The 72,089-nt window shown below is 34.5% G+C and overlaps 2 protein-coding genes across 4 annotated transcripts; one reads left to right on the forward strand and one right to left on the reverse strand.

The window, feature by feature from the left end:
- Positions 1-390: 390 nt before the first annotated feature.
- LOC128557680 (putative zinc finger protein 840) lies at positions 391-15,690 on the forward strand. Of its 3 annotated transcripts, none has more exons than XM_053545604.1 (5): positions 391-543; positions 8,667-10,233; positions 11,783-11,990; positions 13,940-14,331; positions 14,551-15,690. In XM_053545604.1, exons 2-5 carry the CDS (start codon positions 8,710-8,712, stop codon positions 14,782-14,784), a joined length of 2,358 nt encoding a protein of 785 aa, XP_053401579.1. In that variant the 5' UTR covers positions 391-543; positions 8,667-8,709; the 3' UTR covers positions 14,785-15,690. The 3 variants fall into 3 exon arrangements, with proteins under 3 accessions (XP_053401579.1, XP_053401580.1, XP_053401581.1); XM_053545605.1 differs by lacking the exon at positions 391-543 and adding an exon at positions 8,325-8,417; XM_053545606.1 differs by lacking the exon at positions 391-543 and adding an exon at positions 8,347-8,398.
- A 7,820-nt stretch (positions 15,691-23,510) lies between these two features.
- LOC123550191 (uncharacterized) lies at positions 23,511-30,854 on the reverse strand. Its single transcript, XM_045338624.2, has 5 exons — positions 30,686-30,854; positions 27,590-28,443; positions 27,213-27,420; positions 26,390-26,784; positions 23,511-24,998 (listed from the first exon to the last, which is right to left on the reverse strand). The coding sequence occupies exons 2-5, from the start codon at positions 28,394-28,396 to the stop codon at positions 24,765-24,767; spliced, it is 1,644 nt and encodes a 547-aa protein (XP_045194559.2). The 5' UTR covers positions 28,397-28,443; positions 30,686-30,854; the 3' UTR covers positions 23,511-24,764.
- Between the last annotated feature and the right edge of the window lie 41,235 nt (positions 30,855-72,089).

The following is a 72,089-nucleotide window of genomic DNA, read 5'->3' on the forward strand; positions in this document are numbered from 1 at the left end:
TTGTTCTTGAAATATCTACCACATAAAAGACTCTCAGGTTTTGTGAACGCCAATAAAGGGAAACAGCTTATTCCATTCTGTTTGCCAAAATGCCTTTTGCATTTTAAATTACCATGTAATCATACACCTTTTTTCTTTTAGAAATATATCGCGCATAATTTCAAATATTATACCGGGAAAAATATTGAAAAATAAAATAATAGCAAGAATAAAGACCGAAAACTGAAGTGTTATGATATAATACAAATAGAATACTGGCACTGAAAAACATTTCCTTGCTTTAGAATAATTTACCAGCACACCCAGCGCTTCTTCCGGAAAACGACACAACAGGTTGATCACAGTGGATATCGACGCACGTCACATGCCAATACTGGGAAAACCCCAAATGACACATGATATACATATATATACTAATACTAATTACTTTACTTCATATTTCAGGTGGTAAGATTTTAAACTTTCGTTGGGTTACTTAAAATAGTTATAAACGGAAGCAGACGAAATACATCAGCCAGCCACGTATAAGAAAAAGAGACAAAGGTAAACTTTTCAATTTTAGATTGTTTTTTTTTTTTTACTCTACTTTTGTTGTGACAATCTGCCATTCAACTCATGTATTTATTACTATATTTTTATCGTTTTTCAACTGGGGTATGTTTTTGATTTAGCTGGTATCTGAGTAACCGTTTGTCGGTAGTGATTGAATTTAACACACTGTCTTGTTCATTGCACAGGTCTATAAATGACGAAGATAAACGTTTTTTTAGTTTTTTACTATTATCTGTTATCTCCTTTAGCATCTTAAGACGTGAAACTTCTTCAACTTACAATTGATACCCCTTTGCACTTGTTAGTCGCCTAACGGTATGACTTATAGTTTGACCCCGTCCGTCAGTCTGCAGGATAACTGACAGTGGCGGATACAGGATTTGGTGTGTGGGGGTCGGGGGCGGGGGCGGGGAAGCGCAAAATGTTTGTAGTCGAGCATGTAGCGGGGTCCGGGGGCATGCTCCACCTGAAAATTTTTAAAACAATGGATCCATCTGGTGCATTCTGGGCGTTCTTAGATACTTTATTTGGTACTGAAAAAGGACAGGTTTTGTATCAAAATCAACCCAAATAACATGCAAATAACCGTGAATTTGTAAATTTTTATAATGCCGATTTGTTATTAAAGCAAAGTATACACACCCTGACTTCTATTGTTTGTCTTCTTAAAAAATGCTACTATTGCGAATGACTCCGATGGCTAGCATATACATCGGCCTTGCTAAAGATGATAATCAACTAGTGCAAGATGATAACGAACAAGTGCATGTAGGTCACATGTTGATAGATATTAACAATATTACGACAGTAACAAATTACTGATAAAAGATTTTTAAAAAATGGACTGATCTTCATTAACATATAATATAACATATAATAAAAAAAGTATTCCTTAAAGCTAAGTAGCTTTACAAGAAGTTCAGGTGTTTTGATATATACTGAACAGCAAAATAAACTATCCAGTTTTATAACCGGGTTATTTTTTATTAAAAAACTTTAATTCATAAATTACTTGTGTTTTTCGTATCACATTACACTTGAAGAACTTCACGTGTAAAATAAAAAAAATCAATTAACCGTGAAGTCAGTAGTCCCACAATAGCTTTTTTTGCATGAAACTCACGTGCGCCTGTACTTAACAATTTCCTTTGTGAAATTTTATTGTCATTGGAAATATTGATAATTGACCAACGGGAAAAACAGCAAAAAGTTTGACTTCACTGTTGATTGATTTTTAAAATTTATCACGTGAAGATCTTCAAGTGTAATTTTGGTATGAAGAAACAATTCAAATTTGAAAAATCAATTTTTTTATTTCAAAATATACCAGTTATACATCTGGATAGTTTCTTTTGCTGTTCAGTATATCAGTAGGCCAAAATTGTCACTATTTCTTTCACTGACCATATTTCTTATAGTCACTTTATAATTTCTAATCGCAGTTGTCTTTAAAGACTGCTTCAATATTTCATTTTAAGACAAATATCAAATCTGTCTAAATGTTTGTTTAAATGTGTTGTAATTGCATATTGTACAACTGAGAAGTGAAAAGTGTATTTATAAGAAATGTAAATAATTATACTTTCGACGATTAATATCCGATGGTGAATCGAAACCCAGTTTACGTTTTTGGATTCCGTTTTTTGTTGTTTTTTTTGCAGATATACTCAGAAATTTAAAATTATTCCCATATTAAGATTGACGTTTTAAACATTCTGTCTTTATAGTTTTTGGAAGACTGTTACTCTACTAACAGACACCAGTCAAGTGTTTAATCGGGTATCCAGTCCGACTTTTAAAACAGTAAATGCAAAAGTTCCCCGAGAAGCTCTTAATGATTTCCTCTAATTCTTTGCGTTTGTCAGTGGCATCCCTGTTCTTGGGATAGCACGTACATATATATACATACTGTTTTCGCTGACGATACCAGTTTTCATATAATTGTTGATCATCCTATTTCTGCAGCAGTAATGCTCCAGTCTGTCAGGATATCAAACTAGATTGATACATAATTTGGTGCCTTTATTCCTTCAAAATTAGAAACTGTTGCATCCCTCTCTTGTTATACATAATCAGTCCATTTTCTCAGTGACTGGCCATGGACTCGTGATGTCAACTTTCCTAATGATGGTTCTTGGCATTTCCATCAATGAGCTAGTATGCCAATAAAGCCTTATGACACACCAGCCCTGTTTTATAACATTTTTATTGCACGTTAAAGTAAAAACGAGAGTTAAATAGTTTAATGTTTCACAGCGACATTAAATGTTCATGTAATACAAGGAAACGTAAACGTTGCCTGATGACGCTGACATTAATTATCTCGGTAAAAAGCTGTCAAATAATTAGAGGTTATTATACAGGGCTGGTGTGCCTTAAGGTGAAATTGGCATATTAGGAGAGGTATTGGCCCGAGGGCTAATACCGCTCTAGTATGCCCATATCGCCTTAAAGGGAAAGGCAATGTTGTTTTGATGTTAATTCCATCTGCTGGGATTTCTGTAATCATTAAAAAAATGTTAAAGAATTTTCAAAATAGACTTAAAAATGAGGAAGCTATGACCATTTAAATCATTTGATGAAAACAATGGTGACACCTATTTTGTATTTCCATGGCAAATAAATAAGACAAAAAGTGCGTGGATGTATAATAACATTTCATAGGAAACACAATATTTGAATTGTATTTACTTATTTCTGTAAAATAATATCTCTACCTTTTCCAGCTATAATGAAATACATTACATTTTTTTATATCTTACACTAATGAAACATATAAAATTAATATATTTAAAGGGTTATTTGCTAAATAAAGAATTCAGCAGTGTGTAAATGACGTCATAAACACACAAAATGGCTGCCGCCATGATCAGTATACATAAATTTTCTTAAATTTCAAACTGCCATAATTTTTACAGTACTGGTCCAGTACCTAAATCCGGACACTTTTGGTGGTTTTATGACCATAACTTTGCATTCCGAAACCGCACGTGCATCACATTTCAAATGTATAATTTTAGGTTCTTTATAAATCTCTATGCAAAACAACAAAATCGTATATTGCTGATTTCATCATAAAAAAGTCATCCGAAGTGGGCCAGTAAAAGCTGTCAAAATCGACCTTCAGAGTGCTTAAATATTCGGACACTATTTCGGTATGAAATGCAACGAATCAATACTCCAAAAAATAAGAATGGACACGACTTTGTTTGCAACAAAGCAGTCAGATTCAGTCCTGTAAATTTTGTATACAGACACCTCCGTTCGATTGAAGTTTTATTACCTGTTAATCACGTGACCATGTGGACAAGTTTCTAATTTAATATATAACTGCCAAATATAACAATACTGTAATATAATACGCAATAAAATCTATCTTAGCGAAAATTAATGTTTACACACATGCAGATTCTGTTGATGTTGTTATACTCTTTGACGCAACTATGCACTATAATGACGCCGCGCCGATTTTATCTTATGAATTGCTTCCCTTGTCTGCAAAATGCTGGCATTTTCTTCTCTATTGAATTCATTATTATATAACAGAAATCGGTTAAATTTCTTATATAAATACTGAGGGTAGTACAGAAATGTAAAACATGTTTTTCTTCAGTTTTGATCAACTAAGAAAAAGAGTCGTCTGCAACAGGAATAATTGTTTTCTCATTAAATTAGTACCTCGTCGCACCTCAAATAACTGGCGTGCGCTGTATGACGTCATCCCCCGCAACACACAATGTTTACTTTTAGCGGTGCGGATATTTGAAGGTAATTTTCTCGGGAAATACTTACATTCACACACTGTTATTGACAACTGGTCATCAAAGCGTTCGTCTGCGTCGATCATGTTCATTCCAGTAAAAATAACGACCGTAAAGCGTTTTTTAATGGTGTCCGAATTATTAAGCACTGTCCGGATTTAGGCACTGGACCAGTAGTGGTCCAATTTTAAAAACGCTACTTATTGTCCGGTTTACCATGTCCTTTAAGGCACACCAGTCCTGTTTTGTAACCTTTTTATTGCATATATTTCACTCTTCTGTTGAAATGAAAACGAGATCAAAATAATTTGATGTTGAACAGCATGGAACGTCAACGTTGTCTGATGACGCAGACGTTTTCCTCACAAACATTTGTTTTAAATTCATGCATTCCAGGGCCGTAGTTTCTTGTGTCAACCTTATTCAACAACGCTAACATGAAGCTAACGAAATCATGTAAATGTACCATCCATTCTTTTGTTAAATAAATGTTAGTTTGTAAAAAATTGTCATTTTGTCAGTGGAAGTATAAAATTTGGATGTTTTGAGCAGCCGGAAGTGTGCCTGATATGGCCGGATGTGTGCCTGATATCGATATCAGGCATACCAGCTCACACGAAAACTAATATCTGTCTCACGTTGCTCATATATGTTTAAATTCAGTGCAAATTTGTTACTATCTTTAGCATGATTCAAAAAGCAGTTAAAAGATAGCCTCCCGAAATATCCCATATAATTTCTAAGTAGGCGAAATGAAAGTGTCAAGTCCGTTAGGTTCAGCTCCATACCGAATATAGCTCTTTGAACAGCATTTGTTTAAAAAAAAGTATTTCTCTATCACCTCTTTGTCAGTGTGGTCTTCCAGAGTTTAATCAGTAATTCTTCTTTAAATATCATCACTACGGTGATGTCAGAGTCGGTCTTCTTGAATCTGCTTCCAATTTTTTTACCACCACTAAATGAGTCAAATATTTCAAACAGTTCAAAAGTACACGTGTCAAATTAAACTTTCATGAACATCTGATCATTGAAAATACGTAATTTGCTGCCACCTTTGTACTATCGAAATAAATATGTCTAAAGTTTCCTTTTATTCCTAATGCTAATCCATTTTCAATTTACCCACCTATTTACCTTATGTTTGATTGTTTCACTTTAGCATCTGTTTTTATTTTCAGTACCTGCAGCAGTATTTTATTATAGCCAAAAAAAGCTGTTGCTCTCAGTTCTGTTGTAAAATTGACATTGTTGAAGTTTAAAATAGACTATTTTTAAGTTTGTTGTTGGATATATATATGTTGTAAGCATTGTTGAAGTTTAAATGAACTATGTGTAAACTAAAATAAAAGAAACTAGGATCATAACGCAGCTTATAAACGGGTCAAAGCGTTCAGCTATAGGTATATAACATTATTGCAAACATTGCCCGATCGGAGGTTTGTGCGAACGCCACAGATGGTAATATCAATGTCGCTATATCAAGTAACCAATATCTGATGAGTAAATAACAACAGCTGCATAAAGAATCAAGAATCTACCAATAAACGTGTTTTATGTTTCGTTTTCTTTAGTCATTTCTATGGTGGCAGATTTTTGCCATTTCATGTTGTCGTGTCTTTGCTCCGTATCCTTCAGTCTTTGCGATTCGGGGCGCACAGAAAATGTTATGAAAAAAAAGTCAAAATAACGAAACGTTACTTCGTGATTTTGCTTCATCACTAATGTGCTATCGTACGATTATCATCTTCCGTAGAGTCGTGCCATCTCCATCGTATCATTGCCGCCGTAGCATCGCCTTCCTGTTTGACATGCAAAACAAAGTATTAGTTAAGCTTTAAAGACTTTTGATTTTCATTTAAGAAATAATTAAGCGAGGGCGCAGCCCGAGTGAAATTATTTGTACAACATATTACCGCTCGAATGTATAAATAGTGTTAAAACACGGTTTTGCTATAAATTATTTCGATTCAAATATGCCCTTGACAATAATAATAAAAAAACAGTAGAAAACGTGGTAGCGCTTTTTCTTGGTCGCAACAAAAACATTAACGTCACGGCACATTTACGTGACGTCATTCTAGCACAAGCGTGTTTTAACAGAAACAAGCATATTAGAAAAAATAAAAATGTAAAAAGCAAATGATATCTCATTTAATTAAATGTTCTCAAGTTATCATCTGGAAACCATTTAACTGTTCAGGGTCACTGTGACCTTGAACTTTGACCTACTGACCTCAAAGTCGAACTTGTCCTGTATTTTCTGATGTTACATCTGTGTACTAAACATTCTGTCAAACCTTTCATGAGTTATTGCCCGGAAACCATGAAAACCAAAAAGAAAAAAAAAAAAAAAAAACAACGGACGGACCGACCGCCAAGCTCGATCCTATATACCCCCACCCCCAAACTTCGTTTTGTGGGTGTATAATTATTATTGTCCGCCGAAGATGTAATAATACAGATTTGGTGTTGTCCGCCTGGCTGTTCGTCCGTCCGTATATGCTTGTTTCCGTGCGTCCGAAATTAAATTGCTTATACTTCAAGTATGTATCTTAAATCACCAAACCCCATGTAATAATCAATAAGCACTTGCCCTTGGCTCACATGTAATATTATTCCCAGTGACCAAGTAAAAGCAGATTTTCCCTTTGATTTAGTTGAAAAATAAAGATCTTTACTGTATCTATGTAACCTATATTGATGGATCTTAATGAAACTTAATACAAATAGAGAGCTCTATAGTTCGGTGGTGTACATATAACTTTCTTCAGTATATCTTCACTAACTGCAGAGTTATTGCCTTTTAATCATTTTAGAATTCATAAACACCAACAAAACAAATAACCCGTCGATTGATCTTCATCAAATTTAATACTATAAGTGAAGATGTCTGTAGGGCATTGGTGCATGCAAGTCTTTCATCTAGATCTCTTCATTAACTGCAGAGTTACGGACCTTGAATTGTCTTTAAAATTAATAGATATGTCTGGAAATTAGATATCTTTTGAAGTACAGCACTCTCATTTACAAAACAACCTATTGACAGGGGATATACATTCACTGAATTTGCTTGTTTTCATATAGTTGAACTACACGTTAAAAGATATTTTACCTTGATATCTTATTCGTAAAGTTTTCTAAAATTAGTTTAAATGAAAGACTTCAGTTTAGAATTTTCCATTTTCGAAATTACATTTACCGTTAAATGATCCCAGTAGCAAGTTTAGATGTCGTGCGGGCGGACAAGCAATTTATAAATTGGAAGATTCACAAAGATAATACTTATTGCGTAATAGTTAAACTTTCAATTTCTTGAATGCGTAAGAGTAATTTTAGTGAAATATTTGCTGCCTGATATTGAACTTATTTTGAGCCCGGACAACACCCAGGTCTGGCGAGCTATCTATTTCATGATACTATCAATAAATAATTCTACCAGAATATGTAATTTTAAGTCAGAACTATTTTCTGTTGTAGCCGTATTTTTTTTTTCTTTGAAAATGAATATTTTAAAGATAAATGTCTCTCTTATAATTCATTCTGAGTTGCCCATGTCAGCTACGATACCACGATGGTTTTTGCTCCGTCATACTATCGTGCTATCGTATTATCGTGTCATCGTAATTGTGTCCTCGTGCTGTCATGAATTGCATGTATCCAGTGCGACAGCGATAGTACGGTGGCCCAAACGCAACACCGTAATTTCACTGGTTGGGCAACTTGGGTTTTCACCTCTGGCGTTGCCATATGACTTTAAGGGTACTTCACGTAATATAATCATGTTGACAAAACTCTCTATCTTAATTTTCAATAAAGAATTAAAAATCAAAATTTATCAAATTAAGTTGAAAATATATTGGCATAAATTTCGTTATGGCGTAGTGACGCGCGACAGTTAGGAAAAAAAAAACAAAAACAAAAAAAAAACAAAAAACAATGTGCTACATAAACCGCGCATACGCCACCGCAACATAACAAGCCACACCTCTGCAAAGGTTGTTTTGCGCCACTTATATTTTAGCACGGTGACGTTACGTCATATCCGTTTGCAAGATAAACAATCATGAAAATTTAAAATTGAATAGGTCTGTTTTCTTTTTAGTGGTATGTTACATTTATGCACATTTATATCTTATTTTGAATGTGAATATGGGGACACTTACAGTTTAGCAGTCCCCGGTCGGAAATACGTCGTGACGTCACGATACCTTTTTTTTTTTTACATTTATGCACATTTATATGCACATTTACATTTTATTCTGGATGTGAATATGTTACATTTATGCACATTTATATTTTATTCTGGATGTGAATATGTTTTACTAAATACACATAATTTCTCTTCTATTTTAGATACAAAGTGTACCGACTTTGCTAAAGGTATTTTTGACAAATAATGGCAAGTCGAAATACAAAAATACACCAAACAAAACAGTCCTCAAGTAGAAATGCCGTATCTGCATCTACGAAAAAGGCACATGACCAAAAGGATACCCGTCACATTCCGAGCAAAGCTGCAACATTACAGACAGCAATTCCAAGAAAATATCCTTGCAATTCCTGTGCTAAAAGTTTTTCAACGCCAGCGGAACTTTCACAGCACAAAAACGATAAACACGGAATAAAACCGCTTAAGAGCATGAAATGCACGGCTTTGCCACCCGGGGCCAACAAGTTATGCTCTGGAAAATTCAGCTGTACTTCATGTGCAAGAACATTTTCTGCAAATAATGAACTAGTTCAACACCAAAGAGACAAACACCAAATAATACGACCTAGTAGCAGCCATTCAAATTTAGTGCCAGCAACGGTGAATAAATCTGGCGCGGTGAAAGTCAGTTGTTCTTTTTGTGATAGAAAGTTTTCGACAAATCCTGAGCTATCACAGCACCAAAGAGACAAGCACAAAATTGACCAAACTAGAGTAAGTCACTCTGCAATTTCATTTCCTGGAGCCAGCAATGCCAGAAATGGTGTCAACTGTCGTTTTTGCTCAAGAAGTTTTGTCACAGATAATGAATTGCACCAACACCAAAGAGACAAACATCAGATAGATGAATTTAAAGTGAGACCCGCGACAGTGGTACCTTGTCATGAAAACAAACCACACATTGGAACACTTCGGTGTTCCCTCTGTGACAAACATTTTCTCAAACAAAATGAGTTATTTCAACACCAAAAAGACAAACATAGCACATCCAACCATTCTGCCACACTACTAGTCACGGCAAACAACTCTGGAAAAGGTGGAAGTGCAAACTTTCCAGCAAGGCCATCCAAACCAGTTGCCGAACATGATAATACTTGTTCTATATGCTCAAGCCATTTCTCGAGCGCCAGTGCGTTATTGCAACACAGGAAAGACAGGCACCAAGCAAGGCAAGACGGAAGTCTTTCGCATTCCATATCTGAGAAAAAGAAATCTTGCAACGACGAATACAAATGCCAAAAGTGCACAAAAAGTTTCTCTACAAAAAGTCAACTGGATCAGCATCAACATGATAAACATCAAAATAATGGACAAGTACAACATACACCACAAGCAAAAAACCATGGCCACAATTCGGCAAAAGGTAACGCAAAACAAGATGGGCTCACAAAACAAGAGAAAGCTGAATTGCTGCGAAATGAAAGAAAGAAAGAAATTGACGAGTATTATGCCAAGAAAGTAGATATCGATAAAGATGAGAAGAAGGCATCTGTTCGAATTGTAAATGAAACACTGTCCAAGATTATGTCCCATGTGCACGGGCAAAGAGGAGGCGATATTTATTGCCCGAACCATGTGAAAGCCGGTAGTTTTCCCGTAAACACAAAAATTGGTAAACCAGATGAATTCGATACCAATATTTGTGTGAAATTAGGACACCAAGATGTAAAGATCAGCAGTGACAGAAAGATTAACTACGCATACGCACAGGTAAGACTGATTTTGTGTTCTTTTTTAAACTTAAGGTTATGGATCCGTAATGACAATAGGGAATGTCCGCTCAATAATTTCGTTCTCGTATTGCGTTAGCATTCTCTAGAAGTTCATTACAAGCACATGACTCGCCGTTTATACACGTGTCTACAACCTTTAGTAACATTCGTTTAATATGGCCGTCATTTTCGACGGACATATGTCTGCCGATATATGCTCTTGCAATAACATTTTTTTTTCACCCTGTTTCAGTCTTTGAACAAGTGTACATCACAATATAATCCATAGCCATAAGATCGGAGCCGGATGCGGTCAAAATGCTCGTATCGGGCAATTGCTTTGTAACTCGGCTCCATTGATTTATATAAGTACGTTTTATTAAAATTACTTGCAAAGAGTTTAAAAGTACGTATCTCAATATTACCACGTACAAATCATATATTCTAACACGATCCGATTCATTTTCCTATTAAACAAAGAAGGCTGAAAACAGTGAATTATTATACAAAAATTCACTGTTCTGACGTCAGAATTATTACGTCATAGCGTCTTGACGGCATAGCAGCGCGCTGGAAAAGAAACCGATTGAAAACGGGCAAATATTTAATGAATGCCGTCAAGGATGTACTTTAAAGTCCTTGGTAACGTGTTAGAATCGAAATGATATATCTCATTTGGTGATTTGGTCTTGAATAAAATCATTGTTTGTCGTTCAGATGCGTATTATTATATCACTCGGGCTGCGCCCTCGTGATATAATTCCTTCGCATCTGAACTCCAAACAATGATTTATTCAGCGACAAATCACTAAATGAGATATATTATTTCTTAAATAGATTATGTCTTCAAGGTCAATGTCAGGAGTGGCCAAAAGGTTCTTACTTTCATATTTAAGCTATAACTTTGTTATCTATATCCCGAAGAACAAGTATTTATCCTAATATTGCTGTGTTTGTAATTTGTTGTTTTAATTTGTTATATCGTCAATCTTAATTTTAGTAGATCTATTGGCAGTGTAGCAAAATGTTAAATTTGTCACGTGCAATTTGTGTTCTTTTCCTTTCAAAATTTCGGTTAAGATGGTGCTTTTACGATCCATGCATATTTTCGTTATTTATATTCGCACTAGTGAGCTCAAATGTCTCCCTCAACATTGTTAGGTGCGTTACAAAGATTTTATCATCTTATCATCAATGTCGATCCATGACGTCAATGTAGATCCATGACGTCAATGTCGATCCACGACGTCAATGTCGATCCATGACGATTCGAAAGATGTTTCCCACACTAGTATTTCAAATGTTGCACAAGAAATAATCACATGAATATGCGGTCCTTCGAGTACTCCGGTGTAATTTAGGTAGAAATATGTAATATTTAAGTATCTATATCTATCTTCAATATTATAGTCTGTCATTAAGATGTACTCGAAATACTCTGTATCTATTTTTATGAGACTCGATAAAGATTATGTATACACTATGAGTGCTCCGATATTAAAGCTTACACAATACCTATTATAATATAACATGTCAACTAATTACAGACTGAACATGCAACAAACATGAATGTTAAATGTGAGCTTGGTCAAACCAAAAGAAGTGTGAAGGTACCGGACAGCTATGCTGTAGCATCGGTTGATGGGGACAAAATTCCTGGAGATCTTAGACACGGGAGAGATCTAATTCCACGGGAGATGAGATATGATCTTTACCAGAAAATCAAAACTGCAATAAACGAACTAAATCTGAAATGTAAGTTTTCGAACTCTGTTCCGTGTTAATGGTAAAAGTGGTCTTATCTAATGTTTCCAGTGATTTATTTTTAAGATAATAACTGCTTTCGCGCGGTTTATTGCCTGACTTACAATGGCTCAGAGTTCAAATATTGATGTGGTTAAATAATTAAGCATCTGAACGACTTAGAGTTTTAATCAGACGTCAATAAGAAGTCGTTTTTAATTTTAATATTCTCATTGCAATTTAATCAAAGTAGTAATGAACTAAACAGATTCAGCACTCTGACGTCATAATTGACGTCATAATGTTCTCTCATTTTTCCGTATGCAGTCGTTGTTTATCGCAAAGTATACATCACTTTACCACCTTCTTTGTTTAATTGACAAATAGATAGAGTCATTTTAGTATGAAAAATTAATGTTGAATTATGTTCGTCTTTCGTTTGGATGCTCATTATATAGTTTACTGCACGGAACTACATTTGAATGCAGGAGAATATATGAAGTATAGATATTCGGAAATTATAGATTTACTTCAGTACAAGAATATGAAAACATACGACCGTCCGCTTTAAAATATGAAGGAAATACAGAAATGTAAAAAGAAATAAGTAACATTTTCCAACATCAGCAATTTGTGTGTCACGTGCAATGCGTGTGACGCTGAGCTGGTAAATGATTTAGAACAATAAATGAAAAAATGTATTTTTAGCTCGATTATTAAAAGAATAGTCTAGCTATTCTACTCACCCTGGCGTCGGCGTCGGCGTCACACCATGGTTAAAGTTTTGCATGCAAGTACAAAAAGCTATCGTTTGAAGGGGCATATAGCTTTGAAACTTATCATTTTTGTTTTTCTAGGTCAATTACCAGCCTCACTGGGTCGAGTTCCATAGCTATAACATGTATTATGAGCAAATTATACCCGCTTCTGGACTTAGAAAATCCTGGTTAAAGTTTTACATGCAAGTTACTATCTCCAAAACTAATGCAGATATTGAAGTGAAACTTCACACGTGTCTTCTGGGTTATAAAACTAGTTGATAGCATCAAGTCCCATAACTCTGACCTGCAATTTGGCCAAATTATGCCCCTTTGCACTTAGAAAATCCTGGTTAAAGTTTTGTTTGCAAGTATATATAGCTATTACTTAAAGGCATAAGAATTGAAACTTTTTGTTATTTTTCTAGAACAATTACCAACCTCACTGGATCAAGTCGCATAACTCTAACACTTATTTTGAACAAATTATGCGCCCTTTTGGACTAAGAAAATCCTGGTTAAAGTTTTACATGCAAGTTACTATCTCCAAAATTAATGCAGATATTGAATTAAAACTACACATGTGTCTTCGGGGTCATAAAATTAGCTGATAGCATCAAGTCCCATAACTCTGACCTTTATTTCGACCAAATTATGCCCCCTTTTGAACTTGCGAAATCCTGATTAAAATTTTGCTTGCAAGTACATACAGCTATTACTTAAAGACATATAGCTTTGAAACTTAGTTTTGTTCTTTTTTCAGATCAATAACCAACCTCAGTGGATCAAGTCTAATGACATGCATTTTGGACAAATTGTGCTCCCTTTTGGACTTAGAAAATTCTGGTTAAAGTGCAAGTTACTATCCCCAGAACAAATGCAGATATTAAATTGAAACATCACATGTGCCTTCGGGGTTATGAAACTAGTTACATACATCAAGTTTCATAACTCTGACCTGCATTTTGGTCAAATTATGTCTCCTTTTGAACACAAAACTTCTGGTCAAAGTTTTGTATGCAAGTTACTATCTTCAGAACTAATGCAGATACTGGATTGAAACTCTATAAATGTTTTAACATTTAGGGTAACATTTTCCTACTTCTGGGACAATAATTCGAATAGTCGAGCATTGGCAATCTTACGGGTAGCTCTTGTTTACATGAAAGATTATCACATATGTCAATGGCTTATTTGTTTTAGATGTTGACCTAAGCAGGGATGCACATGGACCAGCTATAACCATGACCATTCGCCCACGTAAACAGTTTACTATTCAGCACCATATCAGTGTTGACATTACAATATCCCTACCAAGTGATAAACCTATAATGAAGTGGCCACGCAAAGAAACCAAAAAAGCTTTCAGCGAAAAGCTCATAAATGATGTAAAGGAAACTGGAACACACCTTGTACCAAAGAAGGACGAATTCTGGGCTATTTCGTACTCCAGAGCTGAACGAGCTTTATTCTCTAGAATTGATGAGGGTAACGGTTGCAGAAAATTTGTCTACAAAATGTTAAAGAAGTACATGCAAAGTTGTAAATCTTGCTCAAAAAACGGCTTGCCAGGATTGTCTTCACATATTTTGAAGGTAAGAAAGTTTACGACTTGATAACGGAATTATTATTATTTGAAATGGTATAATCACTTAGTTTTATCTTTATTTTCGCGGTTTCAACAAGGCTCTGTGTTCATTTACATTTTGATTTACTTCTTGATTTGTATCGCTGTCAAAACTGCCTAATGTGTAGTCTTCATTGGTATAGATATACATGTATGATCTTAAATCTTAAAGTTTTATCTGTTTTAGACCCAGTTGTTATGGTCTTGCGAGCGACGTACCGCGCCCGAGTACTGGCACCATAATAACCGTGACATGTGCCTAATCGATGCACTGGCTGATCTTGAGAAAACACTGAAGAGTGGGCATTTACCGGATTACTTTGACACAAAAGTTGATATACTTAAAGGCAAAGATGCTGCTGCGTGTAACGAACTGGCAAACTACCTACATGTGAAGAAAACCGAGCTAGAACGGGAGTGAAACTGACTTATTACTTTGTTTTATCTTTAGATGTTTATGATATGTCCAGATTTTTGATACATTTGATTATTTGTTTGAAAGATAAAACATACATGTTTGCTTGTTAGCTAGGTTCAGTCTTCACAAAGTACATCAAGAAAATGTGACTTTGAAATTCACAGTCCAAATTGCATTTCTTACGAGATGCATTTTGATACATATTTGTTTATGCTTTATTAGTCGAACAACTTCAATATACAGTAATTTATTTGTACTGTCTAACTTCCAATACTGTATACAATTAGACAGCATTGCTAGTGCAGGTTAATGCTATATACATCGTTTATGGCATGCCGATGTTATAATTTAACATGTTGGATTTCCCATATTGAAACATGTATGCTACAATCATTACTATTTCTGTAGTATTGAATTATTAGTTTTATTTGGCACATGTAAAATAAATCGAGGTAAAGCAGTTTACATTCAGGTAGGGCCATGAAACATTATAGAATGTAACTCAGCTTCTAAAATTGTGGCCCTGGGGTTTTGTTTGAGATTCACTCTTGTCAGTCCAGAATTTGTTAGGCGTATTTAGGGCGGCCTTGTTTATTTGCTATTTATGATTTACATATACTAAAATTTTGCAAATAGCCTGGCTGGCTTAAAGTGAACATTTGAACTATCTTTAAAAGTTATAATACATTCTGGCTTTTGACAAAAATATACATGTAATAGATAGAAACTGAATGCAGTGTATACCTTAAAGTAAATTGCTTTTCGTCTGAAGCACAAATAAAATACTATAGCGACTTACTGAGGATCACATTATGAACGTTTCTGTTAATATTTATCTTATTAAAAGGTTACTCATGGTTTAAGTATGAAATGCTAGGGACCATTTCAGATAGTGTGTATCTAACATGTTTTTTCATGTTTTTTCTAGACAAGTGGATATTCCCAGAAAAAATGTCGACCAGTTTATTTATATTATAGAAGTTGCAAAGAGTTGATGTTATTGATTTATATGAGAAATATTTGTTAGTTGGTGTGAGTGGCATCTAGAATCTGTAATGCAAATTTCTAAATAATATATCAACTGCTATTGAATATGGAATACTGTTTTAAAACATTTCATTCCATTTATTTTCACATTTGAAAGTTCTTGTCTTTTTTATAACCACTCCCCCATCCAAAGGAAGTGGTGGTATATTGCTTTGCACATATCGGTAGCGTCGGTTCGTCCTCCCTTTTATCGGTAGAACGAAAGTTATCCACCCAATAACTTGAGAACCACTAGGTCTAGAACATTCAAACTTGGTAGCATGATTTGGCTTCTAAAGTCATGACCTCTTTTGTTTTGGGCTCAATACGTCAAAGGTTAAGATCACAGGGACCTGAACCTCGAAAAGTGTTTCTCTCAATAACTTGAGAACCATTTTACCCAGAACCTTAAAGCTTTATAACTTGATTTGGCATATAAATTAGGAGACATCTATAATTTGTTAGCGACAGTGAGTGAGGGACCTGAACCTTGAAAATTGTTTCTGCTATATTAGGACAACTTAACATAGAACCTAAATTCTATGTTTGATAGTTTTATGATATAATAGGCCTTATCAAGGATATGATCCCTAATTGTTTTGAGGTGAAAAGGTCAAGGTCACTGGGACCTGAACATTAAAAACTATATCTGCACTGTAATTTGAGAACCACTTGACCAAGAATCTTCAACCTTGATGATTGGACTTATTAACTACATGTTTTACAGTTCTTTATCCTTTGTAATTGCGATTCTTCTCTGGGTTGTGTCAGAGTTTCTTGATTAAGTTTGTTTCTGTAATATTAAAGCATGTTTTCTATTAGTTTACAATAAACAAGGAATTACTAGTTTCAAATTTAACACTAAACCATATGTAGCGATAGGACCTAAATTTTTCAAAGACAGTAAAATATTGGATAAAGCCTAGAAATTGATTTCTATATCCTTGAAAAAACTTTGACTTTACAAATGTGAATTTTATAAAGTCTTGTTATATTTTCTGGTCCTTTGAGATCATGGAGTCCATTCAACATATGTGTAATAGAGTTCCGCTTAAGCCGGTGCCAGTGGGCGTGAAACGTGTTTCACATTTCTTTACCTCTCATGAACAGTTTGTTTGTTTGTTTGTTTTGGGTTTAACGCCGTTTTTCAACAGTATTTCAGTCTTTAAACGGCGGGCAGTTAACCTAACCAGTGTTCCTGGATTCTGTACCAGTACAAACCTGTTCTCCGCAAGTAACTGCCAACTTCCCCACATGAATCAGAGGTGGAGGACTAATGATTTCAGACACAATGTCGTTTATCAAATAGTCACGGAGAACATACGCCCAGCCCGAGGATCGAACTCGCGACCCCGCGATCCGTAGACCGACGCTCTACCTACTGAGCTAAGCGGGCGGGTCTCTCATGAACAGACTCGATTAAACCGAGTCTACTATTTTTCTTCTTGGATGCACTCTATGCTTCCAAATGATCTTTTTTACAGATTTTATTGTTCTTGTAATCGATTAAGCGTTTTTATTTCTGTGAATGTTTATTATGTATTTACTCTAAAATTAAATAGATGACCAATATATTTTATGCCTATTTCGTACCAGCGTTTCCATAAAATAATTTTACATTTTAGTTTAATTTTAGAGTTATTCATGATTATATATAATAGGACTGTGTTGCTTTCAGACTTTTGAGTATATTCCGCATGAAGATAGGATTATCTCTTAGGAAACTTTTATCTTTTGTTTTATTCTCAATGTCTATCACAGTCGTGTTACATTCATCTAAAATGTACATCTAGTATTTAGTTCAAGAATCGTGTCGAAAATCATTCTAGACGTTTTGCTCATTTTGAAGTCAAAATAAAATTGTTACATCTAAAACATTGCGTTTAAGTTTTTACATGTTCCCGCTCTTAATATCATGGATTTTGATTAAGCTGACATTGATAAGGCTTTCAAAAGATTTCTTTCACCATTATCTATGTATGTGGCGCCGCTTGTTTTAATTCAGTGTTGATAGTTGTTTTCCCTTTTATGTTTTCATGTTGCTCGATTTTTGTCGGGAGTACCTTCTTACATAGTATGAATATAGTAGACTTTTTTTTAAATTCTACGCTCGATTTGAATATTTTCTGATAGATAAACATTGTTTATGATCAAACGTTGTTTTTTTTTCGTTGTGTTTAGCAAGTTTAATCCGCTTAATGAGCGATTATCGGAAGCAAATAGTGTAAACAATGATACATGAAGTCGTGTTTAAGGCTATCGAATTCTTTCTCGAAATCTAAGAAGCATAGGAGTCCTGGTGTAAGGTACTCCATAATTTCAAAGAATGAACGAACATTTTCAGGGGACCTCCGTAGCCAAGGGATTAATGTCGCTAACTTATAATCACTTTCCCCTTACCACCTCACTCGGGGCGATGGATTCTCTATGTGTGAGGAAGCCATCCAGGTGGCTTAATGTAAGACGGTGGTTCTATCCGCGGGCCCGCCCGTGCTGGAATAATGCACGGACTAGCATCTGGGGTCTTGCTTGACGACCATTAAAGCTGGAATATCGCGATATGACCTGTAAGTGTTAACCTTTCATAAAACCGGTTCGTTCAGTATTTATTATTCGAATTCAAATGGCACTTTGGCTATTTTGTAATCTACATTTAAAAGGCTTATTGAGTGCCAATTTGACAGTGTTGTTGTGTCTTTAGCGTGTTTCGGTAATAAAGTTATCATACCCTATTTCTAAAGTTCTGTTAACTCTTCATTCAAAATGAATAATTTATCGAATTTAAATAAAATACGTCATTTCAATATATGTTATATAATTACATATTCAATCCGTCAAATTCACGATTTTTGTTAGTTTTCATAGAAAGTAGTGCCTATAAACATCGATGTTCTGTAAATAGGCCGTCGCATCTTCATCCAGGCTGACTGAGAAATTCAGTATTTGTCGGATTTTTGAAGATTTTTTTTTGGGGGGGGGGGGGGGGGGGGGGAGTGTATACAGGAGTGAGCTTGGCGGTTGGTCGATCGGTTCGTTGGTTATCATGGTTTCCGGATTATAACTCTTGAAAGGCTTGACCGATTTAAATAATATTTGGTGCACAGGTGAAACATTAGAAAATACAGGTAAAATTCGAATTTGGGGTCAGTAGGTCAAAGGTCAATGTAACGTTGACCCTGAACAGTTAAACGGTTTCCAGAAGATAACTCATGAAAGGCTTGGCCGATTTAAATAATTTTTGGTACACATGTGTAATATCATAAAATACAGGTCAAGTTCGACTTTGAGGTCAGTAGGTCAAAGGTAAATGTCACAGTGACTTGGAACGATTAAATGGTTTTCAAATGATAACCTGAGAACGCTCGGGTCTAGGATCATAAATTTTGTACACAGGTGTCACATGATTGAATAAAGGTCAAGTTCAACTTTGTGACTAGTAGATCAAAGGTCAAGGTCATAATAACCGGATGATAACTTGAGAACGCTTTGGCATAGGATCATGAATGTTAATGGAGAGGTTAGTTATGACCAGCAGATGACACCTAATGATTTTGAGGTCAGTAGGTCAAAGGTCAAGGTCACAGTGACCCAGAACATTTAAACTGTTTTCGTACAATGACTTCAGAACGCTTGGGACTAGGATTACGAAACTTAATAGAGAGGTTGGTCATGACAAGCATGATCTGTATTGATTTTGAGTTCCAAAGGTCAAAGGTCAGAGTGACCCGGAACATTTAAACCTTTTTCGGACAATAACGAGATCGCTTAGGCCGAGGATCTTGAAACTTCATAGGGAAGTTGATCATGTCTAGCAGACGACTTCTATTGATTTTGAGGTCAGTAGGTCAAAGGTCAAGCAAGTTCAGCTTTGACATTGTCTTACTTCTGTGACAAGGCCGTATTGTGGCGGTATAATTCGTCACTCCTGTGACAACTCTAGTTTTTCTTATAGAGCATTTACTTTCATTTTATAATTCCATTGACAAGCTTTAGTAAAGTTTTGTTGTTGCTTTTATTCTTAAAAGTGGTGTATTTAATTCTTGCATTTCTTATGTTTCCTTTTATCGACCCCTAAGCGTGTTAGGATAAGCTCCTCTTATTTTTATTTGCAAGCAATAGGAAGGTTGTGCAATCCATTCTTCCTCTACGGTGCCGCAAACGATTCACTTATTTTTGAGTAGGCGACCCCTAGCTATGCACAGCGGATCACAGCATACGTCATAGGGTACTTTTCAAGTAAATATTTGGCATCAGAAATATATCTAGTATTTATGGAAGCATGTTAGAGACACTGCAGTGTCGAATTATTACGCACGGGAAGGTTCGATGCATCTCAGCGACGTGTCGCATGACGGTACGATACAAAGAATATACTATCAATATATTACGTGCAGCGGTGCGATGTTATACAACGCGTGACACTTTGATGTAGCACGATAGAAAAAAGTACAAATTATGATTCCAGACCATATAAGTTCAACATTGTACTATACTGAACTCGTTTCCTTTTCCCGGTCACCTGACCATGATGCAGACTAAAAACCAGTATAGATTTACCTCGGTATATATTGAGATCACACAGGAGGTACTGGTAGGCTTATATTAAATGGAAGGAAATGAAATATAATAAAGAAACTTCTAGTATTTGAAGCCGAATGTCTACACACACTATCCATGCATGTGTATGAATAGGTACTTTGTCACTAATGCTTAAGAGTTTCATCCCCAACTTTGAGCGTAAAATATACGAGAACCGCAACTCTTGTCGGTATTGATTGTTTGCCTTGCGCGCCGTTGTAGTTGTTTCCCTTTACACTAAAATATCGATAAACAGGTAAACTAGGATATCTATCTCCCGATTAGTCAAACCGCTGCTGTAGACCTAGACTTCACGCGCGTCAACAATAAGAAATAAAAAAAGGGAAGCGGGTAACTGTATAAATGGCTTTTTGAAAAGCGCATCTTCAGTCTTGGTAAGATAGAGTTATTGAAGTATGCAAATTAAAGCAGAATATAACACATCTTTAAGGTACTGTAATTAATTGTATTTTAATCGAAAAAATGTGGACTTTGCTAGATACCGACCTTGTACCATGAATTTAATAATTATATGTTTAAACAGCAAGCAAAATGTACAAAATATTCTGCCGTAATGCACAATGAGTTTCTAATGAAACTGCATGGATTTTACAGTAAAAATACTTGTTCAGAATGACCGAATCATTACGCGTATGTAAGGTGTATTTTCGGTCATGTATATGCTCATAATGCTGGGTTAAGTTATAAGTTGCGTTTAATGTATGGGCCGAAAATATGAAAGTCATAAATGCCACCTTTTAATCGTAAAGGATATACATAAAACATCACACAAAACAACTCTTTTTTTAAATCCCCTTTTTAAAGCCCTTTTCTCCCTTGTTGCTGTGAAACGAAATGTTATAAAATGTTCTCAAGGTTTTGTTGTTGTTTTTTTTTTTTTTACTTTCGCCCTGCAAATTTCAATTTTCACATTGCTGCATATTGACTATATGTGTTTTACGCATGATGTTTTATGGGCCTTTGCGAATACACAGGATGGAGACGAGATAGACACCCCAGGCTATGCTAATTACCCCAAAATACGTCTGTAATAAAAATCAAGAGTTGCAAGAGACTGTACTGTACATTTGTTAAAAAAATAAATTTTATAATAGTCTTAAACACATATTATCTTACATTTTACAATTAATCTAAAATATCTGTTTGCTGATGATTAAAATTATTGTATTATTTTCTTTTTCACATTTATAAAACTTCAGTGTTTCACAATATTCGCAGTAAGACCACTTCTCAAGCATATGGGTAGAGAAGTGTCTCCCACGCTAATCCAATATACAACCTCCGTCTTATCTGCTGCTTATCAACGATTATGTAATAGTCGCTAATTGATGGGCACTTTTGCACAACAGGGGTCCCTATTAGACCATAAAGATTTGTGGAGTAGGAATTAATTTTCCTTTAATGAATGTAGAATAATAATAATATAATTATAACAATAAAACACAGATATAGTGTAAACTAAAAAATGTCTTTGTAATATATCATGATATACCGGTGAAAGTGATTATTGTATTTAATAAATATATACTTGTGTGTGTGGTTTTTCTTTTTTTTTATCATTTAATAATAAGTTGCATAAAGTGCGCCCTTTTTCATCTTCTACTTTATAACACTGAAATGCACGCACGAGTAAAATAATCACATTATCATCACAATTAAAATCACCACCATTCATTAATTTGTATTTCATACTTTTACATTCATGCAGTGATCAGAGAACGTAAAGAAGCTATGGTTGTATGTAACATTTTAGGCACATGTATATATGTGAATCCAACACAAAATTTTCGCGAAATGTTTCAATTAAACAGAAGTATGTTTTATTGTAACATCATCAAAAATCATACCGGGACACAGTTTGTGTACAGCAATTACATAGAATTAATTCTAATTGCTTTTTTAATTTTATGCGGACGTTTTAAGACTTAAAGTTTGTCAATTCAAAAAAGTTTTACCTTTAATCATAATATCAAACAGAGTATATAATTGGCACTAGAGACGGATAAATAAATAAATCGCTCGAACGGATATGCAACACATTGATACACCTTGCCTTGTACCGCCGTACCGTCAAGTAAATGTACTAGTATGTGAAAACGTGCTCAAGATTGCGATTACTTCATTATCAAATTAAAATGGAAGCAATTTGTCATTCTTCAATTTTAAAATAAAACATACCTAGACAATGTTCAGACAATGGAGAATACTTCACGAGGTTATAAAATAATGTCATTTTGACAGAAAATAATTTTAAAGCCTTTTAAAACCGGACATATACGGTATTTTCCACATTTTTATATAGAAATACATAGAAACCATAGTCATCAACTTCAAACAAAAATGGAAGCAATAAGTTTTTGTACCACATCGTTAAAAAATACATTGAAATAAAGGGCAAAAAATGAAGATTACTTCACGAGGTTATTAAATTTCGTTAAATAACGATAAAAATACGTTTTTAATGTTTGAAATATATTTTCCTATACAAATCTATGGTAAAACTTTTTATCGATAAACGTTATCGGGTCCGCGATCCGTGTATATTCAAGGGAGACTACTTTTGCCGAAACTACTGGTCAGTGTATTGGACATTCTCGCATACCAGAGGTCTACCGTGGTTCGTCTCGGGATTTTGACGAACCTCTGATGGATGAGAATGTGTATTGGAATGTTGGCCATGGTCCCGACTACTAAGCTAGCTGTTTCAAAGGACCAAACAGAATTGCTCAAACGGTGTCATTGGAGTCGGATAAGACAAAACTATAATATCGGTGACAATTCTATGATATTTTTAACAATTCTGACTTTGACGTACGATCTTTGACGCTGACCAAGAGTTCAACCTTAGCTTTTCTTTAGTCCTAAACGGTCGAGCCAGTTGTTTCCAACAATTGATAATTTTTCAAAGTCTGATCTTTAGTAAGTGGCTTATCCTTTGGATCGTTATTTTTTTCTTATTAATTACCGACCGTTCTAATGCATAATTTCGTAAAACTACACTAGTGCTTCGGAGTTAGTTCCAATGGGGATGAAAAATGTGTACAAATGAATTTCATGTAGGTTTAGAAAAAAAAGTGTTCAACTAAGTCATTTAAGAGACTATATCTGTTTTATCAACGTTTATTATTATCATTTTTATAAATTATATTTTGTTTTCGTTTTTGTTTATCGTATGGCTAAGAATAAGCAAGTATAGATATCGTAAAAATTTAACCCGAACTATTTTAAAAGGAGTTACAAATTTTAATTTTTATAAGGAGAATGTCCCTATCGCATTTTTCGGGTCGTATTATACCGTCGTGGGGGAGACAAGAAACGCCAGAAATGTCTCAAATTAACAAAAAACTTGAGTCGGATCATACGGGTATAAGAATAAGTAAAGTGCAATATTAGAGAATTAAGCTTTAGAAACACCCTACATGTAGATATCTGTTGAGAATTGTTAAAATATGTCAAGTTCTGAGTTCTAGAAAAAAAATGATTAGGAACATGATTAGGAACATCTGAAAATTGCAATTGCATGTGTTGTAATGTTTCTAGATACATTAGATATGACGTCACAATACTTTTTCATAATAGTCTGTGTAAAGTTAATAACGATACTCCTGACACATGTAATACATTATGACAATACTTTCAAATCAGTTTGTATAAACGTCATGATGATACTTATGCTAAGGCAATGTTTCAAGGTACATGTAATATTATAATGCCAGATAAAACTTTTACATCTATATATACTTCATGACGATAATTATAATTATGCAATGTTCCTATGATACTTATGCTAAGGCAATGTTTTTAGGTACTTGTAATATAAAATGCCGGATAAAGCTTTCACATTTGTAAATACTTTATGACGATACTTATGCAATGTTCCTATGATACTTATGCTAAGGCAATGTTTCTAGGTACATGTGATATAAAATGCCGGATAAAGCTTTCACATCTGTATATACTTCATGACGATACTTATGCAATGTTCCTATGATACTTATGCTAAGGCAATGTTTCTAGGTACATGTAATATAAAATGCCGGATAAAGCTTTCACATCTGTATATACTTCTTGACGATACTTATGCAATGTTCCTGTGATACTTATGCTAAGGTAATGTTTCTGGGTACATGTAATATATAATGCCGGATAATACTTTCACATCTGTATATACTTCATAATGATACTTATGCTTAATCAATGTTTCTATGATACTTATGCTAACGCAATGATTCTAGATAGATCTGCTTGTTTTATATATAATGCCGGATACTACTTTTACATCTGTATATACTTCATAATGATACGTATCATTCCCTAAAAACAACAACAACAACAACACCAAAGTTAACACACGAATTTCACTCCAGTTCAAACTGGTTTTTCTTATCATGTAGGTAGTTTGCCAATTCACTACATGCAGCAGCATCTTTACTTTTAAGTATATCAACTTTTTTGTCAAAGTAATCCGGTAAATGCCCACTCTTCAGCGTTTTCTCAAGGTCAGCCAATGTATCGATCAGGCATATGTCACGGTTATTATGGTGCCAGTACTCAGGCGCGGTATGCCGCTCGCAAGACCATAACAACTGGGTCTAAAACAGATAAAATATTCCATTTGAGATATATATGTACCAATGACGACTATACATTAATTAAACAGCTTTGAAAACGACACGTAACAGTAAGTACTAGTACACCAAAATGTACATGAACACAAAGCCTTCTTAAAACCGCAACAGTAATGCAGACAACATCTTCATCAATGTAAACTTTATATTTGATATATTTAAAAGTGATACAATTATGTTAGGCAACAGAACGAAATACAAGCAAACAATCAATGTGATCCTAAACGGCCACAAAAAGATAGCTTAGTATGTAACAGTTCACACTGAAATACGCATATATTGCAACTGCAAGCAAATTACATACTTCTCTAGCCATTCAGATGGAAGTTTAATGTCAAAAATAAGTATGAAAAATATCATTTTCAAACGTTTATTCTTGTATTAAAATTAGGCTTTCACTGGTTTCAAGCATGTTTACCGGTTTTTGATATTCATAGTCTGTTAATTGCTTGCGCAGATGGGCATCTGGAAGCAGCCTCTTGCTACTTCCATCAAAATTTTCTTTTTATAGTATAAAAGCTGCAGCCCAATCCAAAGTATTTTTGCTAAATTATAACCACCTGCTGTGTGCTTATTCGCTTACTCCCTCTGTAGCTAAAGTATCGTAAATATGAAATTTTAAAATTAAAAAATATATATAACTCATTGAAAAGCATAGAATACGTGCATTTTTGGTAGTTTTGTCGATTTTTGTGCCCCAGTGATGTATATTTATAATATGATAAGGGTTACAAAGATATACATTCTGGAATAATAAAGACATAATCTATAAAACGTTTCATTTAGTCTTTGTGTTATTTTTATGCGCCTTACACGTTTGTTTTGTGTAATATCGTCAACACAAGCCCTCGAAATATATACATTGTATGTGAACGAGTCCGATCCACTCCTTAGGACAAAACAACTGTGTATTATCCATATAAAGAGACATGATATTATAAAATGAACAGCATACTTTTCCAAACTTTTAAGATACGATCATTTTGTCGAACATAATACAATTTTCTAACTGATAAAACAGCAAAACTCAAGATTTTTGTCTATTTTCTTTTCAAAATTTAGAAAAGGCTTCCTTTAAAATTTTGTTAGTAATTGCAACAGAAAGAAAATTTAAAGTTTTTTTACACATTTTAGAAACTTTTACCTAGTCAGTCAATATGTGGAAACTATCAAAAGCGTAAATCACGACATTAGAACTCAATTGATATCTGTTTTAACATTTTTGAATTTTTTATGTTGGTCTTGGGGCATGTTCCTTTAAGAAATTATCATTCGGTCACGTATAGAAAAGAGCGAAAAATATATTCATTTTCAACCTTTAATAATTTCACTGTTACGCCGTAAATTTTTCTTACCTTTAAGATATGTGAAGACAATCCTGGCAAGCCGTTTTCAGAGCGAGATTTACAACTTTGCATGTACTTCTTTAACATTTTGTAGACAAATTTTCTGCAGCCGTTACCCTCGTCAATTCTGGAAAACAGTGTTCGTTCCGCTTTTGAAAACGAAATTGCCCAGACTTCGTCCTTCTTTGGTACAAGATGCGTTCCAGTTTCCTTTACATCATTTATGAGCTTTTTGCTGAAAGCTTTTTTGGTTTCTTTGCGTGGCCACTTCATTATAGGTATATCACTTGGTAGGGATAATGTAATGTCAACACTGATATGGTGCTGAATAGTCAAGTCTCTATCACGTTGATGAATGGTCATGGTTAAAGCTGGCCCATGTGCATCCCTGCTTAGGTCAACATCTGAAAATAAACCCTCAGCATATGTATTCTTACATGTAAAAGCCCCTTTTTTCATTTTCTCAGAATAATATACCAGCTCGCGGATGGGCGAGACACTATCATGACATTAATTAAGACGTCAAACTGCCGCATGGCGTTCAGTTTATTACAACTCGGATAAATGAAATTCAACATAACATTTATGATTATATCGCAATGAAAATTTTAGAATGAAAGTTGAAAAAAACTTGTCCTGGTTTATCGCCTACTTAACGCGCTTTGTCTTTCAGATGCCTGGCTATTTAACCTCCTGCGCATCCTAACCCTGAACCTTTGTAAATAAAACTGTAAACCACGCTAAGACAATAATTACGCTATAAATGAATAACTGTAAATATGAAATGAAACAATTGTTTACCAGTAGCTCGGAACAGGGTTTGAATATTTACCTGTCAGATTTAGTTCTTTAATTGCAGTTTTGATTTTCTGGTAAAGATCATATCTCATCTCCCGTGGAATTAGATCGTTCCCGTGTCTAAGATCTCCAGGAATTTTGTCCCCATCAACTGATGCTACAGCATAGCCGTCCGGAACCTTGACACCCTTTTTGGTTTGACCAAGCTCACACTTAACGTTCATGTTTGTTGCATGCTCAGTCTGTAATAAGTTTACATGTAATATTGTAATTGGAATATGTAAGCTTTAATATTGGAACATTTTCATGTTGTACATATAATCTTTATTCGATTCTCATATAAGTAGATACGATATATTTTCTGTTATAGTTTATGAAACAATGTATTCAATAAAGGAAAAACAATCTTACCTGTGCGTATGCGTAGTTAATCTTTCCGTCAACGCTGACCTTAACATCTTGGTGTCCTAATTTCACACAAATATTGGTATCGAATTCATCTGGTTTACCAATCTTTGTGTTTACGGGAAAACTGCCGGCTTTCACATGGTTCGGGCAGTAAATATCACCTCCTCTTTGCTCGTGCACGTGGGACATAATCTCGGAGAGCGTGTCATTTACATATCGAACAGATGCTTTCTTCTCATCTTTATCTATTTCTACTTTCTTGGCATAATACTCGTCAATTGTTTTCTTCTTTTTATTTCGCAGCAATTCAGTTTTCTCTTGTTTTGTCAGCACATCTTGTTTTGCGTTACCTTTTGACGAATTGTGGCCATGCTTTCTTGCTTGAGACGCATTTTGTACTTGTTCTTTATTTTGTGTGTCTCTTTGGTGTTGATCAAATTCATACTTCGTAGAAGAAGATCTCACACAAGAACAACAACTTAATTTTAAACAGCTTAACTTATTCACACAGGACGACAAATTTATGTATTTATTGGTGTTCTGCGGATTTCTACCGTGCTTATCTCTTGTATGCTGAAAACGTCCGAATGGTGTTGAAAAACTTCTATCGCAGGAATTGCAAGAATATCTTTTTTTACGTACTGCCTGTAATTTTTTGGCACTTCTCTGACCGTGAAATGTTGTCTCTTGGTGTTTTGCTTTTTTTGCTCTTCTGGATTTTTTTCTTCTTCTTCTAGGTGCAGGATTTCTACTTCTACTTCTGCTTCTGGACCGTTTTGTTTTGTGTACTTTTGAGTTGAGACATCCCATTATATATCACAAATATTTTTCGCAAAATCAATACAAATTTTTTTTTTCTGAAAAAAAAAAAATGAAGTGTGTTCAGTAAAAGATTGTTTAAACAAGAAAATATTAATATATATAATGACTTAGTATTCAGTTTAAGTTTTCTTGTCTTAAATTTACATCAGGTATATCATATATTGTCACATGGATATAACGTAACGTTGCCGTAATAAATATGCAGCGTCGTTCAATAGGGTTATTTTGCACATGCAGTTGTATTTGATGAATTATTTAGGATATTTCGTTTTGTCGCGTTAGCGTGTGCACGTCTTCAGTAGCAACTTTCGTTATGGCACGCGCGTTAACACACCGTAACGAATTTTTGGAAGTAGTACTGTATTGTCTTCACGCGTGCGCCAACGAAACACTGAACGCGACAGAACGAGGGTTCTATTTCATGTTGTCGGTGTGCTCTATCAAAAAATATATCGCGTTGGCGTGTTGACATGCGCGTCAAAATGAAATAAATATTATGTTGCTCCACATTGGTGCGCGCACGATTAACGAAGAGTTTTTGTTGTTGCATTGAAGTACAGTCCATTGCGTTTACGTGCGCGTGACTTATTTCGCGCATTTTGTGTAGACCTGGCGCGTAGACCTTGCGCGTGCGCCAACATGCGACAAAGAAATGTTGTTTTTTTGGCACGTGAGGCAAAACGAATTCCAAGACGAAACAACAAAACTTCCAAAATTTTGTCATTGATTATATGCTCAAAACATAGATGTGTTCAATGAACGTGATATGATAATTAAATAAAATGTTAAAGAAATAGCCTCATTTTACCACAATTAAAGGGACAACTATGTGCAACTAAAAAGCCTCAAAAGCATAAATAATAGAATATTCGGAAGTATTATAACTTATCCTAAACGTTTAAACTATGCATTCCAGTCAATACCGATAAAATCAGCGTTTTAAAGTATGTTGCAATACCGTAAACCATTAAATAATCTATGTAGAAGTTGCTGCTGTCCAGTTAAAGGCCGATCATGCACTATTTTTTAAATTTAAATTAAAAACAGATGAAACAGCTTTCCGAATCAGATATTACACGTATTTACATGGTTAGAAAAGAACTACTTTTAATATTGCACAAGAATTGTTATAATTAGAGCTATATATAGAAAAAATAAACACAAAAGATTCAATAAAACATTCTAGTATACTAATATTTAAACATTTGACAAATGTGGCCGCCACATTTTAAACAAAGGCATTACATGAGCCTTTAACGGATGGATAGCTATTTGTCACAGAATTGATTAATGGTGGTATAATGGAGCATTATGTTGTTCTAAAAAGATATTTATTTATTATGTTACATTGAACACATTATCTATGTTTCGAGAATATAATCTGCTAGATATAGGGTATGTCCCTTTAATTGTTTGTATTAACGTTGCCTTGCTAAGACAGTTCAGGGTGTAACTTTAAACCTTCCCTTTAAACGTGAAATTCTTGTTACATACAATCTATAGTAGAATTATTGATAGATAAACAGTCATCACTTCACGATAATAGCGATTAATTCATTAACAGCCTCCATGGTGAACAAAATACAATTTAATAAAACAGTTTCGTCATGACATTTCATTCTGCTACTAGATTAAAATTTCAAACCCAAAGTCGCTAAACCAGTACGAAATTTTACAGCTGTAAAAGACCTGTATTTTTGATTATTTCAATTTTACACCTGTATATTTTATATAACAACGTTGATTTTACAGCTGTAGATTTCAATTTACAGCTGTAAAACGACTGTAAAACAGGTTGAATAATGCAAATGAGATACAGTTGTAAAACAAAACTTACAGCCGTAAAAATGAAAAAGTTACAGCTGTAAATATGCCTAAAAGTTACAGCTGTAGAAATATAGTAGGTGTTGAGAAAGAGAACATTATTTTAAGGGACGAAAGCAGTAGTATAAAAAAGCTTTAGGATGTATTGTAATTCTCTAGAAAGGATAGCAACTACTAAACAAATGGAAAAATAAATGATCTAGTAAGTAAGGAACAATATCAAATATGTTTCTAGTATAGCAACTGCAAAATTAAGGAGTAGGATAAAAAGTAGAAACTATGCATCATATTTTTTATTATAAAACTTTCTATGTCATGAAAACATATGACAATCTTGTAATTGTTTCCTTTAAACTTAACACTTTCAAATAAAGACTACATTGTTAATGCATGTGCTTATACATGTCCTTTTAAAGTTGTTACAGTATTAGATAATAAAATATTTGCACTTACCCCAAAATGGCTAAAATTCCAATATTTTAGGTGATGTGGTATCATTGTGAATTTCAGTTATATCCCGCCAAAATGCAATGAAGATGGCTGACAGTACTCATGTTTCCCTCCAAAAAAAAAGTTACAGCTGTAATTTTGAGACATGACCATTTTACACCTGTAACTTTCTATTAAACTTTTTACAGCTGTATTTTTGAGACCTGCAATTGTTTTACACCTGTAAATGTCAACTGTATTTCTGGTAATTCTCCACTTACAGGTCTTTTACAGCTGTAATTTCATAATACAGGTCCTATTTTGTACAGGTATAGGAGATATTTGATTTTTTCTCAAACAAAGCATACAAAAGATTAAAGACCAGGAAATACATCCCATTTTCTCGTCATGCTTACAAAACAGCTATACATTCGAATAAGCATAAAAGAAAAAAAGACACTCTTTGCAAAATCAACTAACGTACAGTATTATGTATTTGGTTTTAAATAGTTGAAACTTAATACATATATGGCTAAACACAGTGTGTACTTCGATAAAAAATCACACAATCTATTGTTACTGCAAAACATTAAAGTATAAACGCACTTCTACATTACACAGTTAATTTATATCATAGGGGTTTACCAAAGGTATCCGCAAAATTATATGTAATCACGTTAAGACATCTGATATCAATTATGAGCGTTACATATAAAATTCTACTAAACTGGTGGTATAGGAAGTTAGTAGGAGCAGTGAGCAAAAGCAGTAGCAGTAGCAATAGAAGTAGCAGTAGCAGTAGCAGTAGCAGTAGCAGTAGCAGTAGCAATAGAAGTAAAAGTAGCAGTAGCTAAATTAGAAAAATGTAAACCTGGCAGTAAAAGTAGCTGCAGTAGCAGTAGCAAAAACGTGAAATTTGCAGTAGCAAAAACGTGAAATTGGCAGAAGGCAAAACCAGTTGCAAAAATTGTAAATTGGTAGCAGCAATAGCAGTAGCAAAGACGTGAAGTGGGCAGTAGTAGTAGCAGTAGCAGTAGCAGCAGTAGCACTTGCAAAAACATGATACGGGCAGTAGCAGTAGCCACCGTAGCGTAAAATGGGCAGCAGTAGCAAGAGCAGCAGCAGCAGCATGGGCAGTAGCTGTAGAAGCAGTAGCAGCAGTCGATTAAGCACTAGCAGCAGTAGCAGAAGCAGTAGGAGCAGTAGCTGTAACAGTAGTTTTAGCAGTCGCTGCTGTAGAATTAGCAGTAGAAGCAGCAGCTGTAGGAGCAGTATTTGTAGCAGAATATGTAGCAGTAGCAGTAGTTGCAACAGCAGCAGTGGCAAAAACGTAAAACTGGTTGTGGCAGTAGTAGCAGTAGCAGTAGAAATAGTAGCAGTAATAGCATTAACAGTAGTAGTATCATAAGTAGAAATAAGAGCATTAACAGTAGAAGTTGCAGCAGGAGCGAAAACTGGCAGTAGTAGCAGTATGAGTAGAAGTACTAGCAGTAACAGTAGTAGTGTCATCAGTAGCAGTAGCTACAGGAGCAGTTGCAGCAGCAGAAGTAGCCGTAAGAGCAGAAGTAGCAGAAGTTGTAGTATTAGCAGAAGCAATAGCAGTAGCAACAGTAGCTGTAGCAAAAGCAGTGACAAAAACGTGAAACTGGCAGTAGCAGTAGTAGCTGTAGTAGTAGAAGCAACAGCAGCAGCATTTGCCAAACACTGTAAATTGGCAGTAGCAGTAGCACTAGCAAAAGCATGAAACGGGCCGTAGCAGTAGCCGCCGTAGCATTTGCCAAACGTGAAATGTGAAGCAGTAGCAGGAGCACTAGTAGAAGTAGCAGCAGCAGCAGCAGCAGCAGCAGTAAATGTAGAAGCAGTAGCCGCAGTAGATTAAGCACTAGCAGCAGTAGCCGTAACGGTAACAGTAGAGTTTCAGTAGCAGTAGCAGTAGTTTTAGCAGTAGCAGATGTAGAAGAAGCAGTAGAGCAGTAGCAGTAGGTGCAGTATAAGTAGCAGAATAAGTAGCAGTAGCAGTAGTAGCAATAGCAGCAGTAGCATAAACGTAAAACTTGCTGTGGCAGTAGTAGCAGTAGCAGTAGAAGTAGTAGCAGTAGTAGCAGTAACAGTAGTAGTATCATCAGTAGCAGTAAGAGCAGTGACAGTAGCAGTAGCAGCAAGAGCTGAAATTGGCAGTAGTAGCAGTAAGAGTAGAAGTAGTAGCATAAATAGTAGTAGCATCATCAGTAGCAGTAGCTACAGAAGCAGTGGCAGCAGCAGCAGAAGTTGCCGTAAGAGCGGCAGTAGCAGAAGTTGTAGTAGTAGCAGAAGCAGAAACAATAGCAGCAGTAGCTGTGGCAGAAGCAGTGGCAAAAGCATGAAATTGGCAGTAGCAGTAGTAGAAGTAGTAGCAGTAGCAGTAGCAGTAGCGAAAACTAGAAACTTCCAGTAGCAGTAGTAGCAGTAGCAGTAACAGCAATAACGAAAACGTGAAATTGGCAGTAGCATTAGAAGCATTAGAAGTAGTAGCAGTATCAAAAATGTGAAACTGGCAGTAGCATTAGTAGCAGTGACAGTAGCAGTGGCAGGGGCATTAGCAGTAGCAGTAGTAGTATCAGCAGTAGCAGTAGCAGCAGCAGAAGCAGTAACAGTAGAACATCAGTAGTAGCAGTAGTAGCAGTAGCAGTAGAAGTAGCAGTAGCAATAGCAGCAGCAGAAGTAGCAGAAGAAGTTGCTACTGCTGTTGCTGGTGGTGGTGGTGGTACTGCTGCTGGTACTGCTACTTCTGCTACTGCTAACCCAAATAAATAAATAAAATCGTTCAAATGGTAACGTTGATTCACTGTACTCACGCATAGTATGAGGTAAATGTTGCGCTACACAGCGGCAAATGTAATGGCGGATTCTGTACTGAACGACGGTCAGGTACGAAACTAATAAAAATAGAGACACTTTACAAAATTGAAAGAAAACCCTACGTGTATGATTGTTGATCGTCTTTGCGGATAAAAAAGAAAATGATCGACTCAAATATCTGTGTAATGGTCATTTATTATAAACACTACATGTTACCATTAGAGTTTGTAATGATCACTGATTCTCGCGAATGTTTGCAAACACAGCCGTTAGACCTTCGCAATGTTTTTCCTCTTTGGTAACTGATTTCTATCATTTCGTTATGGCGTGTTGGCGAACTTTAAACGCGCAAACACGCCAATGACAAAGTAGCAAATACGGTTTATGTCGTATTTATGCGCTAGTTTGTCGTTTTGACATGCTGGCGCTCTTCAAACCCTACGTGTATGATTGTTGATCGTCTTTGCGGATAAAAAAGAAAATGATCGACTCAAATATCTGTGTAATGGTCATTTATTATAAACACTACATGTTACCATTAGAGTTTGTAATGATCACTGATTCTCGCGAATGTTTGCAAACACAGCCGTTAGACCTTCGCAATGTTTTTCCTCTTTGGTAACTGATTTCTATCATTTCGTTATGGCGTGTTGGCGAACTTTAAACGCGCAAACACGCCAATGACAAAGTAGCAAATACGGTTTATGTCGTATTTATGCGCTAGTTTGTCGTTTTGACATGCTGGTGCTCTTCAAACACTTAAGCTATTGTCCGGAAAATCGGATGGACGGACACACGCATGCACTTACGCACATAACGGACAACCATATTTGACTTCTATGTCGAGCACACCGCAAGCGTGCTCGACAAAAAACGTCAAAGTTTTTTTCTAAAATTCCAACTTTTTCTTGGGGAGCATGACCTCTCGGTCTGTTATGTATTCCCACGTAAACTTTCATAAAAGTTACAAGAATATACCAGGTTCTAGTTATGATCACGAGTCTTATCGTACCGTAAAGGCGAGAGTTTAAAAGATGGGCATCAGACGCCATGTTATTTCTGACACGTTTTAAGTTTTATTAAATAACAATTTACAACGATTAACATGGAAGTGGTCGTGTTTTTCATGATTCCAATTCTATAACCTAGTTCTGATGTATTATTTGTAATTAATTTCCTTGTACAAACAATTTTTAAGGAAACGATACGCTATCTCTTAACTATTAAACTATTTGCACTCGCTTTTTACATTATTACGCTGACAAACTCGCAAAGTTAACTATCCTTCATTATAGTTTATTTTCACATTTTTAAATAGCAGAATTAGCCACAATGAATAGGACTTTCTTTCAAGTCTATAAAGTCGCTTAGATATTGTAATGTTTTTTTTTTTTTAGTTTTGTTTTGTTTTGTTGTTTGTTTTCACTTGACCCTTGTTCAGTCCTGAACCCGCCATTAAATTTTCTGTCAAGATAGCGCAACTTTTAACTTACACTTAGCATTAGTAATTTGAATCCGTGTTACCGGTTGAATACAGTACTGATTACGATTATCGATTTGACCGGGTTACGTCTTATCTCTTTTTATTAACATGTGCCCATTAACACTTAGCCTTACATTTTGGGGGGAGAAATCAAACGACACTAAAAATCATAGAAAGAAAGGGTTGTTTCACATCAAAATTGAACAGCATGTAACGCATGTATATTACTCTGCAAAACAACTGTCAGTATACTTTACTGATAAACACATTAAAGTCTGGAAAGGGCTGCATAAAGAGGCCACATTTTCGGACAGTAAAACGCTTTTAAAAAATCAACATTTTCAAAGAACTGTTACGTATGTTCATTTTGATGCATTTGCAATTATTTCACAGTGTTGAAATTTCACATCATAAAACTAGGTGGAACGTAGTTTTCAGCAATTGTTTATTTTTTTCTTTACAAATGACATTCATTTTTAAAGATGGACACCTTTTTCAGGATAGTTTAAGCATCCATACCGTACTGGACAAAACGGCAGAGCATGTAATGGTCAGGTTGATTCTTGGTAAAGATGTTGTTCGTTTGTCTTTGATGACATAACTTGATGAAACCTTAAGCCTTTGCCCGCTGGTAAGCTGGATTATGAACCTACAACGGACGTTAGAGAAATTCCACTTAAAAACTGCGGTCTATACTCTACGTGGCAGTTGATACTTCATTGTGTCTGAAAGGGCGGATGGAACGTAATTAAACTTAAACACTGACTGACTTAAAAGCTACATAATATAAGTATGCATTCTAAATGACACGCCAATTTTAACATTAGAATATATCTGCTTCCGGAATAAAAGAGGATCTTCCGGTCTGTCCCTCTTTTTTGCCGCTATATGGAGTTTTTACCGGTGAAAATCACAGCAAAAATTGAAGAAATCGCAGACCACAGCAACAGAAAATCAAAATTTGTTCGTACGTACGAACAAAATTACAAATAAAATTTACAAATTCTTGTTCATTTCTCACATTTTTAAATGCAATTTGGAATTTTGTTCGTACGTACGACAAATCCGTGCTGTTCGTACGTATGAACAATAATCCATATTCCGTATTATTTTTCAGTTCTGACATGCTGTTCAAACAGCTCAAATTTGTTCATACGTCCGAACAAAATTCCAAAATAGCTTTAAAATTTATTTTCATTTCTCACTATCATTTGTTTGATACGCATGAACAGCCTGGATTTGTTCGTACGTACGAACAAATGAGAGAACTGAAAAAGAATTATTCTTAAAAAAATGCAATTTGGAATTTTGTTCGTACGTACGAACAAATCCTGTCCATATTATTTTTCAATTCTGATATTCTGTTCAAACAGCCCAGATTTGTTCGGACGTACGAACAAAATCCCAAACTGCTTTAAAAATTCTTTTCATTTCTCACTATCATTTGTTCGTACGTACGAACAAATGAGAGAACTGAAAAAGAATTTTTTCTTAAAAAAATGCAATTTGGAATTTTGTTCGTACGTACGAACAAATCCTGTCCATATTATTTTTCAATTCTGATATTCTGTTCGACAAGAATTTTTTCTTTAAAAAATGCAATTTGGAATTTTGTCGTACGTATGAACAAATCCTGTCCATATTATTTTTCAATTCTGATATTCTGTTCGAACAGCCCAGATTTGTTCGGACGTACGAACAAAATTCCAAACTGCTTTAAAAATTCTTTTTCATTTCTCAATATCATTTGTTCGTATGTACAACAGTCTGGATTTGTTCGTACGTACGAACAAATAAGAGAACTGAAAAAGAATTTATTCTTAAAATAATGCAACTTAGAATTTTGTTCGTACGTACGAACAAATCTTGTCCATATTTTTTTTCAATTCTGATATTCTGTTCAAACAGCCCAGATTTGTTCGGACGTACGAACAGTACGAACAAAATTCCAAGCTGCTTTAAAAATTCTTTTTCATTTCTTACTATCATTTGTTTGTATGTACGAACAGCCTGGATTTGTTTGTACGTACGAACAAATGAGAAAACTGAAAAAGAATTTATTCTAAAAAAAAAATGCAATTTGGAATTTTGTTCGGACGTACGAACAAATCCTGTCCATATTATTTTTCAATTCAGATATTCTGTTCTACAAATCCTGTCCATATTATTTTTTAATTCTGATATTCTGTTCGAACAGCCCAGATTTGTTCGGACGTACGAACAAAATTCCAAACTGCTTTAAAAATTCTTTTTCATTTCTCACTATCATTTGTTCGTACGTACGAACAAATGAGAGAACAGAAAAAGAATTTATTTTAAAAAAAATGCAATTTGGAATTTTGTTTGTACGTACAAACAAATCATGTCCATATTTTTTTTCAATTCTGATATTCTGTTCAAACAACCCAGATTTGTTCGGACGTACGAACAAAATTCCAAACTGCTTTAAAAATTCTTTTTCATTTCTCACTATCATTTGTTCATACGTACGAACAAATGAGAGAACTGAAAAAGAATTTATTCTTAAAAAAATGCAATTTGGAATTTTGTTCGTACGTATGAACAAATCCTGTCCATTTTATTTTTCAATTCTGATATTCTGTTCGAACAGCCCAGATTTGTTCGGACGTACTAACGAAATTCCAAACTGCTTTAAAAATTCTTTTTCATTCACAATCATTTGTTCGTAATGAGCAGCCTGCATTTGTTCGTACGTACGAACAAATGCGAGAACTGAAAAAGAATTAACTTTTTAAAAAAAAAATCAATTTGGAATTTTGTTCATACGTACGAACAAATTTCCAAATTGTAATAAATTCTTTTTCATTTCTCATAATCATTTGTCGTACGAACAAATGAGAGAAAAGAAAAAGAAATTTAATTTAAAAAAAAATACAATTTGGAATTTTTCTGTTTGTCTGGATTTGTTTGTACGCATTTGAAAAATATCCAAATATGAACAAATGTGAGAACTGAATAAGAATCTGTATACATTTGGAATATTGTTCGTATTTATGTAGCGTAATTAATTGACCTGCGGCGCATAGGTGCGACACTGAATATTATATAATTAACTGTATAATACTTGTATGCTATTTAAATGTTAATCCGTCCATCCAAAGCCTGAAATATCTTACAAATAATTTATAAATATATGTATATGATTAATGTCAAAATCCATTGTAATTGTATGAATGTCATCTGTATTTTCAGGCCATACAAATATGCTTGTAAATGTATTTATCACGAGGAACTTTTAGTTCAAGTGAAATAAAATTCTGTTCTGTTCTGTTCGTATTTATGGACAAATGCCACTTAATATCATTTTGCAAAAAATACAAATATCACTGAAAATTTCAACACATATTTTAATCTATTTATTTAAAAAAAATACCCAAACAAATACTTATGAACATAATAAATATAACACAAAAGTCTAACATAAATAAACAAGAGTGCCAGAATGTTACAATATACGCCCGTCACAGCAAATTTCTTTACACAAGCACCTGTATTTGCAAATGGAATTTTAATTTTGTGGTAGTGATTATTGTAATTCTTTTGTTTTTCTAAATCAACATAAAAACATCTTACTAGGTAGAGATACCTTAAAATACACCTAAAATTTGAAAGTAGCATCTATGTTGTACCACAGAAAAGTGGTCTTGGCTTTTGTTTGTTTGTTTTGGGTTTAACGCCGTTTTTCAACAGTATTTCAGTCATGTAACGGCGGGAGGTCTTGGCTTTTCCCTACGGTCAATTATAAACAAGAGTGCCAGAATGTCACAATATACGCCGGTCACAGCAAATTTCTTTACTCTAGCACCTGTATTTGCAAATGGAATTTTAATTTTGTGGCTGTTTAGTAATCATTGTAAGTCATTTGTTTTTCTAAGTCCAAAAAAAACTCTTTACCAGGTAGAGATACCTTAAAATACACCTAAAATTTGAAAGTAACATCTATGTTGTACCACAGAAAAGTGGTCTTGTTTTTTCCCTACGGTCAATTATAAAAAAGTTACAATATAAGTTATTTATAGTAACAACTAAGGGAAGATAATTTAAAAAAAAAAAAAAAAAAAAAAAATCAAAAAAAAAAATTGTCCACACAAAAATCTTTACCAGGTAGAGATTGGTTTAAATACACCTCATAATTGGATGTAGCATGCATGTTGTACTACAGAAAAGTGGTCTCGATTTTTCCCTACGACTAGTAATGAAAAAGTCTCAATATAAGCCATTTATAGTAACAACAAAGGGAAGTAATTCTAAAGAAGGGAACTGCGCATGACACTTCATCTCATGATGGTGTATAATTGTGCAAAGTTACATCAAAATACCTCCATGCATGAAGAAGAAATGCTTCGGACAAATTCATTCTTGTATCTGACCTTTGGCCTCTAAGTGTGACCTTGACCTTTGACCTGGTTCTTGCGCATGACACTCCGCCTTGTGGTTGTGAACATTTGTGCCAAGTTATAACAAAATCCCTCCATGCATGAAGAAGGTATGCTCCGGACAAAGTTTTCTATCTTGTATCCTTTGACCTCTAAGTGTGACCTTGACCTTAGACCTAGGGACCTGGTTCTTGCGCATGACACTCTGTCTTATGATGATGAACAATTGTGCCAACTTTCATCAAAATCCCTCCATGCATGAAGAAGATATGCTCCAGACAAAGTCATTCCTGAATTTGACCTTTGACCTCTATGTGTGACCTTGACCTTAGACCTAGGGACCTGGTTTTTGCGCATGACACTCCGTCTCATAATGGTGAAGAACTGTGCCAAGTTTCATCAAAATCCCTTCATGCATGTAGAAGATATGCTCCGGTCAAAATGTGGACTGGTACGAAAAACTTAACCAAGGTGTGACGCCGACGCCGTGGTGAGAAGGATAGCTCTACTTATTCTTCGAATATTTGAGCTAATAAAATCATAAATGAAGCTGCTATTGTGCAGACAAGGTCAAAACAGCTAATTCTGGCCCTTTCAGGGGCCATAACTCTGGAACCCATAATGGAATATCACCAGTTCATGAAAGGAACCAAGATCTTATGGTGATACAAGTTGTGTGCCAGTTTGGTTAAAATCAAATCATAAATAAAGCTGCTATTGTTCAGACAAGGTCAAAATAGCTAATTTTGGCACTTTCAGGGGCCATAACTCTGAAACCCATAACGGGATCTGGCCAGTTCAAGAAAGGAACCAAGATCTTATGGTGATACAAGTTGTGTGCAAGTTTGGTTAAAATCATAAATGAAACCACTATCGTTCAGACAAGAAATTGTTGACGGACAGACGCACGGACTGATGACGGACGAAGGGTGATCACAAAAGCTCGACTTGTCACTATGTGACAGGTGAACTAAAAAAGGATCTGCCAAAGATAAACAAGAGCACCGCAATGCAGGGCAATATACACAAGAAACAAAGTCATATGACCTTTGACCCCTAAGTGTGACCTTGACCTTAAAGCGAGCCATCTGAAGAGAAAGTCGTTTCAAGTATTTCTATTTTCAGCCCCTAAAGGGGCCAAGTGCCCCCAATTTGAACAAACTTGAGGAAGGACCATATAGTGATTCTACAGATCAGGTTTGATGAAAATCCATCGAACAGTTGATGAGAAGTTGTTTAAAGGTACTCTATGTTTAGCTCTCGCAGCCCCTAAAAGTGGCCAAATGCCCCCATTTGAAAAAAAAATTGGCAAGGACCATATAACGATGATGCTACAGATCAAGTTTGATGAAAATCAATCAAGCAGTTTGTGATAAGAAGTCATTTAAACATATTTCTATTTTTAGCTCTAGCAGCCCCTAAAAGGGGCCAAGTGCTCCCACTCGAACAAACTTCATAGAGGACCATATAATGATGCTAAAGACTAAGTTTGATGAAGATCTATCCAGCGGTTCATGTTAAGAAGTCATTTAAATGTATTTTTCTTTTGATGAAGATCCATTTGGCAGTTCATGAGTTGTTTAAAGGTTTTTCTATTTTTAGCTCTAGCGACCTCTAAAAGGTGCCAAATGCCCCCATTTGAACAAACTTGATAGAGGACCTCACCAGGATGCTACAGACCAAATTTGGTATTAGTTTGACACGTAGTTTCAGAGATGTTTCAGTAAAAATGTGGATGACGGACGACACATGGCCATCCACCCTATACTAATAGCTCACCCTGAAAAAGCAACCAATGTCCATACTTCCCATATTTATGAAGAAGCTAAAAACACAAACTAGCTCATAAATTAAAGAACAAAATATAAATTTTATATTCAAAAATGATGTGGAGGGTGACAGAAATTACTAAATACACAACATCAACACACTAGATGTAAAAAATTGTGGGTTAGCATAATTATGATAAATTCTGTGAAATCATTAATTTTTGTGCAGAACTAATTTTAGTGGATTTGTGGTTGATTAAAAGCACAAAATTAATTCCTATGAACAAATAAAATTCCAGTTGTCAAAACATGAAATTCATTCATTAAATCCCCATGAAATAATCCTTCTGGTTAAAACCACGAAAATTCATGCCCACACAATGAGCTGATTTCGCAGTATTCCAATGTTTTTAATTTTTTTCGGGTTTAACTCCATTTTTCAACAATATTTCAGTTATGTAACGGTGGGCAATAAATTAACCAGTGCTTTTGGATTCTAGCTGTACCAGTACAAACCTGTTCTTCGCAAGTAACCGCCAACTTCCCAACATGATTGGAGGAGGAATGATTACAGACACAATGTCTTTTATTAAATAGTCACGGAGAACATTTGGCCAGCCTGGGGATCGAACTCGCAACCCCGTCATCTGTAGATCTGCCCTTTCACTACTGAGCTAAGCGAGTGGGTTCAAATATATATATATATATATGAACATTTCTTTAACTTACAAATAAATTTCAAAGATAAACATTTCATCAAACAAACATGCATTATATGCAAAAATCACATTAAAATAATATTGTTTTAATATTTTCAAAAGTTAAAGCATTAACTCTAAGAAACAACTAAAATGTCAAAGTTGCAAAACCACAAAAGAAATGAATGTCCAACTAAACAGATTTATCTATAAAGATCAAAGGACAGTCTGAATAAGGGAAAGGAATCCAGTCTCTAATGTCCCTTTATTTATAAAGCAGGTTTGCAGCAGACTCCTGTTCTTGGTGTGTCTGTCTATATGTATATGTATGTTTATGAGGCGAGATCCGCCATAACACATTCTTATCATACAGTACTTGGTTGTACTAGAGTCAGTTTATAGGAAAGTTTTAACACTAGATGCCCACGGGCAACATGTCAAGCCCGCCAGCTGTCAAAAGGACTAGGAGTTGCACAGGACACCCTGTCTCATTGAGGCAAACATTTATGCCAAATAAAAAATGATTGCAAAAAGTTACAAAATAAGTTATTCATAGCAACAACAAAGGGAAGTAAATCTTTAAAAAAAATCTAAGTCCACACAAAAATCCTTACCAGTAGAGATAGGTCTAAATACACCTCAAAACTGGATGTAACATGCATATTGTACTACAGAATAGTGTCTTGATTTTCCCTACGACCAGTAATAAAAAAGTTCAATATAAGCTATTTATAGTAAACAACAAAGGAAGTAATTCTAGGTTCTTGCACATGACACTCCATCTCATGATGGTGAACAATTGTGCCAAGTTACATCAAAATTCCTCTATGCATGAAAAAGAAATGCTTCGGACCTTTGACCTCTAAGTTTGACCATGACCTTATAGTTAGACCTAGGGTCCTGGTTCTTGTGCATGACACTCTGTCAAATGGTTGTGAACATTTGTGCCAAGTTACATCAAAATCCCTCCATGCATGAAGAAGAAAATTAATGCTCCGGACAGTCATTATTGAATTTGACCTTTGAGATAGGAACCTGCAGTTTGCGCATGACACTCCGTCTCACTGAGGTTAACATTCATGCCAAATATAAACGAGATTGCTCCACGCATGTCAGTTATGGTCCGGACAAACAAATCCTGACAGACGGACGCACGCACACACGCACATACACAGAACAGCCATTTGGACATCTATCTTTGCTTCCGCAAGCGGGCTCGACAAAATTGAAGATATAACATGTTTGCCAGTACATCTGACACAGGTACTGTTGATACATATTTGAGAACAGAAGTATCTGCAGCTGAATTAACATCACTGGAGCCAGCATATGAAATGAGTGTTTTGTTGTCTTGTTGATGTGTTTAAGCCAGCATACATCTTTGCTTACAATTTTAACAACTGGAACAGTTGCAATATTTTGGACTTTCCTCAGATTCACCTAAACACCGAGACCTGAAAGAAATAAAGCATAAAGTAAACATAAAAAGCTGAAAACACAAAGATTTTTACTTGGGATTTTTGTTTTCATAGCGATCTTCACGGCGATCCTCAAAAAGAGTGAGTGGGTGAGTGAGTGAGTTGGGTTTTACGGCGAATTGACACAAAATGGTCATATTCGAAGATTCTATTCTAAAATTTCTCGTTTATTTTCAGAATGAAGATTCACATGTGGCCTAGGAATCATCAAGATAAACATTCTGACCAAGTTTCATGAAAATAGGGTCTTAAATGTGGCCTCCAGAGTGTTAACAAGCTTTTCTTTTGACTTGACCGGGTGACCTAGTTTTTGATCCAACATGACCCAGATTTGGGCTTGGCCTAGAGCTCATCCAGATAAACATTCTGACCAAGTTTCACAACGATAGGGTCATAATTGTGGCCTCTAGAGTGTTAACAAGCTTTTCATTTGATTTGACTGGGTGACCTAGTTTTTGACCAAACATGACCCAGATTCGAACTTGGCCTAGAGGTCATCAAGATAAACATTCTGACCAAGTTTCACAAAGATAGGGTCATAAATGTGGCCTCTAGAGACTAGTAGAGTGTTAACAATTTTTTCCTTCCATTTGACCTGGTGACCTAGTTTTTGACCCCAGATGACCCAATATTGAACTCGTCCAAGTTTTTTTTAGGGTAACATTCTGACCAAGTTTTATTAAGATTGGACCAAAACTGTGACCTCCAGAGTGTCACGGACGACGGATGACAGACACAGGGCGATCACAAAAGCTCACCTTGAGCACTTTGTGCTCTGGTGAGCTAAAAATCTGGAGGTGTTCAGCTACATTTGCCATTTATAAGTCTCTGTGGTCAATTTATTTTCGAGAAGATTACTGCAAAAAGTGAATCAAACAATGCACAGTGCCTTGAACATTTATAGGCCTCTCCTCTACCTCCTTGGCATAACTGAAGTTGAAGACTACCTGTCTGCCAAACTTGTTGCCTGCTGCACAGTAAATGGGCCAAATGTGTTAGCATCAAAAATTAAAGTTAAAGATTTCTTACCTGTTAAGCCTTTTTCATGAAGTTGTATGTTTTAACTTCATGAAAAAGTAAAATAATAGATAACTTTTTGCTGATTTTTGTTTTTATACATCATTTTCTATCAGTGGTTGGGCAAGGGGACGGACGTTACATGGCAATGTAAAAAGCTTGTTTCTGAAGCTGTTTACTGTCATTTAGATGAGAAAATTCACCAAATCAATAAACCAGTACATCTTTACAAGAAACTTATAAAAAATTTGCCAAAAATTGAAAAAAAAATTTTTTTTGTTATTTTACCTGTCGAAGCAGAAAAGGAAAAAAACAGCCATACTCATATTTTTCCTGTTACCATTTATATTATTACACTTAATTGGATAACAACCTTTTAAATAAAGACACAAGAACATAAGTTATTAAACAATTCAGTTTTTTGTATATTTCTTTTTTATTTAGGCTTCAAAACTAGTAAAGAGAAACTGATGGTAAAGGGGGACGGACGTTACATTATGAGGGGACGGACGTTACACTAACTATATACATTTGTTTTTCAAGCTTTAATGTTGCTTTCCTGAATAAATACAGATTCTGTTAATGTTAAACCTATCTAGATGAATGAAAAATGATACAAAGTAATAAAATAAAAAGAAATCATTATGCTGAATTAGAGTTTTAAAATATGGAGAGAAAAAGAAAACAGTATTTTTTAATCAGGAAATTGATAGTGTTCATCCTATGTATTCCCAGACTTAATGAAAGGTGTTTCTAAATTTTCATTATTATGCTAATGTCATTCAATAAAAGATATGTGTGTGGTAATGGTACATCTTACTGCTAGAGTTAAGTAAATTAGGATGGACGTTACAAATTCACCATAATTTCGAACAATTTTTTTTGCAAAAACTATGCTGAAGCATAAAACAAAACAAAACAGAACAAAATGAGAAAACATATTAAGTTATTTCTTTTCATGAACATGTAAATGATATGTATCATATAATATCATACACTTTTAAGAAGCACAAGAAGGGGATAAGAGCCCTGACATCAAACACTTTTTTAACTGAGGTGAGGAGGATCATTTTGTTTCATTTTGAATTTCACAGATACCGCTATAAATCATATTCATATTCATAGATTAAGAAAAATCCCTGAAGTATGTAATCTGAAAGTAATGCTGAAAATACATTTATATAGACAGTGTTTTCTATTCCCCAGTTTTGGGGATGGAAGGAAGGATCTATTAGGAGGGGAAAAATATGCTGTAATGACTAAAATACTTTTTTAATATGAGTTTGAAAAAAATAAATACCCTGGACCCTGTACAACAGTTGGTACATTTACTTAAAATATCTGTGATTCATTGCCATGACACATCAGATTTTGTTTATGAAATGATCATAATTTAGAATTTTTTGTATTCAATTTAAGGGTCTACACAACCGTATGGCCATCATCACTGGCATGAGCCTGGATCATAAAATAAGTTCAACTTAAAAGAATTTCACACATTTAGTCCCACTCCTAATCTGCATATGACAGCAAGCTCCTCCCCTTTCTCAGTTTTTCAAAAGAAATCACTTTGTATATACAAGGTTCATTAAGAGAGTCAGTGTTTTTACAAGACTAGTTATGCTCTAATTCGTTACTCTCAAACGAGCATAAATCATTTACACTCTTTGAACATACACTTTAAAAACAACATAACACAAGATTGAATTAGGCTAGAGGGATCGTAAGCAAACCGTCCCAATCAACCGTTTATTAACCCAACCAACAAAAAGATATACTGTCAGAATCCATACTGTCAAAATATTACACATCTTCTCGTTCACCAACAAAATTTTTTAATGAAATTTCTAATTAATAAAATATCTTTATAAAAACATATTTAGTAAATTTCTGAAAAAGCCAAAGTCAGGTGTGCTGCGAGCGGGATACCTAACCCTACTCCGTCGTGGGAGGGGGAGGTATTTAATGAAGGGGTCCAAGCTCAAGACCAGCGGCTCCTTCCGGCCTGCCTGACATATATACCCAATTTGAAGCAAAATAAAACGTTTTTGTAGTTTTGACGCAAAAAAACATGACTAAAAATATAGGAGGAATTTTCCTGAAATATAAATCGATTTTTACATTACGTATAATAACGTCTTTAGCACAAAACAATGTACATGTATAATTGCATGTGAAAAACCAAAACTTATTTCATGTGACGAAAAAAGAGTCCATAATATGTTTCACAATTGTTACACTTCCATTTAATCGCCTGCCGAACTGTAAATCTGAAATTAAAATTAAATACTGTGAGTCATGTGAAATGGTATGACATAATAATTGTTGACATTTTTTTTTTTTTTTTTTTTTTTTAACAAATAAACGAAAATATTTAAATATTTTCGGAAATTTCACAACTTGACGGCTTGTCTAATAAACCTCGAATGGCAACTCTTACTACTACCGAAAAACTCGTGCATTTTTACCGCGTAATCATAAACCCGCTTATTTCCTTATAAGGAGATTTCTAGTTACGGTGTATGCTCCCGATAATAAATACATTTATGCTCTAATTCGTTACTCTCAAACGAGCATAAAATCATTTACACTCTTTGAACATACACTTTAAAACAACATAACACAGATTGAATTAGCTAGGGGATCGTAAGCAAACCGTCGAAAAATAAAGAACGGGGAAAATTACCAGCCTCACGCAGACTTATTCCAAATCAATCGACAACGGAAATAACATTACGTTTGAGACTGGAAATTTTCATTAATGCATAACTATAAATATAACATATAATGTATTTTACATATAAAGTAAACAGTAACACCACAATGTTATTACTTCAAATATTTGAAGTGTAATGTCAATGGATCTTTTTTTTTTTTTTTTTTTTTTTTTTTTATAAACCCAAGTTTTTTGTAACACTTAATTTCTCATCAATGTCTTCTAGGACATAACCGTCCTTTGCTTTCTCGCTCTTCCACCTTCCGTGTTTCTTAAACAGTCTATCTGATATACTGTTCATTGCGCTTACTGTTGCGCCACCTCTTCTTAGACTATCGTTCCATATTCATGTGCGTTAAGTCCCAGTTCGCTTAATAATTCTCTAAGAATCTCACTGCATCGAGTATAAGACAAACGATTCGATTTCCGAAATACGTAATCATTACGTTTTTTACAGAAAGAAGTTGTCGGAATAGATAACAGTCATCATTTACAGAATATTACCCTTTTTAAGTACAACTGTAAAACGTTATAAGGGCAAGTAATATTGTCAGTTTTAGAAATTTGACCTTTTCTCCTTTGTTAGACTGATCTACTTTGCTTGACCTGATATTCAGTTCTAAATAGCTTTCGTAAAATGAAATGTCAGAACATTTAAGACTATACAATTCCGAAAACTCTTAAAAAGCCAGCAAAACCTAATGTGACAAAAACCAATGATCTTAAATAATATAAATTTTCGTAATTTGGAGGATGTCGACTAAACATTTTTAAAATGATATCAGACGTTATGGGTTTTTTCTTTTCAGTTGGTCTTCCACGAAGTTTTCTTGCTGAATCCAACATAAAAGTAACATTTTCGAATTACATGGATTTTTTACTTCCGAAACGTCATGCGCCCATTTTAAACTGTAATAGACTTGTTCAAATCACCGAAAAGAACTCTCATTTTGTATCATTGATAGCAAGAATAAAGCTACATGAAAATCCAAGGCCGGAAAGTTTGAAAAATATCCATTTGTTTACCACGAGATCCACTTATTGAAATAGGTTGTGTAAGATTTTCGAGTATTATCTGCTCTACTTTGTAAAAATCATCTGAGGTAAATCTTTAGCCAAGCAATTTAGTTGGGATTTTCTTCTGTTAAAAGATGCAAATCTCTCCAACTGCCAAATTTGAAATATCTGAAAATTTTAATGCATTAATGAATGCCTCTGTTAACAAATTTAATATAGAATATTTAAAAAAAAAATAAATAATAAAAATCATAATAACTTTGTAAATCTGTATGTTTAATATATCATAAAGTTAGTTTCATTAGAGCTTATCATTTTATCTTTTAAGGCTCCTGTGACCTCGTATTCTAATTTTTCATCCAAGCTAACCTTTGTAGCTAATAATTAAGGCTCCTGTGACCTTTTTTTTTTTTTTTTTTTTTTATATATATATATATATGTATATAGATTTCAAAATGGCTAACCTCTGTAGCTAATAAGGCTCCTGTGGCCTATAATAGGAAACTAATACCATTTATTCCCGGATTTACTTAAAAACTAACCTTTATACTATTTCTTCTTAATATACTTCCTATATTCATAGTTACATTCTAGGATTAACACAAATGGTTAAAGATAGCGTATCAAAAGGTAGCATCTAATTTTATGGCTAAATACTGCCATGGAAATGCTTCGATCCGAGTAAGGACTTTTTGTTTGTGCCATGAACAAAAATGCTCGGGTCGTAAAACTCTAAAAAGTCTTTAACATAGTGCTTCCAGTTAAGTGTTTCATCTTCGAAAATTAGAGGCCAAAAAGCAGCCGACTGCCATCTGGGAACTACAAGTACACCTACTGAATGACACTTAATCAGATGTATGATTGTTTTACAAACTAGATTCACAGGGGGTACCAGCCAATTATTTTCACCGGACCAGTCTGTCGAAAAAGCATCGACTGTCTCACATTCTGGATTCCAGAACTTTGAATTAAACCGCGCTGTTTTTCTGTTATTGTAATTAGCAAATCTATCAACTGAAAAGGGTCCCCATTTTGTATTTAAAAATGTGAAAAACTCTATGGAAACGCCCCAGTCATCAGCATCAAAAATTCTGGATAACCGTCCGCAATCTCGTTATCTTTGCGAGGTATCCATAATACTGAAAGATCTATTCCGTTTGAATTGCAAAAATTAAAAATAGACAAAGCCAGGAATTGCAAATCGAGCTTGGTACTTCCAGACTGAACAATAATTTCACAGTTCTTGTTGTCTGTGTACCACTGAAGCGCTTGTTAACTAAAAACTTTGATAATGCGCAAGACCCCACTCTATGCACTTCAATCTCTCCATGTGGAGCTTTTTACTTTTTCAGACTCCGCCCATTGTTTGTGCGTAATGCAGTCTGGAAAGACGGCGAAAACGCGGCACAGGCTAAATCACTGGCGTCAGAATAAACTAAGACTGAGTCTTGGGAAATGGGGAATAAATTACGATTGTTCAGACGATCTACATTATCAAACAAAAAACTAATTCCCGCATTTCGGGGCCATTTTCTGCAATAACAAGAACAGAATCCCAACTGTAACTTTCGTTCACTCTTTTATAAATGAACCTGGTCATTAAACGTGCTAGGTTGCCCAACACGAAATGCATTGATGCTATCATGCCGTTACCTTAGCTAGTCTACGGGAAGTAACTCTGTTTGCCATTGTTTTCAAGGCCGTAATCTCTTGTTTTAAGTTATCTACCCTGTCTTTCGTTACCATTAAGTAACCCGACTGGAGATTGAAAATGTGTCCGAGCCAGGTCAAAATTTGTACAGGGATCCAAACTGATTTTTCGTCGTTTGCTAAAAAACCAGATTTGCTTAAAGAATCACGTACGAAATCAGAATTTCTATACGTTTCCTGAAATGAGGAATTTGTTGACCAGCCATCATCTAAATACACAATGATTTTTATACCATGTGTTCTCCAGTATTTAACTAATTCTCTCAAAACTTTAGTGAAATAAAACCTGCGGAACATAGACGAAAGGTAAAACAGTAAAAACAAAATATCTGGTAGTATTATTGTGTCTAACAGAAAACCCCAAAAAAGTTTGGTGACTGGTAGAAATATCTATGTGATGGTAGCCTGAAGTTAAATCAAACTTGAACATGAATCCATCTTTTTCTACGTAATCTAAAGCTAACTTTATGTCCTCGAAACGCATTTTTTCTTTCCATACATATTTGTTTACGTGCCTCAAATCTAGTATAAGCGTTTTTTGCCTAACCGATTTACAGAAATGAAAGAGGATTTACCACTAAAGGTTGGAGGGAACCTCTAAAATTCTACCTGAATCTAATAACTCTGATAAAGAATCTAAACAAATGGCATGTTATCTAAGGCCGACTTATTATTTTTAAAAATTTTGTTTCTGGTGTATGTATAAACGGAATACTGTATCCGTTTTTTAATAACTTCTAGTATGTAACTGTTAGCACTATCTCTTCCCAAATATTTAAACTTTTCCTTTAGTCTGCCCTTTACGATATATTATTTGAGAATTTGTTTTCTTGAATTTTCAAAGTATTCTTTATGATCATTGTATGTTTCGAAAAAGAAAGTGTATCTAAATACTCAACTTTGAAATCTTTAACTTCATGCGTTGTCGCTTCAGCATGTCTTGCTGCTGGTGCTGGGCTGGTGACAGTTTTGGGTTCGGCGTAGGATTTTGATTGAAGAAGTTGTTTGGGCAACTTGAGCGGTAGTGTCCAAATTTACCGCAGGCAAAGCACTGGTCCGTAGGTCTGGGTCCGAGAAAAATCTCTGGCGTCCTTGGAAATCGTATGTGTAGGGACGAAAAGAACCCTGTCCGAACGCTGGTTTCTGAGCGTTCGGGTTTGAAGCAGTAGGCACGTTCGAACAGAATAAGGAGAGTAACGTGAGTTAAAAGTTCTTTTCTCTGCCTTGCGTTTTTCATCCCTCTCCTTCAAGATAGTTAAGGCTGCCTTTTCAGCCTTCTTGATTTTCTTGTTGTCCTCGTCGTCACTGGCAAGATCGTCCTGCTCGTACTCGGAAACGTGAGCCAGCCTCCTGGAGATTTGTCGGCGAGACGTATTAGCTTGTTACGATGGATTCAGCTTCTTTGTAAGCTGATTACATATTCTCGCTGGCTTCACAGCTCTCAAAGTGATCAAAACACAGTTCAAGTTTTTTCACTAAAGTCAGTAATTCACAGTTGAAATTAATTTGTACCTGTGCTCCTTTTGATTTCACGGATACAGGTTTCACTGTAACTGGATCCGGTTGTTTGCAAAAGTCCTTTTTAATTTCCGAAAACTTTGAGTCAAAGTAAGATTTTAACTCGTCTATCGATTCCGACATGTTTTAAAATTTCACAACTTGACGGCTTGTCTAATAAACCTCGAATGGCAACTCTTACTACTACCGAAAAACTCGTGCATTTTTACCGCGTAATCATAAACCCGCTTATTTCCTTATAAGGAGATTTCTAGTTACGGTGTATGCTCCCGATAATAAATACATGTATGGATCCAGAAATGTATATACAGGGCCCAGTTTTATGGCACCTTGTATAACGCTTAAGTTTTCCCAAAGTATGTGTTTATACAAGACTCGTTAAGAGGGTAAGTGTTGTTTTTAGAATCTTACAAGGATCCAGAGATATATACATGTATAAATTGGGGCCGGTTAAGTGGATCCATTTTATCAGTTTTGTTTATTTTTCTCATGTTGTTTTTATAGCCAACTGTTGTTCCAGCAGGGGTCTCGTTACATGTGACATATTATTCTTTTGAATAATGTCCTCATATTTGTAAATAAATGTTTTATAGGGAATGATTTAACACACAGCATCTTTATTTATCAATATAAAAACTGCAAAAAGTTACTGATGGATAACAAAATCAGAATATAAAAAATATTCAATTATCACAATTTTTGTAACATCCGTCCCTTTTCTGTAACGTCCGTCCCCCCTATTTTTCAGATGAAGATGATACAACTTCATATAAATCTAAATGAATGTTTTTTTATATATTTATTACTTATTGATGTATGTCCTATCAAACAGGAGTTAATTTCATTTACATTTCCTCACATAGTAAAAAAAACAAAGATTTTTGCTCCAATTTTCAAGTCTTTTTTCTAGTTTTCAATTCAAAATACTCAAAAGTATGGAAAAAAAATTTTTTCAACATTGTTTTTGATAATTTCATACTTTTTACATACTCTTATGATATAATAGTATCAGATATTACCATCAAAACATTAAAACACTGCATTTTGTACAAAATTAAGAAAAGCATATATAGGGGGACGGACGTTACGGGGACGGACGTTACACATAGCTTTTGATATTTCATCATTTTTTTGCCAGCAAGGCTGCAGATCTATTTATTTTTCATTTTTTCATGATAGGTATGTCATTAAGCATATATGAAAGTTATTAATATCAATATATTCATATTCAATTGCAAAATAATAGTGGGGGACGGACGTTACACTTTTTTTCACGCAAATGGTTTTTTGGGTAGTAAAATGGACTTTTTAACTAAAATGTCCATGATACGCGCTGCAGGCATTTTTTTCATATTCTACAAATACATAGTAAGACAGTGAGCAAGAAAATTATTTTGAATATGTAAAATTAAGACATTTTGTGTTCAATTCAAAATTCAGCAGTTTTGTTAAAAACAGTGGTGTTACACGAGTCACTTTTTATCATCATATTCATAAAAATGTAACGACTTCAGTGATCATCAATGTTATACATCATTTTAAAGGTAATAAAATTATCTGTTTAAAGGTATTCAAATCAAACATATATTTTGTTATTTGAAAATACTGTAGCATTTTTTGAAAAGTGTAAAAATCCAATGCTAACGCATTACATGAAAAAACGGCCTATTTTCTGCCATAAAATGGCTTTCAAATTTTTTTTGGGTTGATTATGTAATTTTTTTTTTACTGCAGCATTTGAATACTAATAAAACACATTAAAACAGTTTTAACAAAACTTGAAACAGATGTTCCTCTATAAATAAAATGCAGTTACATGTTTTTTGAAAAAATTGGCCCATTTACTGTGCAGCAGGCAAAGTACTTTTTCCTGTACTTTGCTAAATTGAGCCTATTTACTGTTTAAAGATAAATCTGCAATCTTAAGAGTAGCAGTCAACATTCAATTCTGTAGTTAAGGCCAAAGTTAAAAATATGTTTGTTTGCTGTCTCCCTATCTACCCACTTAAAATTTTTTCTTTAAGTTGCGATATGACAAGTGCCGCATATTTTTCAAGTACATGTAAGCAAAACAGTAAGTAAGAAAGTTTAAATTGTACTATATTTGATTTCATCCTTTTATACTACATATAAAGATTTGTCTTATTTTTTCAGAAGAAATATTCTGTAAGAAACGGTCATATATATATACTGGTAAATGTATAATCCCAACACCAAAAAAAATATAAAAAAAATTGCCTACCTACCTACCCAACTTTAAAAAGTAGCGTTGGGAGACAGCAAACAATTTTAAATGTGGCCTAAGTATCTGAGTGACTTCAGGACACTAATGCGGTTACTGTCAGCTGAATGCTTGTCAGAAGTTTCAAAATGTCTATATTAAAATAAAACTTTCACAAGACAGCATTTTTTAATGTTATTTTGAAGGTGTCAGAGACAAATTTACCTTTATTCTAAGATTATGACTCCATGGCTGGAATACGGCAACTGCTAGGTAAGTATAATTTGCTAGTGTCTGCAGTATCTATTATCTGTTAATCAAACAGAATGCTTTGTGATGTCATACCTGAAATAATAAAACAAAAATCGTGGCAATTCTAGGAAAACCAGGTTTTCAATTAAATCGTGCAAACAGGTTCTTTAAACAAGAGGGCCAAGATGACCCTAGGTTGCTCACCTGAGAAACACACCATAACAGTGTAAACATGTTTGACCTAGTGATTTCACAGAAACAAATATTCTGGCCAATTTTCATTAGGACTGGACCAAAAATGTGCTCTCCTGAGTATAAACAAGTATTTTCTTTGATATGACCTAGTGACCTACTTTTTGACCCAAGATAACCCATATTCAAACTTGACCTTGATGTGATCAAGGCTATCATTCTGACCATATTTCAAGGAGATCAATTGAAAAATACAGCCTCTAATGCATACACAAAGTTTTTCCTTGCTTTGACCTAGTGACCTACTTTCTGACCCCAGATGACCCATTTTCGAACTTCATCTAGATTTCATCAAGGCAATCATTCTGACCAAATTTCATGACGATAAAATAAAATTGAAAAATATTGCCTCCTTTGCATACATGAGGTTTTTCTTTGATTTGATCTAGTGACCTACTTTTTGACCCCAGATGACCCATATTCAAACTTGATCTAGGTTTCATCTAGGCCATCATTCTGACCATATTTCATGGAGATCAATTGAAAAATACAGCCTGTATCGCATTCTAATGTGTTCATTCATTTATTGCTGCCTTAGTTCAGTCAGGGATGTATTCAAGTTATCGCAGTTTATAACCCATTTGAGTTATTGCTTATACTTTCATAACTTGTTTCAGTTATTTTAGAACATTACAAAGCTCTCCTGTGCCAATTCCTCATTTTGAATGAGACTAATTTAAAAATGCAATAATTTCCTGAATCATTGAACTTTTATCTTTCCAACTAAGCAGTAAATTTTTTTATGCAAGGCTGAATAAGTTTTACGCAAAAGTTTTAAAGCTATAAAACTCTTAACCAACATCCCATTATGCTTATCAGGTCATGATCAGACTAAAAGAGAATTGGATTAACCACAGTTTGCTACTAATTTCACTTTAAAGGTCACTTTGTGAGAACAGCAAAAAGACTTTTTTTGAATAACTTACCTGAGTTAACTATATATATATACATTTTATAACTAATACCGGTTATAAATTGCTTGAATTATGTTGAAAAAGTAACTGAATAGGTTACATAACTTAAAACAGTTACTGTACACCCCCGATTGTAGTTCTCAGATATTATGAGAACTACACTGGAAAACATTATATCAAAAAAAGGGTCTATAACTCAGTAATATTCCTTTATAAAATACAACACCAGCTAGTTTACGTTGATCATGATCTCCTGACCCATACTACTTTAGCGGTTCTCGTATCGGGTGGCCTCGGTAGCTCAATTAATACTAATAGAGCGTTGGCACGGTAAGCCGAAGGTCCGAGGTTCGAACCCCAGTCGAGGCTGCACATTTTTCCCGAGACTGTTACATCTGGGGGCTCGTCCGGGATTCTCACCCTTGGAGCCCATGCGGGGCGAAACAGTTTGGCTGGGGTGTGCATCTGAATTCGGTTAACAGTCTGCGGCAGACACTGGCCAGGAGTGTCAATATCTTGAATAAGAGGGAAAGTGTGTAGCGGTTCTCGTATCGGGTCGCCTCGATAGCTCAATTAATAGAGCGTTGGCACGGTAAGCCGAAGGTCCGTGGTTCGAATCCCGGTCGATGCTAAACATTTTTCCTGAGACTGTTACACTAGAAACCTTAATTTCCTTATACCCCAGTCTCAAACACAGCACCATCTCAACTCTTTCTTCCCTACTACTTGCTATCCGCTAGTACTGGAATACTCTCCCTAAGTCACATCCAAGCTAGTCCCAGCCTAAATATCTTTATCCTGTTTTCTCATATTCTCGGGGGCCTAAGGGGTTGTTTTTATTCCCAGTAACAGATTAACCATTTCATAAACAGCATTTGGGTGTTGTTTTGTAGAACATTTACTTGTCTTTCAGATGGAGTCATAAAATGTCACTGAAATTATCACATTTAATTATTTTGTTTCTGTATTTGATATCCTCACCCACAGAAATGGACCAAGAGTTTCTCGTATTCCCGTGGACAAATAGTTAAGTTGTAGAAATTAAAACATTAAAATTACCATTGTGTTATAAAAAGATATATTCTGTAATAAATACATCAAGAAATATTACAATTACCGGTAATTGCATAATCAATCTAATTTATGGCAAATTTGCTAACACCACCAGAAAAAATAAGGAATTTTTTGAAATTGAGTAAAATGCTGATAGTTTCGTCAATATGCATTCAAATCACTTGAAATTTTCAGTTTGTCGTTTTGTACCATTGGGCTATTCCAGAAAATATCCACCCCCTCCCTGTGGAAGCAGTTTTTTTGGTACAGGGGGGGTAATTTACAGATAAGAGGGAAGAGGGGGGGTGCCTTGAGCGAAGAGGGGGGGGGGGGGTATTTATGTTCTTGTGTTGTTGATTTGCGTGTAAAGGGAGGGGGGGGGGGTATTTTAAGTTAAGCAGGAAGGGGGGGGGTATTTTAAGTTAAGCAGGAAGGGGAGGGGGTACTTTGAGGTAGCCGGGGTGGTGGAAGGGGGAGGGGGGGGGTAAAATGTCTCCAGGAGTAAGGGGGGGGGGATATTTTCTGATATAGCCCAATGGGAGGGGGGGTGGGGGGATATTTTTAAAAATACCCCCAAGGGGGGGGTATTTGGAGGGACCCTTTGGGGGAGGAAAAGGGGGGGTTTTTTTTTAGGAAACCGGGGTGGGGGAAAGGGGTAGGGGGGGGGTTAAAATGTCCCCGGGATTTGGGGGGGGGGGTATTTTGAGGGACCAGGTGGGGGTTTTGGTGGGGGGGGGGTCGTTTTTGAGAAAAAAGCTGTGTTTGTTTTTGGTGGTGGGGGGGGGGATATTAAAAAACCCAAAAAAATCACATTGTGGCATGAGGTTTTTTTAAGGGGTTTAGGGTGTGACGGGTGTGGAAGGGGAGGGGGGGGTTTTTTGGGGGAAACCCAAAAGGGGGGGTCTTTTTTTTTGGGGAAAGGAGCCCAAGGGAGGGGGGGTGGCTTTTTTTTTTTTGACTGGGTGAAAATCACAGTGTTTTTGAGAGGTAACAATTAATTGAATACTGTTTAGCCGGGTGTGGAAGGGAAAGGGGGGGGGGTTTTGGTTTTTGGGAGTGGGGGAGGGGGGGGGTCTTTTTCAAGGAAAAAAGGGGGGGGGGATGGGGGAGCTATGGTGGTCCGTAAAAAATCTGGGGGTTCAGCCCATCACCCCACATACACCAAACTGCCCCCCCCTCGAAAAAAAATTCCCTTCAAAAATGGGGGGGGGAAAAAAACTTTGCGGGAATAGCCCTTTAGCTCAAAAAGTTTGTTTGTACACATAGTAAAGAAAGGGTCAAGTCGAGGCTACACAGGGGGAAGAAAGCTTTTTGTGGGGGGGAGGAAAATTTTACAGATAAATTAGAGTGGCAGGGGCAGGGGGGGTTTTTAAGGAAACAGTTTGGAGGATGTGTTAAAATTTCCTTTTTTCCACAAGCATTTTTTCAAATTAGGCTACGTGTGAATCTTTTAAATATTTTGAACAAGCAAAAACAAGAATTTGAAAACAGATTTTAACTTTCCCCCGGCCAAAGAAAATTTTTAAAAAAACCCTACTGCATCCCAAATTACAGATTTGGCTGAACAAAAACAAACAAGGGAATTTAAAAAATTCAAAATCCACAAAAAAAATCTTTACCGGGTAGAAATTTAGGTAAAAAAACCCCCAAACCAAAGATGCTCCATAGGATGACCCCTGCCCCGAGGGCACTTTGAATAAATATTTTATGGCTGATTTAAAATTTGGGGCCCTTTTGACCTACAAAAGCGGGGCTTCGTGGGGGCCCACGTCGTTTTAAACTGTTTCACACTTTCCCATGCCCAGTTTTTTTAAAACCCAAAGCGAGGCAAAAAATTTGGACCGGACGGGCCCCATCAATGCACTATAAAGGAAAAATAAAATTTTTTTAACATCAAAAGGGGAAAACCCTTGACCTTTGAGCTACGGCCCCCGGGGTCTTGAAAGTGACACGTCGTCTTACTGGGGTAAAATTTTCATGCCAAGTTATTTGAAAATCCATCCAAATGAAAAAAGGATAGGGGCCCGGGAACACCCCCAAAAAAGCACTACCTGAAAACGCTAAGTGAAAATTTTTACTTTTTTGAGCAACGGACCTGGGTTTTTTGCGCAAGACACGTCGCTTACGTGGAAAAACCAATTTAATGCCAAGTTTTTTTTGAAAATCCATCCACGTTGACAAAGATATGGACCGGACAGCCCATCAATGCACTACCCTTTTAAATTTAAGGTGACCTTGCCCTTTGAGCTACGGCCGGGGTCTTGCGCCGACACGTTTCTTACTGGGGAAAACCCTTCATCCAAGAAAAATTGAAAATCCCCCCATCGAGGGAAAAAGATAATTGGGGGGGGAACACCCCCATCAATGCACTATCCTTTAAATGTCTAAGTGTGCCCTTTGGGACCTTTGAGCTACGGACCTGGGTCTTGCGAGAAACGTCGTTTTTCTGTGGTAGACATTCATGCCAAGTTATTTGAAAACCCCTTTCAATCGGACAAAGAAAAGGACCAACATAAAAATTGCGGACAGACCGACAGACTGACAGCCCAAAAGGACAGAGGGTTTCAAAAACTATTGCCTCCCTTCGGGGGTTAAAAATTGGATGTAACACGCATGTTGTACTACAAAAAAAGGGGGGGGGCCAATGGTTTCCTAAATTTTCCCAACCCCAAAGTAATAAAAATGTTAAAATTATAAAGCCAAATTTACTGTAAAAGTAACAACAAAGGGAAGAAATTTAAATTGGGGATCAGGTTCTTGCGCATGCCCCTTCTTCTTTTTTCTAAAGAGGGGAAAAAATTTGTGCCAAGTTCCCTCAAAATTCCCCTTTCAAGAAGAAATGCTCCAAAGTCTTTCTTGTATCTAAATTTTTGGGGGCCTCTGTGCCCCTTGCCCTTTAGAGTTTGGGGGGGCGGATCTTGCCCCCATGACATTTTGTTTTCTTTATGGGAAATTTGTACAATTTTAATTTAAAAACCCCTTGAGACTGGCAATTTAATGAACGGACAAAAAACAGTCTTGTTAATCTTGACTTCAAATTTGCCTTGCCCTTGGGGGTAGGCATCTAAGTCTTACGCTGAACATCTTTTCATTATGGAAAACATTTATCCCAATTTATTTCAAAATCCCTTTATGGATGGCGGGTTTTTACGGACCGACATAAAAACAGCCCCAGTTCACCTTTTACCCCTGTGCCTTTTGACCTAGGGGCCGGGTTTCTTGCGCATGCACAGGGTTCTCATAATGGGAAATTTTTTAAAAATTTTTTCAAAATCCCTTCATGATGGCAGTTATGGCCCCGGACAAGAAGTGTGACAGACTCAAAAAAAGGGATCCCGCCTATTTCTTTGTCCCCAAATTTTTTTTCTTTAAAAAAAAGGCGGGGGAAAAAATCCCCATTTATTAGTTTCACATTTTTTCATATCAGAAATTAATCTTTGTCATAAAAAAATGACTAAATTTAAAAAGGGACCAAAATTTTCTGGGGAAGCATTTTTCAGTTTTCTAAAAATATAGTTGGTCAGTATGTTTTGGGGTGGGGGGGGGGAGGGGGGCGGTTTGGAAATTTCTTATTTTTTGGGTGATCAGAGGGCAGTTTTGCATTTAAAGGTCACCCAATGTGGAAGCATTTTTTCTGGATGGGTGATCGAGGTGATCTTTTTTAAATGATAAACTAGGCTTGTTAAATTAAAATTTAAAAAAAAAGAAAAAATATTTTATGGTTTATTTTTAAGAATCAATTTTTAATAAAATTCTTAAAAAAATGTAAAGCGGGTTTATTCCAGTACCAAATGTTCACTTTTTTTGAAGATTTTTGAATTCACAGGGGTTTTAAATTTTCCGGGCAGAAATTAAATTTTTGACCGCAAATTTTAAAAACCCTTGGTTGTAAAAAAACAGGAAATAGGCCCACCCTTCCTAACATTTAAAAAATTAAATAAAAAAAATTTTGAGGTAGCCCAATTTAAAATGAAAGTAATTTACTTTCGCCCCGATAAAAAATTTACCTCCTTTTTGAAAAGGGGGAATTGGTCTCACTGAACTTTTTTGATTTTCCTTTATAAAATTCAAATATTTTTATTTTTAAATAGTTAGCAACGGGGAAGGGTGTTTTAAAAATTTTGACATAAACTTCTAAATTTAAAACCCGAAAAAAAAAAGGGTGTGGTTGTCCTTTTTTACAATCTTTTAAAACCCTTTTTTGATGAAGGGGCCCATAATTAATTGCCATTTTGGAAAATTTTGTGCCATTTTTGTTGTTAACAGCTTTATTGGTTAAAGAAAATAGTTAAAATCTTTTTTTTGTATCAAAATTTTTAGTTTTTTTTTCCTTTTTCTTTCTTAAAACTCTTTTAAAATTTATAAAAAACTAGACTATAAATGAAGGGGTGAATGTACCCACTGGCATGCACGGCCCAAAAAGGGCAATTTGTCGCACAAAACTTAAAGTAACAAAAAAAAAAGGTCAACAACGCAAATGATAAAGTTTATAGTGGGGGTGGTCTTCCTTGGTTGAAATGTGTAAAATCGGGGGGAAAAAAAAAATCACGGTGTTTAGTTTTGTGCTGCAAATGTTGACTGAAAATATGGGAAAAATTTTAAACCCCTCCGCGAATTTTAACCCCGCTAAAAAGTATATATTTTTTAAACATTGTTTGTAAACTATTTTAAAAATTTTATAATAAAAACATTTTTGTTTCTGTATAAAAATTTTAAATGAAACAGCTAAATTTCAGAAAACAATGATGTTACAGATACCTTTTTTAAAAAGCATAAGGTTTTTACAACTATTGTAATAAAAAATTTTTTAACCCCTTACTTCTGAAATCTCAGTCTTGTCAAAAGGTTAATTAAATATTCCACGGGTACATTTTTTTTTAGTAAAAAATTTCTGGTTGCATCAAAAATTTTAATGTTATTACACATTTAATATATAAATTTACAATAAGATAACAATAAAAATATGATATAAATATATAATTACACTCTTATTATACAAAAAAATTTACTTTTTAATTAGCTTTTAAACATAATTTACAATTTTTATAGTTTATGAAAATTTAACCCCAAAAATTAATTTTGGCAGCAAGAGCAATATTTTTCAACTTTTTCCCAAAAGAACAGAATTTAAGAAATGAACAGAATAATATTTTTTTCATTTTACCGAATATTTTTATGATGTTTTTTTTTTGTTTGAATAGCTATTTATTAAATTTTACAAGGTTGAAAAATTTAAAATAACCCTTTTTGGGAAAGTAGCTGACAAAAGGCATAAAATTTTATAAAGGGTTTTGGCCAAAATTTGGGATTACTTACAGGACTTATTATTCGATTTCCCTATTAAAGATTGGGTTAAAAGGCCCACTGGAGTCAACCAGATTTAATGAACATCACAAGCTCATTTGCAATGATTCCCAATTTTATGGGATAATTTCCCTGGCGTTTAACGATTATTTTGCATGCATGGGGGTAAAGGAGCATTAAAAAAAAAATTGGTTATCCATTCCGTTTATCAAAAAAAACCAGTTTTAAGATTTTTTTTTTGTTTTTTTTCCTGTTTAAATTTTAAAAAAAAATAACAAAAAAACTCATTTTTTACCGAGATTTCTTAGTTACATAATCAATAAAAACGATTAAAAAATTTTTCTTTTTAAAATTTATAAAAGTTTTAATTTTTTTTTTTTTGTTTCTCCCCATTTTTTTTTCTTTAAAAAGAAATTTGATATAAAAAAATTTAAAATGTTACACATGGTTTCTAAGAACAGGCAGAAAAACGTTATACAAAGGTCTGGCCTCCAGATTGTTCGTTAAAAAAAAAAAATTGGGTTTTTGATTACTGGAAAAAAATGCTATATTTTTTTTAAAGACCTGCCCCGGGCTCCCCTTTTAAAACCTTTAAAATTTGTCATGAAAAAGCAGGGAAAATCCTATGAACAGTGACCCCTTTTCAAAATAGAGTTTTTTTTATATAAATTCTGTACAGAATACCAGTCCTGGGGTTTTGCGTGCTTCGTGTGGCAGGGGGCCCCTTTAAAACTGTTACCTATTGAAATCGGGGTTTTCATAACACAAGGGGAATTTGAATACCCCGCGGAACGGGGCTTTAGAAGGTTTTAAATTTTAATTTAATTATGACAAACAAAAATGCTACCGAAAAAACACATGACAGTTTGCTCTTTTTATACTTTTTATGCTCGACTATTCGAAGAATAGTTTTTGCTATTCAACTCCCCCTAGCGTCGGCGTCGTGTCGGCATTGGGCCCACCCTTTGGGTTAATTTTTTGGGCATGCAAGTACATACACCCATAAATTAAAGGCATATAGTTTGAAACTTATTTTTTTTTTCTGGGTAAATTTCCCAAACCCCTCTCGGGGTAAAGTCCCAAAAAATTTCCCCCCCCCCCTGCATGTATTTTGAGAAAAAATTTCCCCCCTTTTGGATTTAAAAAAATTTTTGGTTAAATTTTTAACATGCAAGTTATTTATCCCCCAAAAAACAAATGGGATTTTTGATTTGAAACTTCCCCGGTGTTTTTGGGGGGTTAAAAAACTAGTTGATGGCAGCAAGTCCCAAAAACTCTACTTTCATTTTGGCCAAATTACCCCCCTTTTTGGGAATTTAGAAAATTCGGTTTTAAAGTTTTGCGTCCCAATACAAAACAGCTTTTTCTAAAAGGCATTTGTTTTGAAACTTATTTTTTCTTTTTTAATCAATTCCCAAACCCACTGGGTCAAGCCCCCAAAACTCTGACATTTTTTTGAAAAAATTTATCCCCCCTTTTAGCTTAAAAAATTTTGGGTTTTAAAGTTTTACATGCAAGTTATTACCCCAAAAAAAACCTGATGCAGTTTAAATTTGAAATTCACATGTGTTTTTTGGGGTTATAAAATTATTTGATAGCAGCAAGTCCCATAACCTGACCTTCTTTTTTGGCCCAAATTATGCCCCCCTTTGGGAAATTGGGCAAATTCGGGTTAAAGTTTTGCGTGAAAGTACATACAGCAGGCTATTACAAAAAGGGAAAATAGTTTAAAATTTAACTTTTTTTTTTTTTCCCAGACAAAAAACTAACCTCACTGGATCAAGTCCCATAAATCGGGCTTTTTTTTTTGGGGAAAATTTAAATCCCCCCTTTTTGGACTTTGAAAATTCGGTTAAATTTTTTCCATGCGAGTTTCTATTCCAAAACTAATGCAGATATTGAATTAAAAATTTCAATGTGCCTTCGGGGTTATAAAAACTGTTATAGCACAAGTACCAAAAAACTTTTTTGGGCTTTTTTTGGTAAAAATTTTTTCCCCCCTTTTGAATTTAAAAACTCTTTTGATTTTTAACCTTTTTGGGAAATTTTTTTCCTTTGTTCTGGGACAATATTTAAAATTAGTCGACTTGGCTGTTTTTTCAGACAGCTTTGTTAGGTTGAAAACGAAAAGCTTTTTTTATAACATTTACTCTAAACTGTCTTGATTACAGGAAAAATTTTGGAGATTAAATATTGATCAATGATTTGAAGGTAGGCTATCTGCAAGATCGGCCCTTCATGGAATTAAAAAAGGGAAGTTTCAGAAAATCTTACAAAACATCTTCAAAATGTTTCAAATCAAAAAAAAAAAGGGCAATATGTTTTATTTTAAAACCCAAGGGTTATTTTTTGGGCTCAAGGACTTTTCCCAAAATAGTTGGGCTATTTTACTCACCCTTCGTCCCCCGTCACACCGGGTTTAAAAGTTTGCATGAAAGTACATACAGCTATCTTTAAAAAGGCAATAGTTTTAAAAAATTTAAATTTTTTTTTTTTCCCGGGTCTTTTCCCAAACCTCATTTGGGTAAAGTTCCATAACTCTGACGGGTTTTTTGAGCAAAAAATGCCCCCTTTTGGGCTAAAAAAAATCATGGTTAAAGTTTTATTTTGAAAATTTACAACCCCAAAAACCCTAATGCAATATTAATTAAAAACTTCACGTGTCTTGGGGGTTATAAAACTGTTGATAGCAAAAAGCCCCAAAACTCGACCTGCTTTTTGGCCAAATTATCCCCCCTTTTTGGACTTAAAAATTTCCTTTTTTAAATTTTTTGCGAGCAAGAAAACATACGAAATTACCAAAACATTAGCTTTGAAACTTTTTATTTTTTTTTTTGTTCTAGATCAATTCCCAAACCCCCCACGGGGTAAAGTTCTAAAACCCTCGACATGTATTCTGACCCAAATTATCCCCCTTTTGGACCACTAGGATCAAGCCCCATAACTCGGGGACTTTATTTCAGGAAAATTATGCCCCCTTTTTTTTGACTTAAAAAATTCGGGTTTTAAAGGGGTTTTGGGGGGCATGAAAGTTACAACTGCAGAACAAATGCAATTTTTAAGTTTTAAGGAAAAAATTTTCTTGCCCACTGGACTGGCATTTCCATTTTACACATGCCGGCAAAATCCACCCTGGCCCCCCCCATGACAAGGGATTTCTCTTCTTTTTAAACACTAGAAATTCATGAAATTTTTTTGGGTATACTGTTTATGTAAAACCCAAAAAAAATTCAGGTCCCTTTTATTGTTTTTCCTCTTTTCCCTTTATATATATTTTTTTGTTTTAAAAATTACGTTATTTTGGGGGTTAAAATGCTACGAACAAACAAAACTAAAGGGGAAAATTTTGTTATTTTGTGGGGCCCACAAAAAATGCCCATGAGTCACTCCTGCTACAGCCCTTTTAATTTCCCCCCGCTTTTTTGTACAAAACCTACAATAAGAAAGAGTGCAAAAAAGAAATTTATTTCGATTTGCTTTATTTATTCTATTTTTGTAAAAAAACGGTAGAAAGAAAAAAAAATTAAGCTTAAATTAGGGAAAAACGATAGCAAGAAAAAATATCATTCGTGTTTACGAATTGGGAAAAAAATTTATCAGTCCTTGGGTAAACCTCGTTTTGGGCGTAACTCGAAATACCCTTGTTACCACCCAATGCTCGGGTGCCCTTGGTACGAAAAATTTCTATCTGATTCATAAACACTTTACGATATTTTTGACTAGTAAAAAAATTTTGAAAACAGTAAGAAGGAGATATATAGACACTCAAAAGCAGAAAGGGTTGTCCCCTACTCCCGGATCCATGTTTTTACGAAAAAGGGTTACAAAATTAGAAAAAATTACTTTTTCATAATTATACTTTTAAAATTTGAAATTTAAATTAAAATTGAAAAAAAACACCATACGGTTAATACTTTCAAATCAATTTTGCACTCTTTTTCAGAATTTTTTTAAAAATTTAAAGTGGCTGGAGATGCGTGTTATGTTATGAAAATTTTCATAATAATAATTTACTATCATAAAGTAATCCCTTTAAAATATTAAAAAAAAACCTAAGTTTTTTCAAAACCAAAGAATATGGCTTTCAAAAAAAGGGAAATAACCGTCCAGAAGCCAAAAAATTTTTTTCAGGGGTTTCAGGACCCAAAAATTTTTTTTATATACACATGTAAATCCCATAAAACGTTTTAAAAAATCTAATTTGGGGAATGTTTTTCTTCAAAAAAAAATCCTGGGCCCCAAATATCAAATGGTCGGCCCTAACACAATATACTACTTTGTTACTTTATTCCACTAATTAAACCCCTTTGGGATTTGTGTACAGGCCATTAAGTCACCCAAAAGTTCAAAATTTCATGCATGTAGCAAATTTGTAAAAAATTCCCTTTCTTTTTCCCAAGACATTTTAGTAAAAAAAACCCTAGGGCTCCTCCAAATTTGTGAAGAAATTAATTTATCCCCCTAGCGAAAAATTTCCCTGGCCCCTTAATTTAACAGGGGCCACGGGCAGAAAAATGGTGATTGTGCTGCATTTTTTTTTTAATTTGGATCATTTTGCCCTGCACATTTTACAGCCTAAAAAAATTTTGGGAAAATCTATGACCCAAGTTTTACCCAAAACCTTGTTGTGGATGAATGGTACATTTAGTTTTAATATGAAACTTATGAAATTTAACATTTTCAAATTTAAACCCAAAGAAGTATTATATTTTCACCTTCTGAAAATAGAAGAATTTTGTTTACGGGAAAATTTTTTTACTGAAATTTTGGCCCCATTCCCCGCCCAAAAAGTGTGTTATTTTCCCCTTTTCGGGAAAAAGACCCCTAAAAACCCAAAAAAAAAAACCCATACCCTTTTTCCAAAAAAACCCTTCTAGATGTACAAAAAAAAGTAAACTGTAAAACAGACAATGGGTTTTTAAGAAAAATTTTTTTTTTTAGTGCAACATATTTAAAAAAAAATTTTGCTTTTTTTTTCCCCCCTATTTAGTGGTTAGGGTTTGGCAATTTTCCCCTCCTTTAGGGGCCACCCCCATTTCCCCAAAAAAAAAAAAAACACGGGTTTATTTAATTAATTTTTTTATTTCCAACAAAAATGCCCTATCAAATTTTTAAAAGCTTTAGAGAGACATGCTTTTCCTTGTTTTAAAGCTTTTTTTTAAAAGAAGTTCAAAAACAAATGCAATGTTTTAATGTTAAAAACCTAACCCTAAACTATGATACTTGTAAAAAAATTTTTAAAATTTTTAATTTTTTAAAAATTGTGAATACAGGCAGTCGGGTTATCCAAAGCCCAAAATAAATATTGGAATAATTTTTTCATCTTTTCTGAGAAAACCCCACCCTTTAAATATGTTTTGTTTCCCAAAGTTCGCCCCAAACACTTTAATTTTTCTAAAAAATTGCAGTCAATATCAAAGGGAAATCATGAAAGGCACAGCAGTTTTCATGCCAAGAAACATTTTTAAAAAAACTTCTGCTTCCCCTTCCCTCTTTGGGATATAAGAAGGCCCAATTTTATGCATATTTAAGGGATTTTTTATTTGCAAAATTAGGCCCGGGGCCCTTTAAAAATTTTTAAAGTCCAAATCTATAAGTTGTGTTCACCAAATATCCAAAATCTCCCTTAGTGTAAAGAAAATGTATAATGGTTTTTGCACAAATTTTTACAGAAATACAGTTTTGGAAGAAATTTTATTAGTTAAGGACATTTTTATTTTTAAAAAAATTTCATGTCTGTATTACCAAAACCCAACAAAGGGTTGTCATTTCTTTTTTTGATGTTTAAAAGAGGATGTGAAACCAAAAAAATTTGTAGTCCTGTTTGGTACCATAAAAATTTTCCTTATACTGAGTTGGTGCGCCGAAAAACCCCAAAAAAATAAAATTTAACTGGAAATTTTTCGAAAAATTTGTCATCTCCCGATTTTAGAAAAATTTAAAGATAAACATGCAGCACATGTTTAGTAAACCTGTTTTAAAAAAATTTTTTTTTTAAGGCTAAAACGCAAAAAATTCCACCTTTTGGGTCTTTTGCCCCATTTTGCCAAACTAATAACAGTTTTTTTTGTTTGCTTTTTGCCTTTGCCGATAATATTTAAAATAAAGAAGTGCAGCCTTTTTTTGATAGGTCCTTTTTTATCAATTTTCAAAATATAAAATAGCAACAAATATATTTAAAAATAAAGAAGAAAGTTCACCTTTCAAAAAAAAATTTTTTTTTATTTATGCCACTGGGAAAAATAATGTTTTCTTCATGTAAAAATGTTAAAAAAATTGATTTTTTTAAGGGCTTTTATACATATTTTTATTGATTTTGGTGATTTAAAAATTTTCAATTCTGCAAAAAATAGACAAAAAACCCTGCACAACGTTTGATACATTTTTATGCCAAAAACTCTGCAAAAAAAAGGGATGGGAAAAAAATGCAGTCAATAAATTTGTGTTTCATTGGGGGGAAAGCTGTGGAACATTTTTGGTGCAAGTTTTCCTAGAGGGTAACATATGTTTTGTAATAAAAAAATTCAGAATCGGCTAGTTTCTTTTACAAATATATATAAATTCTTTTTTGACTTTGACCTGAGAGACCCCCATAAGCGCGAAAACCCCCTTCCCCAAAAAAGGGTTTAAAAATTGTGTCAAATCTTTTCAAATCCCTATGAAAATTTAAGAAAAAGACTGTGTTTAAATTTTAAAATTTTGAGTGTGACCTTTACCTTAGAGCTAGGGGTTCCGGACTTTTCGCATGACATTGGGCCCTCCATTAAGGGGAAAAATTATGCCCAATTTTATTCAAAGTTTTTCATGTGACAGGGGTTATGGACCGACACGAAAAAGCCCTTTAACATTTGACCTTTAAGTGTGACCTTTTACCTTTGGAAACTAAAGGGCGGGTCTTGCCTGTCTGATTTTAAAAGGGGAAAAATGGGCCCGATTATTTCAAAGAATTTACACGGAGCACCACGCGGGCAGTCGAAATTTTTAAAATAAAAACCTTCAGGGGCATAAAAAACATTTTTTTTATCTTTTTGTACTATTAAGAAGACAAATATTTTGGATCTGTACAAAAAGCATTAAGAATGGATATCAAAATGTTTTGGAAGGAAAAAAGGGAAAAAGTAACTTTTTTGTAAGGGGGGGGCGTTTTTAAAATTTTGATTTCAAGAGTAGCAATATGTAAATTTTTTTTATACCTTATAAAAGCTGTAAAAAATCGGCTTGTATTTTTACAATTTAAATATGAACAGGCAGAAACAATTTTCCCTATTGTACCTTCCGAAATTTTAAAGTACCAGGGTGCTTTCATTTTAAAAATCATGACCTGACACGGTTTTTATTAAAAGGCACAGGAAAATTCACTTTGTTCCATTTTAATTTCGTAAACATTGGAGATTTCATTCAATAAAAAAAACAACAAATAAAAAGGGAGAGGGGATATAATAAAAGGGGTCACTATATAACAGTAGCTAGATTTTGGATTTTGGGTTTCCGCTCTCCCTGGATTTTGCAAGGGTTTGGGTAATTTCTCGGGGCTTGGCACCCCTTTAGATCCCCTCTGGCAAAAATCCCTCCAACCAAATACAAAAAATTCCCCCAAACGAACCCTGTTAAATTAAAGTAATTTGAAATTGTTTAACGAAAAACAATTTCAGCTCAATTCTGTTTTCTCCCAAAAAGGCTGCGCCCAGAGAAATTCAAGCCATTGGGCGTAGTTTAAAAACGGTTGTTCAGTTGAAGCGAATGAAGTTGGATTGTGTAAAATTTTATACCATTTTTTCAATGTTTTTTTCCTTTCACACAGGGCCCTTTTTTATAATTTTTTACCCGCTTGGGTTTAAAAGTAATTTTTTGTTTTCATTAAGAAAAAATTTTTAAAATTTTTTAGAAACCCGAGCACTAAATTTTTAATATTTTAAAATTTAAAAAAAAAATTAAATTACAATTTTAATTCATACAAAATAATTGGGGTTTTTATAACATACGATCGGGATTCAGTATTCGGCTCGGGGTGGAATTTTTTCCGATCGGATCTCACCCAAAGGGGCAAAAAGCGCCCGAGTGTGAATTCCCACCTTGCAAAATCCCCAAGGGGCCGAATACAAAGTCCCAGACCCCTCCCGTTATAAAGACCCTTTTAATTTTATACCTTTTCCATTTTTATTCTTGTTTTGTTCTTGAACGAAAAACTTCAAGTTTTCGATATTTTAAAAGGAACTTTAGTAAAAATTTTTTTTGTGCGCTATTTTTAGAACTGTGTCAGGTTAAGCATATTAATGGAAAAAAAATCTGGCAGCATACAATACAGAAGGTCAATACGGGAAATTTAAAAAAGGGCAATACGGAAATTTTTTTTCTGTTGTTTTATATTTAAAAAGTGAAATACAAGCCGATTTTTTAAAAAGTAGCTTGATCTGGGATGCCGATTCGGCTCGATTGGGTTTTTCCAGATCAATCTACGAGGCGCCAAGTGCCCAGTGTGATTTCCCACCTTTTCAAAATCCACCCAAAGCCCAATTCAAAGTCCCAATCCAGCTTCTGTTATAAAAGCCCTTTTAATATATTCCTTTTCCATTTTGATTCTTTTTTTGTTTTTGAACGAAACTTTAATGTTTATTTGATATTTAAAAGGAATTAGTTAAGTTTTTTTTTGTGCGCTATTTTTAGAACGTTTCAGGTTTTTTGCATATTAATGGAAAAAGTCTGGCAGCAAACAATACAGAAAGGGGTTTCAATACGGAAATTTAAAAAGGTTTTCAATAAGGAATTTTTTTTTGTCTGTTATATTTAAATTTTGGAAAAACAAGCCAAAATTTTTTTTTTTTTTCAGAATTTTTATAGGAAAATAATAAAAAAATTTGTGATTTACCCCCGATTTAAAAAATTTTAATTTTTTACACAGACATTTATATAATTTTTATTGAATGGTTTTTTAAAAAAAGTATCATAGTTTTAAAATATAAAATCATGTATCTGATTTAACTTGTTTCTGCAGACAAAAATCACTTTATTAAAAACAGAGGCAAATAAGGGCCCGATCAATCGTTTTGGGCCCTTTTCTTAATAAACAGGCTTTTTGGGTTTAAATTATGTCCATTAAATGGTCAAAAAATTACAGCAAGGATTTAGTGGGGGGATGGAGTAACAAAAGGTTTAAAAGGCATGCCCTTCACAATGCATTTTAAACAATCATACTCCAAGGGGACTTTTCTCAAACCCAAAAAACTATCAGAAAATACTGCCCACCAAGGTTTTACATGTAAAACTTTTAAATTTAAATTTGAATATTTTTTTTTTGTTTTTACATGATATAATTTATTTCAGTTCATATTGTTTTGTTTGTAAATTGGGGTTATTAAGGATTTTATCATAACAGGGTTTCGTCTGTTTTGTAAAATTTTCCTTTTTTTGTTTATAGCTTTTGGTATTGTACTTGTACATTTTTTAAAACAGGGACCAAATTGAAATTGGGTTTGCGAAATATGTCATCCACTATAAAGTCGTTACTTACTTACACATGTACTTACTTACTACTTTGCAAGTCCCTTAGATTCAGAAATGGTATTTTAAAAAGGTTTTTTTGGGAAAAGATTTTTTTTAAAATTTTACTAAAAGTGGCCCTTTTTATCAATATAAATCTGTGCTAATTTAAAATTTCAAGGTTAAGTCCTAGAACTGGAAAAAACAGCAGAAATAAAAATTCATTTTAGAAGTACCCGTCCCCCACACAGACCAAAAAAAACTCCGATTTTATTTAAGAAACCGAAAAACTCCTTTCCTACCTTTAAAACATGCTTTTTTAACTCAAAACTCACTTTTTTAAAAGGATACAAGCCAGAGAATTAATGCAAACCCCAATACTTTTAAATCATAAGGGATTAAAAAATTTAACTTAAATATACTTTTAATATACAAGCTAGCACACAGGGCTTGAAAACTGAAATTTTTGAAACTTCATTTTATTTAGGGGTTTAGGTTTTTGCTGCATTGCAAAATTGTATCATTATTAAACCATTACTTTAAAAGGAAGGAAAACCACAGAGCTGGGTTTCCTTCCACTGGGAAATTTTGGGAACTGGCCAAGGAGTTAGAAAATGGGAAAAAAATTTTGTCCAGATTTGAAAGTGTAAAAAAGGTTTATTTCTTTAAAAAATTTTCCCAAATATTACTTTGGTAATTAAAATTAATTTTGATAGCGCCTTGTTTTCAAATGTATTGGGTTTTTAATAACATTTTACAGAATTTTTATTTTGTAATTTTTAAAAAAAAAAACTGCAAGGCATAGGCGTAGCCAGACTTCAAAAAGATATGCAAGGCTGAGTGGGGGAGGAGGTTTTTTCCCCCTTCCCGTGGTGGCACCCGGCCCCCGTTTCCTGGGGGAAATTTTTGGGAAAATTAGATCAAAAAAAGTTTCATTTTGAAGCATTTTGTTTGGGTTTCAAGGGGAATTTGTACACTTTTAAAAAGGTCAAAATTTTTTAATATTTAACTGCTAAAAGCATTTCCCCCCATTATTGCCAATTTTTTTGGGGAATTAGATAAAAAAAAATGGTCTTTGATGCATTTTGTGGGGATTTTAAAAGGGTCTTGAGCCTTATATTTTATATTTATATATATATATATATTATATATAAAGTTCCCGCTTGCAATTTAAAAAATTTTTTGGGATATAATGGGTCTTGGCCTTTTAAATTAAAAATATATATTTATATAATTTTAAAAATAAAGTTCCTTTCTTGCATTAAAGATTTTAAAATTTGTAACTCTTGTTTTTGGGAACAAACATACCGTATT

The sequence above is a fragment of the Mercenaria mercenaria genome, chromosome 6 (genome assembly GCF_021730395.1).
Source record: "Mercenaria mercenaria strain notata chromosome 6, MADL_Memer_1, whole genome shotgun sequence".
NCBI classification, from domain to species: Eukaryota; Metazoa; Mollusca; class Bivalvia; order Venerida; family Veneridae; genus Mercenaria; species Mercenaria mercenaria.

Excerpts from the sequence above, each read along its gene's own strand:
- LOC128557680 (XM_053545604.1), top strand. The coding sequence starts at position 8,710 with ATGGCAAGTCGAAATACAAAAATACACCAAACAAAACAGTCCTCAAGT. Across the intron at positions 11,991-13,939 it reads AAACGAACTAAATCTGAAAT|ATGTTGACCTAAGCAGGGAT; the intron begins GTAAGTTTTCGA and ends TATTTGTTTTAG. Across the intron at positions 14,332-14,550 it reads TGTCTTCACATATTTTGAAG|ACCCAGTTGTTATGGTCTTG; the intron begins GTAAGAAAGTTT and ends TATCTGTTTTAG.
- LOC123550191 (XM_045338624.2), bottom strand. The coding sequence starts at position 28,396 with ATGGGATGTCTCAACTCAAAAGTACACAAAACAAAACGGTCCAGAAGC. Across the intron at positions 27,421-27,589 it reads TTAACTACGCATACGCACAG|ACTGAGCATGCAACAAACAT; the intron begins GTAAGATTGTTT and ends AACTTATTACAG. Across the intron at positions 24,999-26,389 it reads TGTCTTCACATATCTTAAAG|ACCCAGTTGTTATGGTCTTG; the intron begins GTAAGAAAAATT and ends TATCTGTTTTAG.